This window comes from Rhinoderma darwinii, chromosome 4 (genome assembly GCF_050947455.1).
Source record: "Rhinoderma darwinii isolate aRhiDar2 chromosome 4, aRhiDar2.hap1, whole genome shotgun sequence".
NCBI classification, from domain to species: domain Eukaryota; kingdom Metazoa; phylum Chordata; class Amphibia; order Anura; family Rhinodermatidae; genus Rhinoderma; species Rhinoderma darwinii.
Window position 1 is genome coordinate 347,763,301 of NC_134690.1, and position 72,089 is coordinate 347,835,389.

The 72,089-nt window shown below is 42.7% G+C and overlaps 1 protein-coding gene across 1 annotated transcript; it reads right to left on the bottom strand.

Annotated features, from left to right (window-relative positions):
- Window positions 1–13,964: 13,964 nt before the first annotated feature.
- On the bottom strand, window positions 13,965–38,374 carry MALL (mal, T cell differentiation protein like). Its single transcript, XM_075864473.1, has 4 exons — window positions 38,267–38,374; window positions 18,629–18,799; window positions 17,774–17,929; window positions 13,965–14,027 (listed from the first exon to the last, which is right to left on the bottom strand). Exons 1-4 carry the CDS (start codon window positions 38,372–38,374, stop codon window positions 13,965–13,967), a joined length of 498 nt encoding a protein of 165 aa, XP_075720588.1.
- Window positions 38,375–72,089: the final 33,715 nt, after the last annotated feature.

Consider the following 72,089-nt stretch of genomic DNA (forward strand, 5'->3'; position numbering starts at 1 on the left):
TTCTGCACCCCTAGTCCTGTGTTGGTAGTCCCATTCTATGGTATGGGGGGCTGCCTCTGATATAGTTAAGACGCCCTCCCCCTCGTGATGGGTACATGTGTTTCTCACAGCAGGGTCCCTTCCGTATTGACAGGGGCGGGATAGAGAGAGGGTTCTTCATCTTTAATCCTTACTTCTTATTCCTTTTAGATAAACGGAGTATAGGTTTGGGCTCAAGTCATGGCAGGGGGTCTTACCTTGAGTTCTCTGTGAGGTGTCTAGTTATTTCTACTCCTTCCATCTCTCCGACATGGTTCGGTGTACTGTATTATATCCCGGTCACTTCTATTGAGCGGGATATTGTTTTGTATGGGTGTGGTTCTTTTATAGGTGCCCTTTAAGGGCTAAGTGTACAACTGCCCCGCTTTAATTTTTCCATTTTCTTTTTATTATTGTGGATGTGTATATCAACGTTCTCGGGCTTATGGAAGTTGGTTGGGATCATCCTTCTTCCATAGTTCAGTCAACTCTGTACGTAGGTTGTGTTCTGCTATGCATTGAACACTTTACAAATACTTCTTTCCCCTCAACTTAGTGGTTTTGGGGCTGGAACACCGTCTGTGGTGATTTCCTTAGTGTCAAATGTACGTAGATTTAATACGCCACAAAAACGCTCCCAGATTTTGTATCATATGCATAAGCAGCGTGTCCAGATTTTATTTCTACAGGAGACGCATTTCAGGAGTGACCATGTGCCTTCTCTGACTCATAGGTACTATACACAGTGGTTCCATAGTACCAACCCTGAGGCTAAGTCCAGAGGAGTGAGTATTGCGATACATAGATCTCTTCCGGTTTCTATTGTAGAGACCCAATCTGATGCTCAAGGGCGCTTTTTGTTTGTGAAACATAAAATATGTGGGAAACTGTTCACTGTGGCTAATCTATACCTCCCTAATCACGATCAGGTGCGCATGTGCAGGAGTTACTTAACAGAACTCTCTAACTTTGCAGAGGAACTCTTAATCACAGCTGGTGATTTAAATTTTGTCTTAGACCGAGTCATGGACTCGTCCTCGGGCAGGTCCTCGGTAGCAGCTACACAGTTATCTGCCCTTAAAACTAAACTTTTTGCCATGCAGCTGGTGAATATTTGGAGGATACTTAACCCTCAAACAAAGGACTACACCTTCTATTCTCCGGTCTATGACATGTACAGCAGGATAGACATGTTTTTTGTGAGTCATCACTTATTGTCCTGGTCCCTGTCGTCTCAGATTGGTTCTATGATCTGGGCAGATCATGCGCCAATTTTCTTCTTGCTTAGATCTCCGGATGGGGGGGCGAAGGAATGGAATTGGAAGCTAAATCCTCTTCTTTTGAGGGATTTGGTATGTCAAACAGCTATCACCCGATCGATCTCTGAGTTTTTAGACCATTACGCCTCAGATTCCACCCCCCCTACCGGTACAGTGGGAAGCGATGAAAAGTGTTTTGAGAGGCATATTTATCCAACAAGGTTCCAGACTGAAGAAGGAGAGGGCCTTTAAAATGAAGGAGTTGCTAACGCGTATTCAGACCCTGGAGTCTAATCACAAACAGTCCCAACAGCCTCACACGTTAGCAAAGTTATTAGAGGCTAGGAACTCGTTGAGAGGTTTGCTGGATCAGGCTCATCAGGCGTTTTTATTATCAACACTGCAATAAATGTGGTAGAGCACTTGCTAGAGCACTTAATCCGTGAGTTCCTACCTCTTTTGTTCCGATGATTAAGTCGGGTTCGGGTGACCTTAAACATAAGCCAGAGGAGTATTACCACTCCTTGTATAATCTCAAGGGTCCGTTACACGATATGTCTCCTAGTGCTCTGCAAGGGAAAATTGACCAATATGTGGCAAAGACGGCGTTGCCAGAATTAGAAAGGTCTGAGACTGCTGAGTTGTGTGCGGATTTCTCAGAATCAGAAATTCATGGCATCATCAAGTCTGCCCCGTCAGGCAAGAATCCGGGCCCGGATGTTTTCCCGACGTCCTTCTACAAGGCTTTTCTTCCTCAGCTTCTTCCTTTTATGACTAAGGTATTCAATTCTGTCACATTCACGATACCCTTCACTCCTCAAACGCTAGAGGCTACCATCACGGTTATCCTTAAACCAAGGAAAGACCACTCTGTCTGTGCCAATTATCGCCCGATTTCCCTAATAAATGTGGATGTTAAACATTACTCTAAAGCAATTGCAAACAGGTTAGCTCCTCTTCTTCCGAGAATCATTCATACAGATCAAGCGGGGTTCGTTCTCCGTAGAGAAGCGAGGGACAATACTAATAAAACCCTTCTCTTGATGTCTCATGTGAAGAAAATGTCCATACCCACATGTCTAATTTCTGTAGATGCAGAGAAAGCTTTCGATCGGGTCCATTGGGTATTCTTGAGGTCGGCCCTACAACAAATAGGTATTGGTCCGGTAATGCTAGAGAAGATCCTTTCTCTATATCAGAAACCTACGGCTAGAGTTAGGGCCAATGGCATCTTCTCCGCGTCTTTGCAGATTGCTAATGGAACCAGACAGGGATGCCCTCTGTCCCCACTACTATATGTCATTTCAATGGAACATTTAGCGGTGGCTATACGAAAATCTCCGGATATCTTAGGGATTCGGATAGGCCGCGAACATCATAAACTGGCGTTATACGCAGACGATCTTTTACTATACATTACTAACCCTGTGATTTCCTTTCCGGTGCTCATTCTGGAATTTGAGGAGTTTGGACGAGTCAGTAATTTCAAGGTGAATTATACAAAGACGGAAGCACTGAATGTATCACTTCCACAGGCGTCGATCGATCTCCTAAGATCATCCTTCTCTTTTAAATGGCAAGCGACATCTATCAAATACTTGGGGGTTCAGATTCCTGGTGCTCTGGCGGATCTGTACTCTCTTAATTATCCTCCCTTACTGCAGCGCACGCTAAAGAATTTACAATCTTATGATAGAGCGCAATTGTCATGGTTCGGTCGTATCAATGCTATCTTGTTTTTATTTCAGGCTATCCCTGTTCTGGTTCCTAGGGCGTATTTCAAGACTTTGGAGGCAGCATTTTGTAAGTTTGTCTGGGGCACTCTGAGGCCTCGAATTAGCCTGAGCTCGCTGTCTCGCCCTTAACTCAAAGGTGGAGCGGGACTCCCTGACTTGGGGTTGTATCACCAAGCTGTTGTTCTTTCTAGAGTGATAGATTGGTTTCATAACGGCATCAATAAACAGTGGGTTGGGATTGAGAGGTCCATCGTGGCGCTCTCTTTGAGATCTCTGCCGTGGATTTTACCGGACCATAGACCATCCCTTTCGACCTTCCCTATGCTTACCCATCACTTTCTCACTCTCTGGGACCGATTGATAGTTCGCAAAGGCCTTTCCCATGGACCGGGACTTCTTAGCCCTCTGTTTGATAATTCAGAATTTCCGCCAGCTGTTAACAAATCCGCCTTTTTGGGTTGGTACGCTTCGGAAGATACTAGGCTGTGTCAGGTGATGTCGGACGGGGGTCGCCTCCCTCCTTTATCTGTGTTGAGTGGGACCTGCCCGGAGAGGACTCTTTCCTGGTTGGAATATGCACAATTGTCTACCTTCCTGCATTCGGCCCAGCCGGATGGTGTGTGTATCTCCACGACTACGGCCTTTGAGTCGCTGCTGCTCCTACAAGAGGCACCGACTCGCGTGATTTCCAAGTTATATACCATTCTCTTGGAGACTTCTGTTATTCAGCCACCTGCATATGTTAGCGCCTGGGAAGATGACCTATGCTTCTCAATCTCTTTGCTTGACTGGGATCGTGTTTTCTTCCTGACTCATAAAATGCCTATCGCATGCCATGCCCAGGAGAAAAACTTTAAAATCCTAACTAGGTGGTACCAGTGCCCACAGATTTTGCATAAAATGTACCCGGCAGTGTCAGATGTCTGTTGGCGTTGTAGCAACAAGACTGGAACAATGTTGCACATTTGGTGGTCATGCCCGATGTTGCAGACTTTTTGGAAAGCGGTTTTTGACATCTATGCATTGATGGAGAGTGCTCCTATCATACCTACTCCTCAGTTGGCTCTTTTATCCCTGATTCCTGGTCCTTTGCCGGGCATAAAGAAGGGCCTCCTCAGGCATTTTTTGACTGCAGCGCGGACAGTTATTCCTAGATATTGGAAGACTTCTGCTGTGCCTACGATTAGTGAATGGGTTGCGGAAATGGACCTGCTGTGTAGAATGGAGTCTCTTCTTGCGGAAGACAGGGACTGCTATGATACGGTTCTTTCTCTGTGGAACGCATGGTCCTCCTTCAAATCTGGTCCTCATTTCTCAGACTGGCTGGGCTGAAGAATCCTTCATGGTGGTTTGGCGAGCCAGGTCCCGTTTGTGATTCCCATCAGGGATGGGGACAAGTCTTATACTCATTATGTGGTGATGTCTTCCTTGCTCCTAGTACTCAAGAATATCCCTCATCCTTCTTTCCCCTCTCTTCCCTCGTCTGTTTTGTCTTTTCTTTCTTGTTGTCTTCTTTTGGTCCTATCTCAACTTTTCCTCGTTTTACCTGGTCTGAGAACGGTTGGTCACTTTTTGTAATGTGTTTCCAGTCAGGATTATGTGACTTACAAATTTTGGGTGGCACTCTCTACCTCATATGCCATGTGACTGACTTTTTATTTTTATACTGTATGTGACAGCCGTCTCTGGGAAACAAGGTTATTGCGGTATAAAAGATTTCTCTTTTATTTTTCTTGATATGATATGATGTTATGATTGTTTTCAAGTGTATTCATTCAGTTTTTTTCTTGTGTAATTTTAAACTTTGCAATAAAGATCTAAATTATGAAAAAATAAAAAAGTCCTCATACAGCTATCTCGATGGAAAAAGAAAAAAGTTATAGCTCTTTGAATGCAACTATAGAGAAACGAAAAAAATAGCTTGGTCATTAGGGCCTAAAATAGGCTGGTCACTAAAGGGTTAAGAAGATGTTGTATAATCCAGACCACGTATTCTGCACAACATTATTCTCAAATTATGAATCATAATGTGGCTCAAGTAGCAAATCAATCTCTAAGGGTCAGTTCACAATGAGTTTTTTGGCGCTGATTTTGATGCGGAAACCGCCTCAGAATCAGCGCCAAAAAATGTCCGAAACCACCCCTCATTGATTTTCTGGGCATCTTATGGCCACTCGCAGGAAAAAAAATGTCATTTCTTGCCACGGTTTCTGTCAATGGGAGGCAGAAAAAAACCTTGCAGCACTCGTTTCTGAGCGGTTTTTGCCCACGGTCCTTGCATTAGCTTTAATTCCTGAAGGTAGATTTTTCTCACCTTTTTCCCATTTCCCCCCTAGATCATAGTAAAAAAATAAAATAAATAAACAATAAATAATTGGTATCGCCCGACTCGTTAAAGTCCTGAACTATTACAATATATCATTATTTAACCCGCACGGTGTACACCATAAAAAAAAATTGTAAACGACAGAATCGCTATTTTTCGGTCACCTCATCTCCCACAAAAAATGGAATAAAAAGTGATCAAAACGTCACATGTACCCCAAAATGGTATAATTAAAAACTACAGCTTATCCCGCAAAAAATAAGCCCTCATACCACTTAATCGACAGAAAAATAAAAACGTTTTGGCTCTCAGAATTTGGCGACACAAAATAAATAAAAAATTTTACACTTCGTTTTTTACTTGTAAAAGTAGTAAAATATAGAAAAAACTATATATATTTAGTATCGCCGTAAACGTATTGACCCACAGAATAACGTTAGCATGTTGTTTTAATTGCACAGTGAATTCCATAAAAACTAAGCGCAAAAAATAATGGAGGAATCACTGTTTTTTTCATTTTCTGCCCCACAAATAATTTTTTCCCGCTTCCTAGTACAGTATATGGCACAATAAATGGCGCTACGAAATACTACAACTCACCCCGCGAAATCAAAAAATAGGACTACTTCGACGAAAAAATAAAAAAGTTATGGCTTTTGGAATGTGGGGAGGAAAAAAATGAAAATTTAAATCTGAAAGTTGTTTACAACGGGAAGGGGTTAAACCTACAACATAGCTGCCCCAAGAGCCAGCATACTGCTTAACATGTGGTGTTTAAATTGGTGCAACGTGCGATCATTGCTAGTGAAATAACCAAAGGCAAAAAAGAATTTACTTACGAAGATTAATTAAAGGGGTGCTCCAAGATTTAACCCTTTTTAGTAACCAGCCTATTAATGACTGAGCGATATTTCTTTTTTGCGTTTTTTGATTGTCGCATTTAAAAAACCATAACTTTTTCATTTTTCTGTAGACATAGTCATGTGAGGGCTTGTTTTTTGCAGGACAATTTTTATTTTTTAAAGGCATTATTTTGGGGTACATATAATTTATTTGTTAACTTTTATTATTTTTTGGGGGGGGGGTAATGGAAAAAAACCTGAAAGTTTGCTATATTTTCTTGCGTCTTAAATTTACGCCGTTTATCGTATGTTATAAATAACATAACATAATAACGTTTTGCGGGTTGTTACAATTACAGCGATACCAAATATATATAGTTTTTTAAGTTTTACTACTTTTGCACAATAAAAACACTTTTTTCAAAGTATGTGTTTTTATGTCTCTTTAGTCTAAAAGACATAACTTTTAAATTTTTCCGAGGACATAGCTGTATGAGGGCTTATGTTTTGCAGGACGAGTTGCAGTTTATTTTGGTACCTTTTTTATAGCTTTTTATTGCATTTTTTGGAAGGAAGGATGTACAGAGAACAGCAATTTTGCCATAGTTTTCAATAATAATTTTTTGACAACGTTTACCGTCCTGGTTAAATAACATGATATTTTTATAGATAGGGTCGTTACGGATCTGGGGATACCAATTATGTGTAGGTTTAAAAATAAACTTCGTTTTTTTCATAATAAAGCAAGGTGAAAAGGTGTGTTTTTCATTCATTTTTACTTTGGATTTTTCTTTTAGTTATTGGTAACTTTATTAACCCTTTCATGACCAAGGGTCATTGATGCCCCTGTATCCAGGTCAAATTTTCTATTTCTGATATGCACTTCTTTATACGATAATATTTTTGGAACCGCTTTGAATGTCACAACTATTTTTACTTAGTTTTTTTCAAGACTTATGAGGCTGTAATTTTCTAGATTAGTTTAATTAATTCCATGTTTTACATTTTTATTATGAGCAGACAAATCACAATAAAATTATGGATTCATATATATATATATATATATATACATACACACTGTACAGCTCTGTAACAATTAGTCGTCTTCTCCCTCCATCACCCTGGATCGCTGTGAGCGAAGAGGACTATAAGGCTATATTCACGCAACGTGAAAAAAAGGGCAGTTAACAACGGATCAACTGTCAGTTTTTCATGGCTGTTTTGCATCAATGTGTCTCAAAATTTGAATCCATTTCCCAGTCGTCTGACCATTTTTCACTGCCATTTGCCATCAGTTTTCCATGGACATTAAAAAAAGTGGATGAATTTTATTTGTTAGGGTTTTTTTGTTTTGTCCCAGCCACCTGAAAACACCACAGTGCCCATGTAGATAGTGCCAGTGTCCATAGATATTGCCCACTGTAAATAGTGCCACAGTGCCCACATAGTGCCACAGTTCCCACATAGTGCCACAGTTCCCACTCTAGATAGTGCCCACATAGTGCCACACACAGTGCCCATGTAGATAGCGCCACAGTGTCCCCTGTAGGTAGTGTACATATAATGCCACAGTGCCCATGTAGATAGTGCCACACCTCCTGTAGACAGCACTACACCCCCTGTAGATAGTGCCACCCCCTGCAGATAGCCTCTGGCAGGGCCTAACAGGCATACACTGATTGCAGACCTGGGGGCTCTTGGCTGCCATGGAAACTCTTGGCAACCAGCGATCGCGTCACGGGGGTGCCAATAAGATGACAGAGGTAGACCGTGGCATCTGAGGGGCTAAGCCGGTGGAATTGGAGGTAACTCCGATCCGTTCATTAGAGCAGGAGCCTGGCTGTCGTTAGACAGCCGACACCCGCTCTAGCTGGCGCAGGACACCAATACAAGGCTTATGACACAGTGCCGTCAAAAGGCGGTGCTGTACCATAAATACCCTCGACTGCCGTAAAAAGGTGTATGGACGTATACTTTTTTCGTGACCAATGCAGGTTTCTATTTTTAGGATTTTTATAAACATAATCTGTGCTTTTTTTCAGCATTTTTAGATTTACAGTATAGTGTGAAAAAAATAGTAGTAATATATGCTTTTTTACATATTAGCAAATTTTTTCTTGTAATAATATAGTGTTACCCTAAAATAGACTTTTTTTCTCTGATTGACGTTGTCTACTGTGAGTTTTGATATATTACATGCCTATTTTAGGATAATTGGGTCAGGACTAGCGTTATGACAATGATTGGCGGGCGGAGCGTTTTTTTTTGGGTCATATTGTATATGTCATTTTTATTTACATTTTTATTTATTTATTTGTTTTTTATTATTATTAAAGACAATTGGGGGACTTTATGATTTCATTTATTTTTTTTAAACTATACCATTTCCATTGTAACTGGGGCTGGACCGCAGTCCCAGTTATAGGAGTCATCGACACTAATATAGTGATTATTGTCACTGTTAGGGCTCTGCTGGGTCTAGTTAAACACAGCCACAGCCTCCTACTACTGGCATTCTGCCGATCATGTGACCAGTCACATGATCACCGGGAGAAATAGCTGCCTTTATTCTGTACACAGCGCTCATTAAAGGAACAGTGTCATCACAAATTATTTTTTTATATGTTAAAGATGTTAGTGCTTTATTAAAAACGTTTATATTCATTTGTGTGTTTGTGTTTTACTTTTTCTTATTTTTACACTTTTTCTTCCCTATGGGGGCTGCCATTTTTTGTTCCATTTCTGTCTGTGTCGATTAACGACACATACAGACATGGAATACGGCAGCCACAGTCCCATAGGGACTGCGAACGGCTCCCGTCCCATTGACTTCAGTGTACGGCGTCTGTGTGGGAACTGCGCATGCGCCGCTCCCACACAGTCCAATTCGAAATTGGCGCCGTCCGGCGCCATTTTCCTGTGGACCGGAAGTCGCGGCCGGACAGTAATATTACTACTTCCGGTCGCGGCTTCCGGATTTGTGCACTTGGACCAGCGGCAGCAAACGGAGCGGACGGGCCGGAGGGAGCCGCGGCGGCAGGAGCAGGTAAGAGATTTCAATGTATGTTCGTGTTTGTGTGTGTTTACTACTGTATGTAAACCTACTACGCTGTGTGTTAGCTCAAAAAATGGCGACACACAGTGTAGGAGGTTACACCGTTCAAACCCCTCGTTTATCCCGGCACTAGCCAGGATAAAGGAGGGGGGGGATGCTGAGAGCTCACTAGAGCGAGGGCTTTTAACCCAATGTTGCAATGCTGCAATTTTGGGAAATAGCTCCATCTAGTGACTAAAAATGGGTAGTATTATAAATTAGAAATAATTTATAATATTTCCTGACTCGTGAAAAAAATAAAAAAAATTTGAACAATGTTTAATCACCCATACACTAAATGTTTAATTAAAAAAAAACAAACATGTTTTTCTGGCAACACCATGCCTTTAAGGTCTGTGTACGTGAGTACAGACAAGACAAAAGAGGTGAAAAACACATCTGTCTTCTCTTCAGGGTCCGGCAACCACCATTTAACTGCTCAATCACTTATGAAGCAAGCTTTAACCCGTGCCATTTATATACAGTAGGTGGTCCGTAACTGGTTAAGTGGTTGAAGAATACGGCTAAAATAGCAGAGCACTATTCCAGTTCTTATTTCCTTATATAGGAATATAGTGTAAAAAAATAACATTTTCACTGCATCTAATAAATAGAAATGGTTTACATATTTTTCATTTAAAGGGGGGTTTTGAGGTTACATACTTAAGTGTTACTGAACTGGGATACCAAGTCCATATAATGTTCAAGTGCTGCACGGCTCCAGAGCCTGTGAGTTGTGAAAAAATTGTGGGATTACTGTGTCTCAACCTCAATGTTTCCCTATGGCAAAAAATGTTGCAAGCAATTTTTCAATCATTGCGATTCTACATGATCACTTGTGACTTTTTTACCTGCGGCTTGGTCACAGTATTCAGGCTCTCACAATGGACCCCTAACCTTAAAGAGGCTCTGTCACAAGATTTTGCAACCCCTATCTCCTATTGCAGCAGATCGGCGCTGCAATGTAGATAAGACTAACGTTTGTTTTTTTTAAAAACGAGCATTTTTGGCCAAGTTATGACCATTTTTATATTTATGTAAATGAGGCTTTCTAAAGTACAACTGGGCGTGTTTAAAGTAAAAGTACAACTGGGCGTGTATTGTGTTCGTTACATCGGGGCGTTTTTACTTCTTTTACTATCTGGGCGTTGTGTATAGAAGTATCATCCACTTCTCTTCACAACGCCCAGCTTCTGGCAGTGCAGACACACAGCGTGTTCTCGAGAGATCACGCTGTGACGTCACTCACTTCCTGCCCCAGGTCCTGCATCGTGTCGGACGAGCGAGGACACATCGGCACCAGAGGCTGCAGTTGATTCTGCAGCAGCATCGGCCTTTGCAGGTAAGTCGATGTAGCTACTTATCAGTATTCACAGAAAACAGCAATTTTTCCATAGTTTTTTATTCATTTTTTTACGGCGTTCTCGGTGCGGGTTAAATAATGTAATAGATTTATAGTCGGGGTCGTTACGGACGCGGCGATACCAAATATGTGTAACTTTTTAACTTTATTTTGTTTTTTTAATAGTAAAGCATTTTGTAAGGGGAAAAGCTTGGTTTTTCATTTTTTTTCACATTTTTTTTTTTATTAACTTTATTAAACTTTTTTTTCACTTTTTTACTAGTCCCATTAGGGGACTATAATATGCGATTCTGCAATTGCATTTATAATACATTGCAATACTTTTGTATTGCAGTGTATTACTGCCTGTCCGTTTAACACGGACAGGCATCTGCTAGGTCATGCCTGCGGCATGATCTAGCAGGCATTCACTCCAGGCAGACCTGGGGGCCTTTATTAGACCCCCGGCTGCCATTAAAGACACAGACACTCGGCGATCGTATCGCCGGGTGTCGGTGGGAGAGAGAGGGAGCTCCCTCCCTCTCTCCAAAACCACTCAGATGCGGTGCTCGCTATTGAGCACCGCATCTGAGGGGTTAAACGTGTGAGATCGATACTAATTTCGATCTCACACGGCAGAGCAGGGACGCTCCCAGCCCTCAGCTGCCTCTAGCAGCTGAGAGCAGGGAGATTTGACAGCTCCCTGCTCTGTTTATTTATTCCGATGCCGCGACGTAAAAAGTCTATGGCATCGGAATAAGGCCCGTTAGTGACCGACGTAGAAACACGATGGGTCGGTCACTAACGGGTTAAACCCTGTGGAGGTGCCTTTTGGAGGAAGGGGATGTTGGGGTCGTCTGCACATAGCTCCAAAGTCCTGAGTGGCCTTGGCATGATCCACCTAGGATCCCGGATAGGTACTGTAGTAAGACAGATTTATTTTCAGTTGATACACAAATGATGATCTGGTTATAACAAGGACTGAATTGCTGCATGATTCAAGGGGATCCCAGTATGTGGAGGTCACCCAACCTGAAGCTTATTGCAAAAGTTCTTGCTGCTGGGGTCTTTCTGGTACCGGGGGTCAGCAGTGTTGAGTATTACCACTAAAATAAGTGATTAAATATTGCTAGGATATGCTATCACTTACTGATCAGTGGGGGTCTGACTGCCACAACCCGTAAAAAATTCTCAGAATGAAGGAGCAGTAGCACCGGTTATGCACTGCTGCTCAATCACAGATTTTCCCTGCACCGCGGAACTCCTGTCCACCCGCTGTGCAGGGAACTACAAAACAGCCGTATTCCCTTTATAATGTTATGGCATATTCTTGTGATATGCCATAACATGATCAGATGAGAACCATTTTACAGCTTATATTACCTTTAGTGCCTCCATGCCATCCATTGTTCTTCAGATTTTAGAGTTATTCGATTTATGGCTCTATAATGGGGACCCCCTCTCTTAGCAAATGCAGCATAGCATTAGTTGCTTAGGACAAGGGAAACTGACAAAAGCTAATACCTTTCACAGCGCAACACTCTCACCGAAAACGTATGTACTGAATAACTAAATACACTTTATACATCATTTTCTGAAAGCTTTTTATTGTAAACTGCCAATCAAAACTTAACACATTATTTAGTCAAAAAACAGCTTTGCTCACAGCGCACAGGCAATTCAGGTTTTTATGTCCATTGAACATTGTTAGTTGTGAAGATGAGAGGGATGCATCATGATGGCTTATCTTAAAGATACTTGCTGAAAATAAATTACTCTGAATAGGTGCCATCATAGATGCCGCTGTGGCACAATATTAAAATTCATTTTAATTAATACACTATTGAATAGGAGAAATTTGCATATAAAGAGCATACTAAAAAAATATATACGATATATGGTTTACTTAGATTTACACATGCACTATAAGTACTCCACCTATCATAACTATATTCTGATCCTCATGGGAACACTTATTTTCAGGATTTGCTACCCACTTGCTGTATACTTCTTTAATTCCAGTGCTTTAAAGACCAAGACCATGTCCCTAATGATGTCACCGATTTTCACTGTGCCACAAAACAATAAATTATATTGTGTGCAGATTATACAATAGCTAGGACAAAACCTTGCAGTTATTCCGGAATGCACTTTATCTTCTTCAACTCCCCCCAGATTATTCCTCTATTTTAATTCTAGATTACTACCATGACTGGGTAAGCATACTTTTCCGAGGTTTTTACATCTCACAAGGACTGAGTAGGTAGTAAAGGAATTAAATATTAAGGAATTAAAAATATAGCAACTCCTGAGTATAGCTCTTTAGACAATGTAGACAGCTCATTTGACTGCAGCTTTGCATTTGATTTAGATAAATCATGCAGCTAATATGGGAAATTCCAATAATATACTTTTAGGGATTTGGAAAGGACAGTGATATAGTATCTGTACTGAATTGGGAGCTCTTCCATTAGATGTACTCAGTGGCATGTTAGTAAGTGGCAATAGTCCTATCATATGAATATGTCAAATGCTCTAATATTAGCATTGGGCAGAAACAAAAGCAAAATAAAGTATTTGTCCCTTTATTATGTCTATAGCCCCATAAATATCACCATTCTAATATATTTACTTGTTGCCAGGCTCTGAATAGTTACAATGTGACGTTTAGCTTAGCTGTGATTTCTCTCTAGTCTACAATGGTTGGGAATCCAATATAATTTAATATATTAGAGAAAACAGTGTAAAAAAAAACAACAACAACCTGCCCTATTTAAGAATAGCACAGAATAATAATAATTTGGAAGTCCTGACAATACATTTCTATTTTTATTACATAAGCTGAAGATGGAAAGGTAAGAGCATTAAGTATGGAAAAAAATAAATATAATAATTTCAAACAGAGCATAATACAGTGCTGAACAGTGCTCAAACTAACTAAAATCATGTCATAGTAATACTTTTCATGTAACATTAATGCTATAAATGTATAATGGCATTCTATTAAATATCATAGCCTGGCTTATACTATGAATCAACCAAGCTCATGGACTAGGAGGTATTTACTATGGCCTGGATTCCTTATAAAACAACGGATACACCCCCAGAACTGTTAATACCAAAGAGAACGTGCTCATTTTGCTGTAATATTAACAGAGGTCTAATATAAAGTACAAAAATATACATTCTGAATTCTAGACATTTACACGGGCCATGGCAATGTTAAGAATTGTTAAATATATACTCTAGAATTGATGGGGAAGTTTCAAGTTGTTACCCATAGGAACTATGTAATCCTATCTAATCTGTACATTCACAAAATAATCTATGAGTCCTCTTGGAAGTGTTTAGTGAACGTAGGACTGGAAGCTATGTAGCACATACATCAGCGTTGTCAAGAAAGCAAAGATCTGGAACAAAACATACAGTAAGATATTAGTTTTCATATATTAAATAAATTGTGTATGAACAAAGTATATGCTTAGAAATTGTTCAAAGAATACTTTTTATCCCAATCTTCTCTAACATGAGAATTAGTTTAATATGGAGTCCCTGGTTCTCAATACAAAATTGGTAACAGGGACCCCCACTTACTATGCACCATTTATACACTGCTCAAAAAAGTCAACAAAACACGTAAATCATACATCGGATCCCAATGAACGAAAAAATTTTGAAAATCTTTATTGATATCAATTGTCTAATTCACTTAGTATAAAATGACGTATCAATGATCAATAGCTCTTCCCGTGTAACAGCACGTGTTCTGGTATCTGCTCTATTTTCTTGAAACTGTGCTGGGAGACACAGCAAACCTGGCGATGGCGCTTATGTATGTGCCATCCTGGAGGAGCTGGACTACCTGTGTAACCTGAATGTGCTGCAGGTCCCCCCTCATGCTACCTGTAGCGACAAGGACAATAGCAAAACGCAAAACTAGATAAGAATCAGTCAGGAAGGATAAGGAGAGAGGTATTGTCTGTGGCCACAACCTGCAAAACCATTCCCTTTTTGAGGGTTGTCTTGCTGATACTTCTCCAGTGCACGTGTTGTCACTTTCATTTGCACCAAATCAGGTAAAATTGATCCACAATCGCTTATGCTTCATAACAGGACAGATTGATATCCCTGAAGTTTAATGACTTGGGGTTATACTATGATACTTAAAGAGGCTCTGTCACCAGATTTTGCAACCCCTATCTGCTATTGCAGCAGATCGGCGCTGCAATGTAGATAAGAGTAACTTTTTTATTTTTAAAAAACGAGCATTTTTGGCCAAGTTATGACCATTTTTGTATTTATGCAAATGAGGCTTGCAAAAGTACAACTGGGCGTGTTGAAAAGTAAAAGTACAACTGGGCGTGTATTATGAGCGTACATCGGGGCGTGTTTACTACTTTTACTAGCTGGGCGTTGTGTATAGAAGTATCATCCACTTCTCTTCACAACGCCCAGCTTCTGGCAGTGCAGACACAGCGTGTTCTCGAGAGATCACGCTGTGACGTCACTCACAGGTCCTGCATCGTGTCAGACAAGCGAGGACACATCGGCACCAGAGGCTACAGATGATTCTGCAGCAGCATCGGCGTTTGCAGGTAAGTCGATGTAGCTACTTACCTGCAAATGCTGATGCTGCTGCAGAATCAACTGTAGCCTCTGGTGCCGACACGATGGTGACGTCACAGATCTGCACTGCCAGAAGCTGGGTGTTCTGAAGAGAAGTGGATGATACTTCTCGTCAGAACGCCCAGCTAGTAAAAGTAGTAAACACGCCCCGATGTACGCACATAATACACGCCCAGTTGTACTTTTACTTTTCAACACGCCCAGTTGTACTTTTACTTTTCAACACGCCCAGTTGTACTTTTGCAAGCCTCATTTGCATAAAGAGGCTCTGTCACCAGATTTTGCAACCCCTATCTGCTATTGCAGCAGATAGGCGCTGCAATGTAGATTACAGTAAAGTTTTTATTTTTAAAAAACGAGCATTTTTGGCCAAGTTATGACCATTTTTGTATTTATGCAAATGAGGCTTGCAAAAGTCCAAGTGGGCGTGTTTAAAGTAAAAGTCCAAGTGGGCGTGTATTATGTGCGTACATCGGGACGTTTTTACTACTTTTACTAACTGGGCGTTCTGACGAGAAGTATCATCCACTTCTCTTCAGAACGCCCAGCTTCTGGCAGTGCAGACACAGAGCGTGTTCTCGAGAGATCACGCTGTGACGTCACTCACAGGTCCTGCATTGTGTCGGACGAGCGAGGACACATCGGCACCAGAGGCTACAGTTGATTCTGCAGCAGCATCAGCGTTTGCAGGTAAGTAGCTACATCGACTTACCTGCAAACGCCGATGCTGCTGCAGAATCAACTGTAGCCTCTGGTGCCGATGTGTCCTCGCTCGTCCGACACGATTCAGGACCTGTGAGTGACGTCACAGCGTGATCTCTCGAGAACACGCTCTGTGTCTGCACTGCCAGAAGCTGGGCGTTCTGAAGAGAAGTGGATGATACTTCTCGTCAGAACGCCCAGCTAGTAAAAGTAGTAAAAACGCCCCGATGTACGCACATAATACACGCCCACTTGGACTTTTACTTTAAACACGCCGACTTGGACTTTTGCAAGCCTCATTTGCATAAATACAAAAATGGTCATAACTTGGCCAAAAATGCTCGCTTTTTAAAAATAAAAACGTTACTGTAATCTACATTGCAGCGCCTATCTGCTGCAACAGCAGATAGGGGTTGCAAAATCTGGTGACAGAGCCTCTTTAAAGAGGCTCTGTCACCAGATTATAAGTGCCCTATCTCCTACATAATCTGATCAGCGCTGTAATGTAGATAACAGTGGTTTTATTTTAGATTTATGCTAATTAGTTTATTAATAGGCAACTGGGCGTGTTTTTACTTTTTACCAACTGGGCGTTGTAAAGAGAAGTGTATGACGCTGACCAATCAGCGTCATACACTTCTCATTGTCACTGATTGGTCAGCGTCATACACTCCTCTGTACAACGCCCAGTTGGTAAAAAGTAAGAACACGCCCAGTTGTCTATTAAGAAACTAATTAGCATAAATCTAAAATTGTTCATAACTTTGACAAAAATGATCGGTTTGCCAAATAAAAACCACTGTTATCTACATTACAGCGCCAATCACATTATGTAGGAGATAGGGCACTTACAATCTGGTGACAGAGCCTCTTTAAGTGTTCCTTTTTTTTTCTTTTTAACCATGTAATAAGTGTCTTCTGTAGCAGAGGCACCTTTGGCCCCCTCAGGCATAAGGGCTGTGTGTGACTGCTACCTCTGCACATCTAAAGCTACATCCTCAGTATTTAGTTATCAAGTCTCTGAAACCTTGGTTATTGACAAGGTTCTCCACCTAAATTTGACCTTTGAAAACTCTGACTAAGGAAATTGCATTGTTGCGTTCTCCTTGATGCCAAGTTGCTTTCCTATTTCCTGTAGAGCAGAGTGGCAGCCAAGGTTTGAGCAGTACGTCTGAGATTTTGTGTGGTATGGGCAACAGCTTAAATCAAGTTATCATCACATCTCTAGTAAGTAATCTGGCTAGCAAACAGTCTGTCTAATATTACTCAGTACTTCATTTTTTACTTATCAAAGCTATATGCAGTAAATCATATTTTTGAAAAATAAATTTAGCTGTAGAATCTCTTTAAAGTATGATTGTGTCTTTGTGGAAAAATAAACCCTTGAGGAACCTCAATAATCTGTTCTTTAAAGAAATGTTTATGATCCACGTGGGCATATGTTCCAACATCCCAGGTTCTTGGGAAAAGCAATGACCTCGAAAATGGTCAGGTCTTGAACAAGGTCTGCTTCTGTAGATATGTATGCAAAGTTTGGGCTTTTTTAATAAATAGTAATAATAGTTTCAGAATTAACAACCATAAGCACTGTTGGACCAGGTTTAATGTATTTTCTAAATACAACTTATTCCCACCAGTCAAAAATGATCCTTTCTTTATCTTAGACAAAGCAATTTTTGCTTCTACTGCTTACACAAGCCAAAGTATCATTGGCTATGGCCGTACAGTATTTATAGGCAGATATTACTTAGTGGTTTGTCCCAGGCACATGTTTCTGAGTCCACTCTTAGTTTGATATATAAAAAGATACACCTTAAAGCATACGTACCGTAGCTGCAGCATTTAAGTGATAATATACAGTATTGCAGTGTAGAAGAGCTGGGTAGGTGGATGGTATAGCGTCGTCACAAAATATTGTAGCTCTAGCTTGTAAGACAGCGGCACTGAGATAGAAAATTGCAGAAATTCCATGATAGATAACGTCCTATGAAATAAAGAGGAAATGCAATGTGTTAATTTGTGGCAACTAAATCAGCATAATTTCTATAAGGTCAGTGAGGTTCCAAACCCGATTTACTATACCAACCAATCTAAATTAGCATAAATGCGGTGAAGAAATGTTAATTTTACATATTTCATTGGTTGCTTAAGGTTTTTACTGATACTATCCAGTTGGCAGCAATATTATTTACATAATTGTATATAACATTGTCTTTTAACTACATTTACACTAGTAGCACTTGACAAAGTAACAGCCATAGTAGACTATTTACATTGAATCTTACAAGAAATTCAGATCTGGTAATGCAGATTTCTTACCAAACGGGTAGGAACATAGTTGGCCAATATTTTTTTCAGAACCAGGACAGCAGACTGTACTTACTATATATTCCGCCATACACTATAGAGCATCAGTGCAGCACAAATTGTGCAGAGATAGCTAGGTGATTGCAGGGCTACCTGGCACAGAAGAGGTAATTTGGCAGCAGTAAGTATATTGTAGATGCCCACTGCTGCCATGTTACTACAGTATATAATATATGGGCGTAATGTAAATATAATTAATATGATATAATTTTTGCTAGAACTAAAATTGTTTGTGTTTCAGGACATGGATTTGTGTAATTCATGAATTATCACATCTGACTTTGTGCATTTACAAAACAATATTAGACTTTCTTACCACTAATCTCCATGTACCGCAGTTGTTTCTGTGGAAACCAAACACGTATACCATGAGGAGTATCAGAGAGAAGAAGAATGAAGACACGGAGACATACATGACCCATCCTTGGCTCGTGTAATAATATACTCTTGTAGCAGCAACCAGGATCCAGACCCATGCTCCGAATAACTGCAAGAATATAAATAATGTGATTAAACAACATATATACCAGTGAGTACTATAGATAGTATGTGGTTAATGGCTCATACAATAAGCACCACCAAAGGCCCATAGTAGTTTTATGTCCCCACATTTATTTTTGAACAGTGTTATGAAGTAAGCACTTTATGGTTGTACTTTACTTCTTAAAATCCAGCACTAGAGGATTGTTTTATATTTTTTTATTTGACAACAAACTAAGCATTATCTTCATTTCATGATCAACATAAAACCGATGATGTAAGAATGAAACTTTATCACCCTACAAGAAGTTTCTGAATTCATGTTCTTACTGTTGGGTGTGAGAACTTGTTAAGGTGTGACTATAAGTGTTTCATTTAGGGTGTGCACTCATTAAACTATATGCCAGGTAAGAATAAACAACTAATGCTAAATATAAAGTATAGTACAATAATACCCAGTAATGTACTGTTGTACTGCAGGTTTTCCGTATCGCCCCAAAGTAAAGCAATGAAAGATGATTATTCCTAACTTTTCACCTAGCATGGAACTTTATGTTTGTAAATTAACTTTCTTTCCAAAAATCAGTTGATTGTGTTTAATTTTTTCTCGCAGAATAACTCATTTCGGGACCAATAGAGTCACTTTGTCAGATTCAACATAGACATATGTCTTTGTTGAATCTGACGAAGGAACTTAATTTGCTACAGAAACGCGTTATTCTGTGAGACAAAATAAAACCCAATCAGCCGATGACTGACTGCGAGTGAAAGTACTGTCACTAATTTGGGAACCTGTGCCACAAGTGGTGTTCATCAGTACCACCTCCATCTTCACCTTCATTTGGTTAAATTATATGCTGCAATTCTAATGCTGATATCTCAAGTTAAAAGGATCACAATTTCGGCCATTCACGAAAATGCTTAAAGTGTAACTAAACGTTTAAAAAACTTTTGACATGTCATAGTGACATGTCAGATGTTTTGATCGGCGTGGCTCAGAGCACTGAGATCGTTAAAATGAAGATCGCTAAAATAAAGCAGCAGAAGCGCTCATTTCTTAACGGCTTTCCTCAGAACGTTGTACGGGCTCAATAGAAAGTCTTTGAGTCCATATACTGATCACTCGGCTTTCCGAGGAAAGCTGATCAGAAACTAAACGGCACTGAGCTCATCAGACCCCCACCGATCAAAACTTCTGACATGTTACTATGACATGTCTAAAGTTTTTTTAAAGTTTAGTTACCCTTTTAGTTTGATTATTAACACATTGACCCTTTTACTGTAGTTGGTAAGAGCTGGTATTATTAAGCTTTGTTATTCTGATGTCATAATTATATCCTCTAGGAGTAACAGGATATTGTAATATGAGTGACTACTATAGAGTTACAGTCTATGGGGTCATACTGTACCTCCGTATGCCTCTAATATCAGAATTTTTAGTCATGTTCATTCTAGTGGAGAATACCTTCATAATACGGGATATGGAGGCACCATACGTGGCACACAGAGTGTATACGGCACCATTTAATGGAGCTATAACCGTCTGTCTGCGGTTCTACAGGCACCCTGAAAACAGCTTTGTGGTGTGTATGAGCCCATATACTTGATAACTAATGAATGGGATAGGAACACATGGCTGATCTGAATGGGATAGGAACACATGGCTGATCTATAGACTCCTGCGATTACCTTAAGGCCTGATTCACATGAACGTTGTATACATCCGTGTGCTGTCTGTTAAAACAACGGACAGCACACAGACCTATTCAATTCAATGGGGCTATTCAGAAATGCGTGATTTTTCACACAGTGTGTTTCTGATGCGTGAAACTCGCTGCATGTCCTATTCTAGTCTGTTTTTGCGGACCACACGCCCTTTGAAGTCTATGGGTGCGTGAAAATCACGGACAGCACACAGACGTCATCCGTTTGCTGTCCGTGTTTCATGCGACAGTTGCTAAAGAAAGGCTGAGAAAAAAATAAGTACATAAAAAAATGTGCACCATCACTGACATAAAAAACTGATGCCACACGGAACAAACGCGGATGGCACACGGAACTGCAACGCATGAAAAACTGTGCGTTTTTGTGGACGCAAAACAGACGCGTTTGTGTGAATCTAGCCTAAATGAAACACTAAATACATTTATTATTGACAGTTATGTATAATGTTAAGAACTCTGTGGTTTCTTTACTTGATAGTATGTAGCAATGCCCTGTTTAAATGGCAATTTCACATACAGGTGTGTCTGGTATTTCTGAGTTAATAAATTATCCTTACTTCAGCAGGGTAAAAGAACTAAACAAAATTAAAAAAAATATGCTGATCAACAAAAGGCAAATGAGAGCAGGTTCCTTATCTTTATTTGCGGCCCTTGTTACAGTGACAGTTTATTCATGTGGCAGTAGCATTAAGTGAAGCCTTTTTATAGTCTGCAGAATTCCTGTACTGTTAAAATTGAACAGATTTCTAATTTAACATGTAACAGTATGAATGCCTGGGGTATCGCTGAATGCTGTAATTATACATTATATCGTACACTATCCTAAAGAAATCAATTCATTGGTCATGGAAATTTTAAAAGATAGATACTCTGTAAAAAACTGATCGCAAGTTTTAAGAGGCCTCAAATACATGCCTCATACACATAACAGAGCCAAGGGCACTCCATGTGCTGCTTCTAAGGGACAATACCACTGAATTACAGCATCAAATGGAGCATGGCACAATTTTCTTTCAAATTCCATACAGAATGGTCCCATAGACTCCTGTGTGTGCCTTATTGCAATTTTGTACAACTTGAAGATTGTAAAGAGCCGTAATACACCCGTGTGCATGAGCCCTTAGGGTGTATTCACACAGTGTGATTATGCCGCGCGGTTGAAAACTGCACTGCAAAAATGTGTGTGTTTTCACCGCAATTTGCTGCGGTTTTGCAGTTAGCATGGAAAGCAGTGTAAAAAAAAATGCCGTGGTTGCAGTGCGGTTTATGGCTGTGAGGCAAAAAATGTGCTGAATCTGCACAGTGTGAATGCACCCTTAAGCAGACAAATTATTAACCAAAAGTGATTGATTAAAAATTGAGTGATGTAATTGAGAACGAATGTGCCTTAAAGGGGTTTTCCCACGAGGGACATTTATGACATATCCACAAGATATGTCATAAATGTCAGATAGATGTGGGTCCCACCTCTGGGACCCGCACCTATCTCTAGAACGGGACACCTAAACCCTGTTCTACCTCAGTGTGTGTCGTCTGATTTCCCACTATGAAGGTGAAAATAGCATAGCTCGCTGAGCTACGCTGTTTTCGTAAGCCCCATAGAACTGAATGGTAGTTACGGAAACAGCATAGCTCGCATGCTACGCTGCTTCTGTAACTGCTATTCACTACTAGCAAGCTACGCTGTTTTCGTAACAGTCAGGAAGTAGCCGGGAATCAGCGACAGCAGACAAAGCTAGAACTGGGGTTAAGGGGGCACCATTCTAGAGATAGGTCCGGGTCCCAGAGGTGGGACCCGCATCTATCGGACATTTATGGCATATCCTGTGGATATGTCATAAACGTCCCTCGTGGGAAAACCCCTTTAATTAAAGATAATGCTATTTAAGCTTTAGTAATGTAATTGTCCAAATAAACTCAAAATTATTTTGTATGAGGCACTCTTTCTATTCTATAAAAAATGTTTTTATTGCAAATAGAGACTGAGCTACAATACCAGATGTAGACTATGGACAAGACCATTTTTTCTAATCCTCAACAACCCCTTTAAAGTAAGTGTATATCTGGAAATATGACCTATCCTTGTTGTATTTGGTAAGATTACCAGATATCTTCAATTATTTTTTACAGCATCTGTTATAACATTAGTTAAAATAACACAGAAGTGAAAAGGTCACTCACTCAGCACCACCAATGGGGTTTGGACTCCTGAGGAATGCACAATGAATGGTAAAATGATAATGCACAATGGATGTCAAAAACAAATACAATAATCTGGCAGAGCACAAATCATTTTCAAGGAGAAAAAGGTCAAATATATTAAGCTTGGCATTTCAAATTGCAGTATTAAACTAATTTACTTTGGCGAAAATACGCCATATATATTAAGAGGTGCGCACCTTTTAATATATTTTTACGCATCTTTAGCTGTCCGTGCGAAAGACATGTAAATTTACGCCTGCTATGAGCAGGTGTAGATTTGCACCGTAATTTATGCCAGTTTCTGGCATAAATCATGATAAATCCGTAGTTCTAGTGGAGGTTCTACCACCTTCGGCTAAGTCGGCTAAGCAAGTGGTGTACAGGCTCAATACCGCTGTACACCACTGGACACTGCCTGCTCATCTTTCTGAAGAAAGCTGTTCAGAAACGAAGTGGCACAGCACTCACCCGTGTGTTTCTGCCTCATCGTTTTAGCGATCAGTGGGGGTCTCAGTGCTCGGGCCCCCATCGATCAAATCTTCTGACATGTCACTGTGACATGTCAAACTTTTTTTGAAAGTTTAGCTACCTGTTTATTTGGCTATCCAGATGTCTGCAGTTAGCAACAAAACAATGGAGATTTCCACAATCCAACATAAATTCAAGAAAGTCTTTAACCCTATGTGCAAAAGGATGTATCTGTTGGTTTGGAGTCTAAATGTATGTTTTTTGCACAAAAGGGGTTAAATTAGCTCAAAAGTGCAAAGTATCCTGGTTATAGTAACAGGAATGCAGAGCAGATTTGAGAATTTGACCAAATTTGTCATCAAAATGACGTGTGGCTTTAAACTTTTTAACTCATGCATTCTGCATACCTGCATATCAATTACATTGTCATTGCATGATTCCCCAATATTCCCCAAATTGTCATTGACTAGGTCTACAAGTTTGTACATATAGGTTTCTGTTTGTTTCAGTCAGGGTTCCGTTCATGGGTTCCCCTGACCGAAAGCTTTGACGGAACCCCTGAACGGAGCCCTGACGCAGATGTGAACGAAGCCTAACATCCCAATTGTATTTATTTATCTCTTCAAACTTTTATTCCAAAACTATTTATTCCAAACTTACCAAATAAAAAACCAATGTAGAAAATGTACATTTAAATACTTTCAAGACGAACCATTCAAATTGTGTAATGATATCCTGAACCACTTCTAACCGCTTCAGTTATTATAATGTGAACTAAAAGTAAAATGGAGTTATCCATTGTAAGTACTGATTAGAAAATCTTATTATATTTAAAGGGGTTGCCTGGTTTAGAAACCAATTTTCAAATACCATACTAGGAAATTCTGAGTACATAGTGGCATACACCATTTAGGATCAAAATCATTAGACATGAGAAAGTGGCTACAAACAGCGTCTCTAACTGAGGAAGACCCGGCACATTGACTCCTTTCATGGACAGTCCATTGGTTTCTAATGGCACTGTGTCATGCATCATTTCCACTGCAGGGGACTTATTAAACACTTCCTACTGGGTGCCTAAGGCCCCATGCCCACTTCAGTTTTTTCCTTCAGGGTGCTAGCCGTTTTTCTGACGGCTAGCACACTGACCCATTCATTTCAATGGGGCCATGCACACTTCAGTTTTTTTGACGGTCCCGTTGCTCCGTTCCGATCCAAAGTAGAGCATGTCCTACTTTGGTCCGGGATTCCGTGACCGTGAGGCCCATGAAAGTCAATGGGGCCGTCAAAAAAACTGAAGGCACACGGAAGGAATCCGTGTGCCATCCCTGTGCCGTCCGTGTGTGATGGAGCCGTTGCGGGCAGAAAAACATAACAGAAATATGACACTAATCAGCAGCCACTTGTCTCTATCAATCACTGATAGAGAAAAGAGGCTGCTGATTAAAAATAAAATAAAAATCAGTTCATACTTACCCGGTTGTTGTCTTGGTGACGAGTCCCTCTTCTTCCTCCAGTCCGACCTTCCAGAATAACGCGGCAGCCTGTGATTGGCTGCAGAGGCCGCTGCAGCCTGTGATCGGCTGCAGAGGCCGCTGCAGCCTGTGATTGGCTGCAGAGGCGGTCACGTGGGATGAAGCGTCATCCTGACGTGCGTGACCGCCACTACAGCCTGTGATTGGCTGCAGTGGCGACATGGATGAAACCTCATCGCTGGAGGCCGGACAGGAGGAAAGTAAGTATGACATTTTTTTTTTATTATTACATTCAAATTGTATTTTCCGAGCGCTGAGAAAGGTACTGTCCAGGGTGCTGAAAGAGTTACCGCCGATCAGTGCAGCCCATTAACTCTTTCAGCACCCTGGACAGTACCATGCTCGGCGCACGGAAACGGAAACACGGAGTGCACATGGGAGTGCACACGGCCGCTAAAACGGACACACGGATCCGTCAAAAACGGCCGTGAAAACCGTGTCGGAAGTGTGCACGAGGCCTTAACAGAATACAACTGATCACTAATGATCCAAGCAGCAGGACAACCTGTGATAAGCTTATGGACAATCTCTTTAATCTGTATTCTACATCTGTTTTACATCAATTTATTAATAATAAATTAGTTGTCATGTTTGCTTATGTCAATGAACTTAATCAATAAAATCTTTTAGAACTGCAAGTATGTGGGAAAAGGAGGATAGGATTGACTAATCAGATCACTGCATTGCAGAAAAGGGGGTGTTACACCCATAACACTACTGATCTGTACTAGACAAGACACATTCTTTAAATAAATGTATTTCTGACATTACCAATTGACTTGATGGAAAGGATATGGCATAATGACAAAGAGGTATACAAAAGGGTGGATACGATACTCATTGTACAAACATGAAATAAGACTTGAGTCACCCTCATCACCATTGTGCAACCAGTTTTGTATAAAAAGATGGGACATTCCTTTAATATGTTACTAATTGACTTGTATTTAATCAGCTAAGACTTCAGAGCACATAGTAAAGTTTGCTGATTCCCTTGAATGTTATGAATTCATACATTACCTTACATGATTTGTGATTTACTTATAACCAACATAATAAAAACTGGCTTAACAATAATTTTTAGTATATAACTGGTAACAAGCCTGTAGAAACAGGAAAAACTATGCAGTATGACGAGTAAGAGGCTACAACCTTGCCTTAGGAAGAGAAAAAAAATGATAAATTATGAACATATAAAGCCATGTTTGGAAATTATAAATAATAAGATCAGCTAATAAAATACGCAAGAATGTATCTAACTCCAGCTTAGTTCCTTTAGGGGTTTTCCAGTCCTTAAAAATTGATGGCCTATCCTTAATTTCTACTTTCTCACTGTGAATCATCGACACACATGTAGCGGTGATACACAGTATTGCTGTCTCGTCCAATTGAAATGAATGGCAGAAGGCTGCAATACTGTGAATCGCCGCTACATCCGTGTCAACAATTTAGAGTGAGCAAGTAGAAATTAAGGGAAAACAGCGCTCGAAGTAGCGCTCCACCCAAAACATCTGATCGGCGGGGGTCCCGGGAGTTGGACCCAGACCGATCAGCTATTGATGGGCTATCCTGAGGGACTGGAAAACCCGTTTAAATGCTCCCTTCAATTCATAGTCAGCAAGTCATATTCATCGTCCATGATTGTAAATAGAAAGTTGCTAATATTTAGCGATAATCAACCCCATTCTCTATTTTACTGAGTGTGATTGCTGTGGTGGTGTTGATCTCAGAGTCTCAGGGGCAAAATACAATGTCTGGGATGATCAACAATTTCATCATTGTAGTTTTCGGATGGCAGTATCAAAGTAGTATTGTCTCTCCATGTTCATGTTGGAAAATATGGCTCACATATTATCCTGGTTATATGTATTTATTGGTCAACTGCAGCTAAGTCAGGAGAGGTTGGGTGTATTTAAACAAAAGCTCCTATTGTACCCCACGTCATGCCCACACAGACCTGGTAACTTAATATCGAGTGTGCTCTTTGTGGCAGTGAACTGTTTTAACTGTCTCTTTGAGAAGGTAACAAAGTGATACACAATGAATTTAACAAAGTTGTAACTGCTATATCAAATAATCAGAGAAAGACCACCATGTACAATATATGTTCTATGGACAAAAGGAAAGGTAAGGCATGTGTTAAGCTGAAGAGCACGCCAGATCTCTGGTATCTGGACCCCTGTGAGTATGATTTACGGAGTAGGTGATTATGTTTATTTCCAGTCAAGCCTGAATTTTTGCCCCTTACCAGTGCAACCATACAAGACACTGAACAAGCAAATCTAGCGATAAGAAGGATCACACTTGTTGCTACATAGAAAGAATATTTGTCAAGATATAAAAACAAATGTAATGCAAGAAACATCCAAAAGTCATACAATGATTAAGATACAAAATACATAAAAAACAACAGTAAATGATGGGTTCATTCCATGCAAAAATTATTATTTGATGTTCATGTCTTTAAATATAGGTTACCATCAGATAAATAATCTTTTCTTTGTCCATTTTTAGAAATCCCCTGTGGTTCTATATATACAGTTTTTAGGAGTTTATAAGTCAAACCATATACCATAAAAAATATACTCATAAGGAATCTGCCTTCTGATGGTTTGGAAGCATTTAAAATGGTGTCGATGTTCATCAAGTGTTTCGGCAAGTAACTAATGCGCACTAAGCAATAACTGGTTCTTCAGGTTCTACAGGATCTTCTGTACTGAGTAAAAAGATATTGAAAATGCAAATATGAAGCTAACCATACACATTCAGATGTCCCACCCCAACGGTTGGTGAGAAATCTCCCATTTTCATGTCTTGTCTAGTGATGGTGGCACCATAACTGCTGCAGGGGGTCATTCGTGGGAAGTGTTGCATAAGTTCTAAACTGTTCTACAATTTATCACACAATTTCCACTTATTTCCCCGATCATCTCTTGGGCCGAAATATTGCACCATGTATTGTCAGCTTGTCCAATAAACTTTATCATCTATATAAATGTCTATATTTTTATGAACCATGAATTCCTGAAGAACAAGTACACAAAATACTATATCTGCTTGTGAATAGTCTGGATGACCACTAACACTGCCACATGGCAGCTCCAACAGTGATGGTCACCCAGCAGCCTTGTGATGCAGTGATGTAGGAGTGGGTGTCTTAACTTTTCAGATTTGCTATCTTTATTAGTGCACTGATAAAAGTGGAAAAGCTTAGTGACAACCTCAAGCTCCATACTGGTTGTCACCCAACTTTTCAAGAAACAGATACAGTTAAGAAATAGCTGAATATAATTGTAATACCCAGAAAGAAATGCAAGGGCTTATATTTACTGATGAGGTTTTAGTTTTTAGATATTCCTAAAGAAAACAAGGGATCAATGCTAAAAAATACTTCAGATACTTTTCTTTCTAGCTGAAATGTAATGCAATGATGCCACAAGCCTGCCAATAATTACACCCTAAATTCCAGCGACACACGCCTTATTGCAATGTTACTAGTTCATGCTCCTATTCATGACAAACTGGCTAAGAATATATGAAACTAACTTCTAAACAACTCACAAGGATGATACAATACCACAAATATCCAAATGAATTACAATCATTGTAAAGAAAATAAAAATGAGAACAAAATCTTCAAAGAGAACGCAGGCAAATGCAGAGATGAACATTGAGCTGAACTTTTAGAATGTCTAGTAAAAAGAAGATTTACCATTTTAAGATCAAGTGCCATACTCTAGCATATTTTACCTGCACTCTCATTTTCTTCAGTTTTAGGTGCATAGAACATGCACCTACAGACACACAAAACATGCAAAGCCCTACAGACGCACAAGGGCCCTGTAGGCAAGGGGTCTACTGCCATCAAAATTCAGAGTAAAGCCAACAGACTAGACCTTCTCAAGGGCTCGCTGCTCTCTATGCCTGACCCTGAATCTCGCGAAGCATTGACTTATGGAACTAGATACTATATCACGAAAAAAGTCACTAATACATAAAATACCACAATGTTGGAAGCATACTATTGTCCAAAATGTCTTGGTATGCTGAAGCATTAGGATTTTCCTCCACTGGAACTAAGGAGCTTAGGCCAACTACTGACAAGCAACCCCATAGCATATTATCCCTCCTCCGCCAAACTATACAGTTGGCACAATGCAGTCAGCCAGAAAAAGTTCTCCTGGCATTTGCCAAACCCAGACTCATCCATCAGATGGCCAGATAGAGAAGCGTGATTCCTCACTCCACAGAACACATTTCCACGGCTCCAGAGTCCACTCCATCCGATGCTTGGCATTGTGCTTGGTGATATAAGGCTGGCATTCAGCTGCTCGCCCAAGGAAACTCATGCCAAACCAAGATGTTGTTCGCTTATTGGTCTGTTTTGTGTCATTGTCGTGTTGAAACACCCATTTCAAGGGCATTTCTTCTTCGGCATAGGGCAATATGATCTCCTCAAGTATGAACCATGATCCACTGTATACGATAAATAGGCCCAACACCATGGTATGAGAAACATCCCCATATTATGATTTTGCGGCACCATGCTTTACTGTCTTCACAGTGTACTGTAGTTTGAATTCAGTGCTTGGGGGTCGTCTGACATATTTTCTGCGGCCGCTAAACCCAAAAACCACAATTTTGCTTTCATCAGTCCACAAAATGTTGCGCCATTTCTCTTTGGGCCAGTCAATGTGTTCCTTGGCAAATTTTAACCTATTCAGGATAATTTTTTTTTTTTTAAAATGGGACTTTGTAGGGAGTTCTTGCTGGTAACTTGGCTTCACTTAACCGTCTTCTGATTGTAGCAGTACTCACTGGTAACTTCAGAACTTCTTTGATCTTTCTGTAGGTGATCATTGGCCTTTGACATTTTGGCTCTTCTTTGATCCATTCCCCGCTTCCTTCCACATCTTTCAGTTTTTGGTTGCCACTTCAAGGCATTTGAGATCAGTTTAGCTCAGCAGCCTATAATTTACCACATTTCTCTATATGTTTTTAGCTCTCCAATAAACCTTTTAATGAAAGTAGGTTTTACATCATAACTAGAGATGAGCGAACCGGAACAACCGTGCCCGGTTTCGGTCCGAACATCGTGAAAAGTTCGGTTCGCAGAGAATCCGAACTTCACCGGGTTCGGCCGAACACGTTTTGACCGAACCCGGGCGGGCAGAAAAAACATTACAAAAATATTATACTAATCGGCAGCCACTTGTCTCTATCAATCACTGATAGAGAAAAGAGGCTGCTGATGAAAAATAAAATAAAAAGCATTTCATACGTACCCGGTCGTTGTCTTGGTGACGAGTCCCTCTTCTTCCTCCAGTCCAACCTTCTTTCCTGACTCGGCAGCCTGTGATTGGCTGCAGAGGCCGCGGCAGCCTGTGATTGGCTGCAGAGGCGGTCACGTGACGTGCGTGACCGCCACTACAGCCTGTGATTGGCTGCAGCGGCGACATGGATGAAACGTCATCGCTGGAGGCCGGACAGGAGGAATGTAAGTATGAACGTATTTTTAAAAAAAAAATTTTTATTACATTAAAATTGTATTTTCCGCGCGCCGAGCATGGTACTGTCAAGGTTGCTGAAAGAGTTAGTGCAGCCCATTAACTCTTTCTGCACCCTGGACAGTACCATGCTCGGCACACGGAAATTACAGGTTCGGTCAGAACTAGTTCGGTCCGAATCAAACTTTTTCGTGAAATTCGGCAAACCAGCCGAACCGAACTTTTCATAAGTTTGCTCATCTCTAATCATATCAATTTCTGGAACGACCCATTTTCCTCAATATTTAAGAAGGAAATGCAATATAATCAACATGTGCAACATTTGCCACCCTCCTACCTTATATAAGGGCCAAAATTGACACCTGTTATTCCACAGAAAGAATGACTTCACCAATTTAACTTCTCACTGCTATTACTTTGAACAAGCCCCTATAATTAATGATTCTATTACTCAGAATGAGCGGCATGTCCTAATTGTTGGCTCTGTTTTTTTCTGCTACTCTAACAAGTAAATTATTTGCTATGTAGAAATATCACTTCTACCAAAACCATTAATTTATCAGGTTAATGATGTTGGACTGCTATTTTTTTTAAACACTACTGTAGATAATGTGCATAAATGCTATTACATAGAAGGGAAGCGCGTTAATTCATAAACAGTATCAACGCAGTAAAAATCAAGGGAACACACCATCCTCCTGAACGGTATGAGGTAATATGATCAATATGGAACGCCTAAATACAGAACATTGTGGCAAAAGTGTAAATGATACAGACCAAGCTGGTGACTGCACCCAATGTATGTTTCTTTGTCACTTTCCCAGAGGGTACCCTTTGCATTACATTTCAGCAAGAAATGAAATTATCGAAAGTATTTTTAGCATTGATAACTTGTTTTATTTAAGAATATCTAAAAACTAAAACTTTATCAGTAAATATAAGCCCTTGCTTTTCTTTCTGGGAATTTAAATTATATTTAGCCATTTATTTAGCTGTATCTGTATTTTGACAAGTTTGGTGACAACCAGTATGGACCTTGGGGTTGTCACTAAGCTTTTTCACTTGTATCAGTGCATAACTAATACAAATTAATACATCAAGATTGTATCCCTGAAGTGACGATTATTTAAAGGTAATAAAAGGATTTTATGTTACATTTTAGATCTAAGATTGCCAGGAAAATCAGTTTTCCAATTTGCTGGCCTGTACCCTTAGCAATAAACCTTTAAGATTTTTTCTAAATCACAAATCAAATACGGGGAATTGGTGCGTCTCCAGTGTATTTATAAGATGTCTTGTAATCTATGAAATTATTAGACTTTGATTGTCGAAACCAGAAGTTAAAAGTGTCCCTAAGTGATGTCACTAGACGGTATGTACAGTATGCTAATAAACCTGCTAGGCCGATCATTAGTAACACTTCATAAATCTAAATGTAACAGTGTCCTTTCCCTTGGGGGTGAGACACAAGGTGTGTCACAAAAAGGCTCAAATAAGGTGTGCTCATCTTGCTGGGGAGCACAAAATATGGAATAGCCCAAATATATAAATACAAATAAATGTGAACAAATCAATCATATGTTTATTATCATATTTTGTTAACTTCAATTTTGAATTTTTCTTTTTCCAGAAAATTAGATATGTAACTGGGATATTATTTTGTTATATGTGTCAATGCAACATTTTTATGTTGCCATACAAAAATCTTTGAAAAACACTGAGAGAAACAGGGCAAAGTGCAAAGTACTTGGCAAAGTTGCAGCCCACTTCAAAGTAGTTTAAGATCCCCTCAATCAATAAAACTTTTCACCATAGACGCAGTTGCCATCTTGAACTACGAAAAGATGCCATGCCCCTTCTGCAAGTTATCTGTAGAAGATAGTAGCAGTATTAGGGGGTATGGTGTCTCCTAGTAGCCCACTGATCCTGTAAAAAAGAGGTTTCAGAGATCAGAGGAATCTTAAATAGTCCTAAGGAGGCAGCAACATAACCAAGACAATAAAATACTTCTATTGTCTATTATTGATTGAGAAAACTTTTTAAACACCTTCCCATGCTAGATGAACGAGGAGTTCATGAGGGATGGGTATTGACAAATATATTACATGCTTCAACATATTAAGGAGTAAATGTGGGGCTGATACAGTAAACAGGACCCTAGGAGCCTGGGAAACAAATAGTTATTTTTCCCTGTTTTGTTTTTAACTACATTGAGCAGTTGACTAAGCTATTGGTTCCGTCAAGAACAACGAAACCCTGTCGCAACGGTGACAAGCGGAAACCATTAGCTAGGTTTCTGTCACCATTGATATCAATGATGAGGGTAACGGAGGCTTAGGTTTCCGTTTGCCTCTCCGTTGAGGGGTTAACCTGACAGAAACCTCCAACGGAACCCCTCAATGGAAGGGCAACGGTGATGTGAACAGGCCCTTACAGAACTAGACATGCAAACAGTTATTTGTTATAGTTCAATAGCAAACAATAACACTAAAGCTAAAGATAATATCTCTATACAGTATTTAGCAATCTAGTCTTTATTGCCGGGGTCATGGCCTGTTGTCTTCATTCAGCCCTGTCAAGAACACCATTATGATGCCATCTTAAATACACAACCTAGCTGGCACTATTCAAGACAGGGTTTGTACAGTTATGTGTGATCTTGAGGCTATTTTTTCGCCAACACTGAATCAACAGTTAAAACAAAAGGAAATGTTATAATTGGAAGTCAAATTACAGTGGTCATTACATAAAGGATAAAGAGATTAGGTGTTATACTGTAATGTGGTATCATGGTATCTTTGATTTTCTTTCATAATTTGGGAGTTGCCCTATAAAAAGCATTGCCACTTATTTACTATTTTTATGTTGATGCTATCAAAATCTATGTATTACATACAACATAAGTTGCTGCATTCAAACTTCTTCTAGATTGGGCAAAATGTATTTTTCTCCTAGTCTAGAGAAAATGCAGTTTAGGAGAAAGGGATGTGAAACTGCGCAGTCCTATAGTTCAGAGAACAGGCATGCAGCATACATACATTATCCTGCGTTATAAGACTCTGAAGACCAAAAGGAAAGCAACACAAAAGAAACTAGTGAACAAAAGGCATAATAGCCGTATAAAACATTCAATTATATTAAATAAAAAAGAGCAAAAAGTGATTTAAATGCTTATAGGAATTTTCTGATTGTGTTGGGGATCGATATAATGACATGATCACAGGGTGGATTAGGTAAGTAAATCACATCTATATATGCACCAATTGTCTGGACCTCTAGTTGAGCACCTGGTTGAGAGACCCATGTAGGGGCCAGGGACCAAGGAAAAAAAATCTATGAATGTATTCTCCAAGACCTTTGTATAACTTATGTCTGATCATTTTCTAATATGACAAGATAATATAATTATTTTACTAATGTTCTATATTTACTATAGCTAACATTTCTAGCTAAAACACCAATTAAATCTGCTTGATAAATATATAAATATAAAAAAAATACATAAATAACATTGTTAACATATGTGCCATGTCCTGGTCCAGTACGCAGCAATTCTGTTGTAAAGTTTTCAAGTAAAAAGTAAGCAATGGTCTTTTTATGAGTTTATAGCTATGATCTTGGTCATTTGAAGGCTCGATATCTGAAGATTTTATAGCTATGGCTTCTATGATTTGATATTTAGTATTAAACCCCAAAAAATATGTAATTATGAAATATGTATCGCATTCTACTCATTTTCCATTATAAGTACATTTACTTCTGTATACATTTCATGGACTCTGTAAGAATTACAAAAAACACATTTAAGACTACATTTAAGGAAGACTCTACCATAGAAAACCTCAGACTATGTTGCAGTATTAACAAATCAAGGTTTACTAACCCCAGCCAAAACAACATTCTGTATTCATCAAAAACCTCAGCAAAAGCTAAAATCAAGTTTCCTTGTGCCATCTAGGTTAAATATTTAATGACCTCCCTGTCGAATCTGGGGTGGGTCAAAAACGCTCTTTCGGTAGGAGGGCAATTTCAAAACGTGTTAGCCTTGGATCTAGGATTTGTAGAGCACTTCACAGAATTTACCCCTAACACAATGCAGAGTGCAGAATGGTATTTCGAGCTTTTAAAAAAGCACCTACTATATTTGCTTGTTCCGTGGAACAATACATATACAGCTACTTCACAGTGAGGGGTTATTGCTAGTTTTCAAGTCATTGTAAAGACTGGTTGATGCCCTTGGATTTAAAATATTAGGTCAAAAATGTAAATACTCTATAATACTAGAAGAAGTGGCAGTAGGCCATCTTTAAAGTAAGAGACATATGATGATAATAATATCAAGATAAAAATGCATACTACCTCCGCATGTTATCTGTATAGATTGGATATGTCCATAAATAGCAAGAAACATATCACATCCATACAGATGATCTATATGTGTAGTCATGCAAGGAGTGGCAATACCAGGCAGCCCTAGAGGTCAATTATTGGAAACCAAGTTTTAATACAATATAAGGTAGTAACTGAGAGCTCTCCTATATATATATATATTTTTTTTTAAAGTATAGGACCTCCTTAAATGACATGTTAACAAATGATTCGATTTTAGATATAACCAAGAATATTTTTAAGCTAAGGAAAAAAGAGTTTCGAATTAAAAAAAAATGCTACAAACCACAAATACTATGTGTTAATACACAATTTTCAAGCAACAGGGTTAGTGGAGGCAAATGAGATACTTTTCAAAGTACATCAGTCTATAAATTAAAAACACCAATTCAGCTCATAGACTATGTACACTTTTGAAGGCAATTTTTTCTTTTAAATAAATTTCATTTTCAACATCTTTTTGAATTAGATTTTGTTTAAAGAAAAAAATTACTTTTTGAACGCTATTCTTGCGTGCCTCTGACATGCAGGATCCAGCTATGATCTATCACATCTAAGTTCATGAGTATTGTTGATACTCATAAGCTGGTCATTATCATTATTATTTATGCCAAGGTTCAAAAGGTGTGGCATTATTTACAATACTGTGTTTTATTTCATAACTTTTATTTCATCCATACAGTGATAAAACGAACATACTTCTGTCATATTCAGTGTTTTTGTAATAACATGTACTGTATTTTGTAACAACTTAGTGCATTGATCTTGACCAAGAGGTTTTGTATATGCAAAGCTTCAAAAAGTAGCATAGTCATTATCACCAATGCTAACCATAGACTGGGCAGAGAAAAGAGGAGCTATGAAATATTGACCATGTCTGAAGTTCACAATATTACAGAAGAGATTTTCCAGCAATCGGGCAGGTGAATGTCGGGTGTCTTGCAGTCAGAGACTGCCAGGGACCCCGGAGAGAACACAGAAGTGGTTTTCACCACTTTTGTCTTCTGCGTACTCACATACACAACGCTCAAATGATCGCTGGGATGCCAGTAGTAGGAGGCTGCTGCTGGGTCTAAGGCCTCATGCACACGACCGTAGTGGTGTGCATGGCCGTGATTTGCGGCTCGGACGTGTCACCCGCGGGCTGCCCCCGCAAATGGCGGGCTGTGCATTCATTTCTATGAGCCTGGACTGCAAAATATGGCCGTAATAAGACATGTCCTATCTTTTTGCGGTCCAGGCTCCTGGGCTATGCACGGACCGTGGAAACGGTCATGTGCATGGGCCCATTGAAATGAATGGGGCCGCAATTCACCCGCACATTTGCGGGTGAATTGCGGCCGCAAAAATACATTCGTGTGCATGGGGCCTAACTAAACCCAGCACAACCCTATAAATGGGGCTGCTGTTAAAGTGGAAAAGCAAAGTGGGAAAAAAATAAAATTATGAAATAATAAAGTCCCCCAAAGTTCTTTCTTCACCTTTGAGGAACAGGCTGTAATAATAAACAAATAAAAGTAAAAAATAAAATTATATAAAAACTAAACATAAAATACCTAACAAAAAACGCTCTCCCCACCAAATATTGTTGTAATGCTGGCCCTTACCCAATTACCCTAAAATAGACATTTCATATCTCGAAATTTACGGTAAACAATGATGGCCACAAATAAAAAGTCTATTTTATTACCAGGAAAAAAATCAGCTAAAAGGTAAAAAAGCTTTTTTTTTTTTACTATTTTTTTCAAACTATAGGCAAAATATGCTAAAAAAGCAAAAATGTTGTGTAGAAAAATGATAAGGAAAGAAACCTGCATTGAAAAAATATCCCAAAAATAACGTCACTAGCCCAACAAATAAATCCGTTAACTAATGCGTTCAAAAAATGGCTAAACGTTGCCTGGTTCTGAACTGGTTAAGAAAGTAATAAAGAAAATATTAGATTTACTTTCAAATCAAGACCGCTAAATACACAGTGTGCAAATACCAAGCTGCTTGCTTGCTTTAAATAACGTGTGAGTAATTCCTGTCCAGTTAATGCCACCCATTGCCAAAAAACAATAATGACATTTAGATAAAGAAATAAACCTTGCAGTCACTGCATCCAATCTGAGAGAGCGCACAATGGTGTGTGTAACCCGATGACATGTAGACATCTCAAACCTAACCAAGCAGCTGAGGTCTTCAACCAGCATTCTTCCATTGATATTCCCTATTATTTATCTGTGTTGTGAACAATATGTCCGCTTAATTGTTATAGAAATCTGTAGCCACTTTAGTAATTAAAATATCTAGCAGCCTCCATTCTCCAAACTCAATCTCCACATTTACAGCTGCTTTCTAGGACTAATGTATATTTTTTAGACATCCTCAGATCATTTTTGGACCAATCATTATGCCTTCACCACCATCTGATCGCCACCCTTCTTTATCCAGGAATAGGGCACTTAATATCGTCCCAACCCAACTCATATGATCAAGAACTCCTTGGTAACTTTACTTGATTTTAAATTTTTGTTTTTGCCCTTCATACCCCTCCGTTTCCCATGCCCATCCATATGTCTTCTCCATTTAATATTGTCAATATTCCACCAATACCTCTAGACCAGAATTGTTAAGCAGGCAAAATCCTCCCTCAGTATATTATCATTAGACGTATTGAGCCGCCATAATGTTGTATACTCTATCTTACTAATCCATACCAAGTTCTATCTTTTTCTTTTCTTTTATGGGTCTACTGTCAATGCTTGTCTATTAAGAACTTCTGGATTGTACTGCATGTGACATTAGATCTCTATGAATAAAAAAAAAACACCTCTTATATGGACCTTTTGTATATTGCCTTAATATCGCAAAACACCTGGTTCCATTTTTTTATCCTGTAAGAAAAGTAGACATATATATGGATGACAGGCAGCCACGTCAGCATGTTCAACACATTGCAACAAAAATTAAAGCTTTTCAGTGTATATACATATATATATATATGCCTATATGTGTGTGGGGAAATGTGAATATGACATTGGGAACCCCAATTTGACCAAATGCTGGTATTAACTTTGGAATAATAGCAGTTGTAATAATTGACCATGCAAGCCAACAAGTGCAATATGTTTGACTGTCATATATATATATATATATATATATATATATATATATATATATAAAGAAAGAAGATTTGCAGCACTCCAATGTGAAAAAAGTGGTGGTTTATTCAATCCAAGAACAACAGCAACGTTTCAATCCTACAATAGGATCTTTATCAAGCCTTGATAAAGATCCTATTGTAGGATTGAAACGTTGCTGTTGTTCTTGGATTGAATAAACCACCACTTTTTTCACATTGGAGTGCTGCAAATCTTCTTTCTTTATATATCAATACACGTCCGAGGATCGGGACGTTTTGCTGGGCACCTGATCGATTGATTCCGTGTGAGTGCTACTGCTTTCTTGTTTGCTATATATATATATATATATATATATATATATATATATATATTTATATTTATATGTCTGTTATGGGCTAGTAAAGTTTGAATAGAAATGTTCAGCTTAGACTTGTTAAGACTTGCTAAGTATTCTTCAGTTCTTCCTAAGAATTTGGAAGTAAATTGAAGTCACATTAATACTTTAAGGATAAATAACTTACCAGTTCAGGAACTATAAATGCATATGGAAGTGTTCTGAAAACCCCAAGTCCATAGGGAATATCCGGAACTTCACAGTTGCCTGGTATCTGAATTCCTTGTGATGCCATTTTTGCCCCTTAGATCACTGTGCTACGTGCAGAGGTGTCTGCTGTGTTTCTCACCTTGCTATCTGTACACCAAACATATCAATCAGAAAGGTTTAAGATGTTATACGACCAGGGACACACCTACACCTACGTACTAGATTGAAAAACCTGTTTTGTTCCTCTCAGGCCCATCGAGATAACAAGGGCAAGGTGATCCCTGTTTAATCTGTCAGGCAAAAACTTATTATGAAATATGCAATTAAATGATGACTTTCTCAAGTGGCTCTTCTATGGTGCAAATATTTAAGGAATGATTTTGAGTATCTAGCAATACAATGGTAGAAAAAAGACATACTTTTTCTATTTGACATTTGAATGTAGTGGTAATTTATTATTGTTATTATTAGGTAATACTAGATATATTATATTTCGCACAAATATATGAGCAAATTAACTAATAATTGCAGGAATTACATAAAAAATAATTTTAGTTTTGAAAATTAAAGGGTTATTCCCATTATTTAATATGATGGCAAATCGCTATGAAATTTCATAACATCATGATCGTGGGGGTTCAATCTCGGAGAATGAAGGGACGAACGTCCCTTCGGCATTTCTTCTGAAAAGCGGTTCTCTCAGCCACTGCACCGCAGCTCCTTTCAAGTGAATGGCGCTATGTTATAGTTCCCTGTATAGCGGGTGGCCGGAGCATCACTGTGCAGGGAAAATCATTCTAAGGATTAAACCCCCATTAATCAGTAAGTGATGGAATATCCTAACTATACATTAATATTTTTTTTTATAAAAGTTAAAGGGCTTTTCCTGCCAGTAAAAATTGATGGCCTATCCTCAGGATAGGCCATCAATAGCCGATCGTTTGGGGTTCGACTCCCGGGACCCCCACCGATCAGCTGTTTTGAAGTAGGTGCTGCACTCCTATGAGCACTGCTTCCCCTTCATTTCTACTTGCTCACTGTGAATCGTCAACACACATGTAGCGTCGATTCACATATATTGCAGCCTTCTACTCCCATTGAAGTGAATGGGAGAAGTAGGCTGCAATACCTGTGAATCGACCGCTACATCCGTGATGACGATTCACAGTGAGCAAGTAGAAATGAAGGGAAAGCAGCGCTCGTGCAAGCACTGCACCGCCTTCAGAACAGCTGATCAGCGGGGGTCCCGGGAGTAGGACCCCTACCGTTCTGCTATTCATGACCTATCCATGGGCATAGGCCAACAATTTTAACTGGCTAGAAAACTCCTTTAACCCCTCCACGACTGCCATATGGCTATATACGTTCTAACTGCCGATGCCCCGTGCAGTTAGCACATGTATAGACGTCGGCAGCCTGGAAGGGGTTTAATGAGTGCAGTGCTGCTTCAGTGTGAGCAGCACTGCACTCTCATGTGTGCTGGGGCTTTGAGAGCCCCGGAATACACCCTCCACTGTAGATGTAGTGCCACCCACAACCCCCGCAAAACCCTCTGTAGATAGCGCCACCTAAACTCCCTCCATCATCGGAATCCGTGGCCAACTCTCTGGTGGAGGATTCCCTTCCTAGAGGGAGCCCCCTTTCCATCCCCGCTGTAGATAGTGCCACCCCCCCTGCAGATAGCCCCCCCCCGGCTGCATTGCACCACCCACTGTAAATAGCGCCACCTGATCTGAATCTAGGGGCGGAATCCCCGGTGTTAGATCGCACTGGCCGGGGATTACGCTCCTAGATAGAGCCACTAACGTTACTGTCCACGTCAGGGGCTCTGTCTAGCAGCAGAATCCCCGGCCACTGAGATCTGACACCAAGGATTCCGCTCCTAGACCCAGTTCAGTTGGCGTTATTTACAGTGGGGGGTGCGATGCTATCTACAGCGGAGGGTTGCTATCTAGCATCGCAACCCCCACTGTAAATAGTGCCACCTGAACTGACTCTGGGAGCGGAATCCCCTGTGTCAGATCGCACTGGCCGGGGATTCCGCTTCTAGACAGAGCCCCTGACGTCACTGTCCATTTGCACAGTGACGTTAGTGGCTCTCCCTAAGAGCGGAATCCCCGGCCAGTGCGATTTGACACCGGGGATTCCGCTCCTAGACTCAGTTCAGGTGGCGCTATTTACAGTGTGTGTGTGTGGGGGGGGGGTGATGCTATCTAGCATCGCACCCCCCACTGTAAATAGCGCCACCTGAAATGACTCTAGGAGTGGAATCCCCTGTGTCAGACCGCACTGGCCGGGGATTCCACTTCTAGACAGAGCCCCTGATGTCACTGTCCATTTGCACAGTGACGTTAGTGGCTCTCTCTAGGAGCGGAATCCCCGGCCGACACTCTGGCCAGGGATTCCGCTACTGGAGAAGCCCCTGGTTTCACTATCCATTTATGGACAATGACATCAGCGCCCCTCTCAAGGAGCGGAATCCCCAGTGTCAGATCGCTCTGTGTCGGGGATTCCACTACTGGAGAAGCCCCTGGTGTCACTATCCATACATGGAAAGTGAGGTCAGGGGCTACTCCTGGAGCGGAATCCCCACTCTGGCAAGGGATTCTGCTTTTAGAGTTAAACCCTGACGTCACTGTCCATATATGGCCAGAGACATCAGGGGCTTCCTGTAGCAGTGCAATCTTCGGGCAGAGGGATTCCGCTCCTACAGGGAGCTACAGTGGTACTATTTACAGGAAGGGGTGCCATATAGGGGGGTGGCACTGTCTGCAGCAGGGATATTGCTAAATACAGGGGCTGATGATGCTATTTACAGGGGGTGTGGTGCTATCTACAGGGGGGTGCTATATACAGGGGTCTAACGTAAAAACACGCCCACTTGGGCATTAAGAAACTCATTAGCATAAAGCTTAAAATCGCTCATAAAGTTGTTTCAAATAGATCGTTTTTCTAAATAAAAAGCATTACAGTCACCTACATTACAGCGCCCATCTCCTTATGTAGGAGATAGGGCACTTATAATGTGGTGACAGAGTCTCTTTAAATTACATTTTCAAGGCTTTATTCCAAACATAACATGCAGAAAAATGCAATGTTTCGGACCAATCAATGGTCCTTCATCTGGCAAAGTGGTGCAACGCTGTGATAGCGCATTGCACTGCATGTATATACAGAAGGAAACTACTGTGATATTTAATCTCAAGGCAAATGAGATGTGACGTGCATACAGCATAAACCTACCAAGACGGAGGAAGTGTTGCCTTCTCTATTAACTGAGTTTCCGTTATAATTGCCTTGTGTGAATAACTATACAGGCATGGCCGTATTGTTGGTGCATTGTGGAAATTCTAGGAATAGGTCTCTACAGGTTTTTAGCCTCAGTGAGGACTTGAAACATAAAGTATATTAGAAAGTTGGATATATTTTCATTATGTAAGGATTAAGCTTTATTTAAAAAAAAACAAAAACTAGACAACAACTTTAAGATATCTCAGTTGTCCTATAAAAAAAACTACGGGGAACACAACAGGTTAATAGGGGTGGAAGGAGCTCTACAGCAGCCATAATTGTTGCTTTGAGGAGTGGGGAAAACAACTTCACTCTGCACAAATACTTTACATATGTTGAGATCAAACTGTAACGAGCCCCATCTTAGGGCCGGTTTACATCAGCGTTGGCTATCCAATGACGGAACCCCTCAACGGGAAGCCAACGCTGATGTGAACAGGGCCTAACTAGTGTGCAGGATTTGAGGTGGGTGGAGCCAGAAATGGTAGTCTAGATTTAGGGGAGGAATTAGGATTTAGAGGGGGAGGAAGGGTGCCAGTGCAAAGTTAGGGAAGGACTTGCTATTTAATGGAGTGAGGACAAAAGCCTTTTAGTATTCTGTAAAGATGAGCACAACGCTCTACTTGTTAACCCCTTGCCGCATCATGCCATAAAAGTACAGTATCACAAGTAGCGTGGTCGCACACCATGGCATACTATTACGGCATGGCTTTAAACCATTACTGTGTCAAATGACATGTGACACAGTAGTGATGGCTGCTGTTACCGACAGCAGTCAATCACTACTAACGGCCGAAGGACCAATCATGTTGGCCCCTGTCCAGCGATTGCTCTGATTGGTCTGTCAATGCGACTGACCAATCACAGCATTATGACACGAGGGGGGGTTATTTTTACCGGAGCCAATGCTCTAACCACCTCATTTCCTTTAGTGAGACGGTTAGAGTAAGCTCCGTCATAAAACTAGAAGAATTAGGCCCTAAAATTACTTTTAACCCCTTGATCACCGGTAAAAAGGTGAATGACCCCTGCATCACCCCATCTGTGCCCCCCCCCCCATCTTTGCACCCATCCTCTTCACTGGTGGTGGTCCTTGGATAACCCCCACCAATATACACACTTTAACTACTAATTGCTGTAGGCCAAGTTATACCATCTAATTGTTGTGCCATGAATTTTACTCTCAATTGGTGCATGCCAAGTTATACAATCTAACTTCTGCACCATAAATTTTACTGCTAATTTGTGCATGCCAAGTTATACCACCTAATTGCTGCGCCATAAGTTTTGCTTTTAATTGGTGCACCACAAATTTCATTAACTAAATTGTCCACAAAATGTATTCCTAATTTGTCCATGAAAATGTATGCAAATTTATCCACCAAATTTATCCTAATTTGTAAACTGTAATGATGGGGTAGGGAGACAGACAGGTGAGACCTAATCTACCCGCCACTCAGTCCCTGCCTACTTGCAACGACCCGCCCTAGGCGACGGGGTACAACTGGGCGACGGTCCCTACACTCAATAGGTGCATGACAGACAAACAGACAGGGGTACACAGAAGCCGGGGAAATGGGGAAGTTGCCCACGGGAACACCGTGAGCAACAAGCGAGGTAAACGAGCCGAGTCAAACCAGGAGATGAGCGAGGTACAAAACGCAGAGCAGAAGAGTGGTCAGTAAAGCCAAGGTCAATAACAAGCAGAGGGTCAGTAGTACAAGAAGCTGCAGCAGGGCCAGGAAACCAGCAGAGAAGAATCACAAGCAAAGGAGGAACAGGAAAGGCAGGTATAAATAGACAAAGGGCGGGAGCTAGCTCCGTCTGGCCAGGCTGAGATAGGCTCTCCCACTCCTAAGCCTGCCATCCTGAGTGGTGGAAGATGGAGTCAGACTCACAGACATAGAAGCAGGTGCAGACTGATTAACTATGGGCGTTGACACAGAAGCTGTGTCTGGCAGATCCCTTACAGTACCCCCCCTTTTATGAGGGGACCCTTTCTAGGTGGACCTGGTTTATTGGGGAAACGAAGGTGGAACCTCCTGACCAATACCCCAGCGTGAACATCCCGGGCGGGTACCCAAGTCCTCTCCTCCGGCCCGTATCCTCTCCAATGGACCAGTTACTTGAGGGAGCCTTGGACCATCCTGCTGTCCACAATCTTGGCCACCTCGAATTCTACCCCCTCAGGGGTGAGAACAGGGACCGGAGGTTTCCTCGAGGGAGCCAAGGACGGGGAGCAGCGTTTAAGGAGGGAGGCATGAAACACGTCGTGTACTCGAAAAGACGGGGGAAACTCCAGTCGGAAGGGGACAGGGTTGAGGACTTCAATGACCTTGTACGGCCCTATAAACCGGGGAGCAAACTTCTTGGAGGGACTTTAAGGCGCAAATTTTTGGACGATAGCCACACCAGATCCCCGACCACAAACAAGGGGTGAGCAGAACGTCTTCTATCTGCCTGAGTCTTTTGTATGCTCTGGGACGCCTCTAGGTTCTTCTGAACCTGGGCCCAGACTGTGCACAGTTCCCGATGAACGACCTCTACCTCGGGATTGTTGGAACTACCAGGTGAAACGGAGGAGAACCGTGGATTAAATCCAAAATTACAGAAAAATGGGGAGACCCCTGACGAGTTACTGACCCGGTTATTAAGGGAAAATTCGGCGAGGGGAATGAATGAGACCCAATCATATTGACAGTCAGAGATAAAACACCTTAAATATTGTTCTAGAGACTGATTAGTCCTCTCAGTTTGGCCATTAGTTTCAGGATGGAAGGCAGAGGAGAAGGACAGATCAATCTCCAACTTTTTACAGAAGGCTCTCCAAAACAATGAAACAAATTGTACCCCTCTGTCAGAAACAATATTGACAGGGACCCCATTAAGATGCAGGATGTGTTTGACAAACAAGGTAGCTAACGTCTTAGCATTGGGTAGTTTCTTGAGGGGCACAAAGTGGCACATCTTACTGAAGCGGTCTACTACAACCCACACCACCGACTTGCCTTGAGATGGAGGCAAATCGGTGATAAAATCCATGGAGATATGGGTCCAAGGTCTCTGGGGAATGGCTAAAGAACATAATAAGCCCGCTGGTTTGGACCTGGGAGTCTTGGACCTAGCACAAACTTCACAAGCGGCGACGTAGGCCTTAACGTCTTTAGGCAACCCATGCCACCAATAGTTTCTGGCAATGAGGTGCTTGGTACCCAGGATGCCTGGATGACCACATAGTGTGGAGTCATGATTTTCCCTAAGTACCCTTAGCTGGAATTGCAGGGGAACAAACAACTTGTACTCAGGAAGGTTCCCGGGAGCTGAACCTTGATCAGCCGCAATTTCAGAGACTAAATCAGAATCAATAGAGGAAATGATTATACCTGGAGGCAAAACACAAGCAGGATCTTCCTCCAAAGGAGGGCTGGCCATGAAGCTACGCAATAGTGCATCATCCTTAATATTTTTAGACCCAGCCCTACCCTTAGGGAGCTTAGCTCCTGGTACCAAATCAATTGCGCAATCGTATTCTCTATGAGGAGGTAACACTTCGGAGGCCTCTTTAGAGAAAACATCAGCGAAGTCCTGAACAAACTCAGGTAGAGTTTCTCCTCAGGGGGAGAAATAGAATTAACAGAAAAACATGACGTCATGCATTCATTACCCCATTTGGTAAGATCCCCAGTATTCCAGTCAAACGTGGGATTATGCAACTGTAACCAGGGAAGGCCTAAAACCAAATCGGACGATAATCCCTGCCTCACCAGTACAGAGCACTGCTCCAAATGCATGGAGCCAACAAGGAGTTCAAAAGCAGGGGTATGGTGTGTAAAATAACCATTAGCAAGAGGAGTGGAGTCGATACCCACTACCGGGACAGGTTTAGGAAAATCAATCAATGGCATAGCTAGAGACATAGCAAATTCCACAGACATAATATTAGCAGAAGAGTGGTCAGTAAAGCCAAGGTCAATAACAAGCAGAGGGTCAGTAGTTCAAGAAGCTGCAGCAGGGCCAAGAAACCAGCAGAGAAGAAACACAAGCAAAGGAGGAACAGGAAAGGCAGGTATAAATAGACAGAGGGCGGGAGCTAGCTCCGTCTGGCCAGGCTGTGATAGGCTCCCCCACTCCTAAGCCTGCCATCCTGAGTGGTGGAAGATGGAGTCAGTCTCACAGACATAGAAGCAGGTGCAGACTGATTACCTATGGGCGTTGACACAGAAGCTGTGTCTGGCAGATCCTTTACATAAACAATAATTTTATGACGAAATTCTTACACAACAATTTTTATTAACAAATTTGTCCGCAAAATGTTTTCCACATTTTTAAAACTTTTTTTTTTAAAAGGGGTGCAGTTTTCAAAATTGGGTTACCTCTTGGGGTTCTCTAATATTTCAACACCTCTGAGCCTTTGTTTTGATGTTACAATTTAGTAAATATCACTAAAGAAGGAATTATAGCGTCTATGTCCGTGGTCCGTCGGGATTACTCACCCCCCGATGGCTGCAGCCATGGATCTGTGAGTGCTGGCCCGCATCTCCTCCCCAGGAGACACCAGCGCTCACTTCCGCTCCATTCTGCTGTGTCCCGTAGGGTGCGTGTGCATGCTCATGCCCTGCCTTAAAGGGCCAGCGCATGCACACGAAAATAATCATCAATTTACCCATGATCACCCTGGACTATATAAAGGGCTCTGCCCTTTTCTCATTGCCTGAGCGTTGTGTTTACCCGTGTTAGTTTTGCAAATGGTCCCTTAGTGTTATCCTGTTTTCTGAGTGTTCCCATACCTGCTACCTGTATCCTGTATCCCGTGCTACCGTTGTTCTTGTGCCTTAGAAAGTTGGAGTCGTGTTGTGCCATCGGTCACGCCTGCTGTGTTACACCACGCCTGGTGTCTGCTGCCAAGTTCCCATCTGAGCCTAGCCGTTACTACTGTCTGAACTGCTACAGGTACCCTTGTGCTTGAACTATATAGACATTGACTTGGTACACTGTTTGGCCAGCTGTTATCCCGCTACAGCGGAACGGCCCAGTGGGTCCACATACCCACAGATCATGACAGTACGCTCAGGCCATGGACTCCGCTGGTCAAACCAAGACCATGACGTCATCACAAGACGTGTGCGGGCGGATATGCTACACCTTCGGTTACGACAGGACCAACTCCTCCAGGCAGTGAACATAATTGCACATCGGCTGGATACGCAAACTGCAGCCATGGCACCTACTCCTATTGCTCCTGCTATTCCTCCTATTACACCTCCTGGCAGCACCAATTCCCGATTCTCTCTGACACTACCTCCTCGCTACGGGGATTTCGGAACTAATGTCAGATCCACTTCAGTCTACATGCCAGAGCATTTCCTTCCGATGGCACAAGGATCGCATTCATAGTCTCTCTACTTACTGGCAAGGGCGAACCCCATCTGGGAAGTCAGGCACCAGAGATCCGTGACTTACAGTGTTTTCTACAGACTTTCCGCACTGTATTTGAGGAACCTGGACGAGTCTCTTCAGCAGCTGCATCCCTGCTGACCCTTCACCAAGGAGACACCTCTGTGGGCGAGTACGCCATTCAATTCCGTACCCTGGCGGCAGAGCTGACCTGGAACAACGAAGCCTTGGTGGCCACCTTCTGGCAGGGTTTATCCTCCGATATCAAAGACGAGCTTGCCGCTCGAGATCTGCCTTCTACCCTAGATGACCTCATTTTTCTAGCCACCTGGATTGACATGAGGATCAAGGAACGGTCTCAAGAGGTTCGCCGGGCCAGAGGACTTCCTAGGCTGGCTCCTACATTCCAGCAACCCCTGCTGCCCTCATCAGCGCTTCCACCAGAGGAGCCTATACAAGTAGACCATCTCAAGCTGTCTGTCCAAGAGAAACAACGCAGACGCACTTCAGGACTCTTTCTGTATTGCGGCCTCGGAGGCCATTTTGTGCGTCTGTGTCCCCAAAAGCCAAAAATACTCCAGCGCCTAGGATTGGTTGGAGAGACAACTCTAGGTGGAAAATAACTAAATAATAAATTGTCCATTCCCGTGACCATAGCGTCCGGTGAGAAGATGCACTGTGTCTCTGCCTACCTGGACTCCGGGTCTGCGGCAAACTTCATCCAACAGGACCTAGTGGATCAGCTCCAGATGACGACTGTTCCATTGGAGACACCACTGGCTGTTGCCTCGGTGAATGGACTTCCTCTGCCTGACCCCATCGTGTCTGAGACCAAGCCACTGAAGCTCCAAGTGGGAGCTCTTCATACGGAGCAGATTACTTTTCTCACCTTGCCCAAAGCCGTCAATCGGGTGTTGCTGGGTCTGCATTGGCTCCAGCTTCATGCCCCGGTTCTGGACTGGAATTCTGGAGAAGTTCTCCAATGGGGCTCTAAATGTCTCCACCGCTGCCTGTCACAGATTCAGCCTGTCCTGCCTCCTATGTCTCAGTCGTTGATAGGATTACCCACTCATTTTTCACAGTTTGTGGACGTCTTTTGCAAGAAGGAGGCCGAGGTGCTTCCCCCACACCGGGCGTACGACTACTCGATTGAACTGGTTCCTAATGCTTCACCGCCCCGAGGACTGGTATACCCCATCTCCTTGCCAGAGACTCAGTTCATGTCGGCCTATAGCAAGGAGAATCCGGAGAGAGGTTTTATACGAAAATCCTCCTCCCCGGCTGATGCCGGGTACTTCTTTGTAAAAAAGAAAGACGGATCTCTTCAACCCTTCATTGATTTCCGCAGTTTCAACCAGATCACGGTCAAAAACAAACACCCTTTGCCACTGATCTTGGAACTATTTGATCGCATATGAGGAGCCAAGATCTAAACTAGACTTGCGTGGGGCCGACAACTTAATCCGAATTCATAAAGGTGATGAGTGGAAGATGGCATTTAACACTCTGGACGGGCACTACAAATACCTGGTGATGCTCTTCGGCCTGTGTATTGCCCCAGCGGACTTCCAAGAATTTGTCAATGATATATTCCAAGATCTCTGTCTGTGTTGTGGTTTATCTAGATAACATTTTGATCCGATGACACATCGGAGGCATGTCCTGCTGCAATTAAGGGAGAATCGCCTGTATGCCAAGTTGGAGAAATGCACTTTTGAAAATAAATCTCTGCCCTTCCTGGGCTACATCATCTCGGATCAGGGTCTCAAGATGGATCCTGAGAAAGTAAAGTCCGTTCCTGAGTGGCCACGTCCTCAGGGCCTGCAGTTCATACAGCGTTTTTTGGGATTTGCCAACTACTACCGGCAGTTTATTCCAAACTTCTCATCATTGACGGCTCCCATCTCTACCCTGATCAAGAAGGGTGTGAATGCCAATGTGTGGACTCCAGAGCCAGAATCTGCATTTAATAGCCTCAAGAATGCCTTCAGCTCAGCCTCAATCCTCCATCATCCTGACATTTCTCGACAGTTCTCGTTGGAGGTGGACACTTCCTCTGTTGGTGCAGGTGCACTTCTGTTCAAGAGAGGCCTCAAAGGAAAGGCAGTGATATGTGGCTATTACTTGAGACTTTTTTCCTCCGCAGAGAGCAATTACTCTATTGGGGATCGGGAGTTACTGACCATTAAATTTGCTCTGCAAGAGTGGAGACATCTCCTAGAGGGCGCAGCCCACCCCATCCTGATATACACTGACCACAAGAACCTTACATATCTCTAGTCGGCTCAACGGCTGAACCCCCATCAAGCCAGGTGGTCGCTGTTCTTCGCCCAGTTCCAGTTTGTGCTCCACTACCAGCCCGCAGACCAAAATGTGAGGGCCGATGCCCTGTCCAGGTCATTTGAAACAGAGGACACCGTGGAGCCTCCACAAAGTATCATTGACCCATCCTGTATTATTTCTGCTAATCCTTTGCAAGTTAGAGACATCCCTCCAGGGAGGACTTTTGTGCAGTTGGCAGACAGGAGGAGAATCCTTCCCTGGGGGCACAGCTCCAAACTGGCTGGGCACACGGGTGTTCGTAAGACCGGAGATCTGATTGCCCGTCATTTCTGGTGGCCCACGCTGCCCAAAGATATTGTGGACTTTGTCTCGTCCTGCATTGTGTGTGCTTCCAACAAAGTTGCTCACTCCAAGCCTGCCGGTTTGCTCCAACCTCTGCCTGTGCCCAATGCTCCCTGACAGCATGTAGCAATGGACTCTGTCACTGACCTTTCTTCCTCTGCAGGATGCAATACGGTCTGGGTGGTGGTGGACCGGTTGTCGAATATGGCTCATTTTATCCCGCTGACCGGCCTACCTTCTGCTCCTCGGCTGGCAAATCTCTTCATCCAGCACATCTTCCGTATGCATGGTTTGTCTCTTCATATAGTGTCTGATCGGTGGAGTTCAGTTCACCTTGAAATTCTGGAGAGCCCTCTGTAAACTTCTAGACGTGAAGTTGGACTTTTCTTCAGTCTATCATCCCCAGTCTAATGGCCAAGTCGAGAGAATTAACCAAATCATAGAGAATTATCTTCGCCTCTTCATCTCCATGCAGCATGATGATTGGGTACAGCTTCTTCCATGTGCTGAGTTCTCGTACAACAACCACACAATTGAGTCCACCACCTCCACACCATTCTACATTGGGCCAACATCCACAAATTCCTCTTCCTGTTCTGGCTACATCCCTGGTACCCGCAGCTGACTCTGCATTTGGAGATTTTCTACAGGTCTGGCAGCAAACCCGTTCCTCTATTCTGCAGGCAGTCGATCGCATGAAGCGAAAAGCAGATGCTTACGACCACATATGGGGTATTGCCGTATTCAGGAGAAATTGCGTAAGAATTTGTGGAGTACTTTTTCTCCTATTACCCCTTGTATAAATGAAAAATTTGGGGCTAAAGCGATGTTTTATTGGAAAATATTACATTTTTCATTTTCACGGCCCAGTGTTTATAACTTCTATGAAACACCTGTGGAGTCCAAATGCTCACTACACCCCTAAATAAATTTCTCAAGGGGTGTAGTTTCCAAAATGGGATCGCTTTTTGGGGGTTTTCATTGTACTGGTACTTTAGGGGCTCTGCAAATGCGACATGGTACCTGAAAAACATCCTAATAAAATCAGGGCCCTGAAATCTATAAGGTGTTCCTTCATTTCAGAGTACTGTGTTTAAGTCGAGTGGTGCACTAGGGCCATATACGGGACATTTCTACAGAATCAGGGAAATAAATATTGAGGTTTTGTTTTGCTGTGAAACCTTGCTTTGTTACAGGAAAAATGGATTAAAATAGAAAATCTGTAAAAAAAAAAAAAAAAGACGTTTTCATATTTCTCCTCCATATAGTTTTAAGTTATGATCATTCTGACATCCTAAAAAAAATAAAAGGATTTTTAAAAAAATGATGCCGACATAAAGTATCAATTATTAACTCTTTTGTGTGGTTTGACTGTATGTCTTAAAAGCAGAAAAATTAAAATGTTGAAAATTGCTAATTTTCTGTAAATGTTGGATTTTTTAATAAATAAACGTAAAACACTGCGACCCAAATTTATCAATAACATAAAGTACAATGTGTACCGAAAAAACAATCTCAGAATCACTTGGATAAGTAAAAGCATTCCAAAATTACCACATAAAGTGACATGTCATATTTGGAAAATTGGGCTGTGTCCTTAAGAGGTTAAAGTGACAAGTAATATACATATTGACTGACACATGTGGAATGTATCCTTGCTTTTCAGTGTGTGTTTACATTTTTACAGCATTAACCCCACATTGTTTTTATATCTGTAGAAGCAGAAAAGCGTTGAAACAGAAAAACAGGAAATACATCAAAAATATTTTTTCCTATCCATTTTGATTACAGTGAGCCAGATAGGTGATATTTGACATCTAACTGTAGGTTGCACAATCTTGTTACCCACTCCCCCCCCCCCCCCCCTACCTTTTTCCTTCCCTACCATGCCATGGTTTTTCTCATTTTGATTATGTATCTCTTTATTTCTGAAATGCTTGTTATTTGACAATGTACGGCTATTAAAAGCCATTGGCCTTCCTGTATATGTATTACCCATGTTGCAAATGGGCTGTTTTATGTTCATATCTCTGTATATTTGTACTTTTGGTTTTGAAAATAAAAAACAGATTTGAAAAAAGAAAAAATATATATATTTTTTTCCTATCCACAAACCCCTAGATACCAAAATGGCGAGCAAAGTAAAAAGTCGCAAATTTTAGCACAACTATGATGTACATTTTTTTACGCTAGAAAACCGTCGAAAACCTTTTGATATATTCTCCCTGTATTTGCTCCAACACAGAGATCTGTTATTTGTAATTTATTGCAACCATTTGCATTTGACTATATGAATACAAAAAATTATGTAAGTTTGCAAATAGTCTTGATTAAAAATCTCCTGCCTTTTTGTATTTATAGCTCCTATGCAGACCTGTGTGTCTTTATAGCTACAGACTACAATCAAACCATTTGTATAGTCTGATCCTGCATTCATATTCCCTTCTTCAACTATCTGTAGGTTGGCAACGAGAGGACACAGGGGAAGTGGAGTACCATTTGGAAAAACTAACTGTCCCACTGCATATCTGCATAATAGAATCTCAGCTAAGTTGTTATGAGGGTTGTTTGTTGGGAAGGTTACGGTCCATTTGCAATAGCAACCAACATAAATCAGGGGTCCTCAACTGGCGGACCGCGGGTGCCAGTTGTCTGGACCAATGGTATCGCTAGCAGCAGGCATTTGGGGCAAAAGCCCGAATTTTTGACCTGGTGGCCCGGACAGAGATACTATGAACACTCTGGCGAAATAGGGAAATATCCTATCAGAACCAACAAAGCATTTCCGCACCATCACATTATCAGATTTTAAAAGCTATTTAATAGCATTACTGTTGAATGCTGTATTTGCTTTAGGGTATGTGCACACGTTAACAACCATTACGGCTGAAATTACGGAGCTGTTTTCAGGAGAAAACAGCTCCGTCATTTCAGACGTAAATGCTCGTAATACGCCTCGTTTACGCCTGAAAATAGGTCGTGTGAACGCAGCCTTAGGATTAAGGCCAGAGTTTATACTTTTGTATTTTCCAATTGTAAAGCAGTGCATAATATTTTAGTGCTTTATACAAAAAGAATAATATTAATATATTGACAGTGGTTTCAACTTGCTACTCTCCCATGAATCTAATTTTTGCCCAATTTTATTCTTAGGTCAGTTTCATATAGTTGTAATAAGGTCTCATTTTAATGTCTACATTATGGTCACCTACCCTGACTCCCTGTTCTACTGATTCGAACTTAGATCACCCTAAAACTCTATGGTTATCTATGTAGAACCATGTGGTTCAGATGTTGCAGCCATAATATGGATGTTAAAATGCGGCATCAAAAACTAATCTTAGTTGTGGGTAGACAGATCTATAGTGCTTTGGACTTTTTTTTAATGTTCTATAACTTCCTGAATAAGGCCTCATGCACACAACTGTAGCCATTTGCATGGCCGTGATTTTCGAGTCGGCCGGCCACGGAGTGTCAGCCGCGAACCGCACGCAAATCGCGGCCATTATTTTCAATGAGCCCGGACTGCAGAAAGAGCGGGCAAGCCTTATTACGGCCGTGTTCTGTAGGCTCCGGGGCCATGCACGGACCGTGGAAACCACAGTCGTGTGCATGGCCCCATAGGAATGAATGGGGCCGCATTCTCCCGTGGATTTTCGTTGCAATTGCGGCCGCAAAAGCACATTCGTGTGCATGGGGCCTAAGTTATCATTGCACCGTTGGTGCTCATTTGACATATTTTCCAACCTTGGGAGTATTAACCTCTTGTCTTCCTCTGTTTGAAGTAATGGCAAGAACTGCGGTTCATTGACATCTCAGAGCCTCACAAATTCACTTCAAACCCTTTACCCATTGATATCTTCTCATTTCAGATTTTTTTCCTCATACAATATCTTCTGTTTTCATTGTTTTTGTAAAAACTTCAGGATGACTACTAATCTCTTGTTTCAATATAAAATGAAGATCAGAGCCTTACAGTGGGAGATGGAGGCGTATTTTTTTTCTGCGAGCGGAAAAAAATCGCTCATGGGAGAAAAAACCGACAAGCTCTTTCTTACTGCGGTTCCGTCTCTGACCACCCATTGAAATCAATGGGAGGCAGAGAAAGCTTTTTTTGCTGCATTTTTTGCCCGCGACACTTAATGGCCGCGTCTGAAAAACAATCAAAAGATCTATCTGCCACTGTGTAGCCTACTGAATATTATCACGGCAGGGTGGTACTATTCAGACACAGTATGGCGCTATTATTTAGGCAGTATTATGGCAGTATGCGTCTTTATTTCCCTCCGTAATAATATGTTTCTTTTTAAATCCGTACTATGGCTTCTGTTCAAAACGGAAGCCATAGTGGGCCCTAGATCCATCGCATTGTGGATTCTAACAGCGTCTCACACACTCTCTTTTGCAGTTTATCAGTTTCTGTCCTTTTTACAGCTGCATGCTAAGCTCTTTTTGCCATCAAAAGTGACAGGGCCACCAAATGCAGATGTGTACAAGGCCTTAAACTTGTTATTTTAATTATATCAGACTCAAATTGATGTAGCAGAGCTAATTTAGAAATTTTTGTGCGATAAGATACCTCCACAGATAACATTTGTCATATCACAATGAGTTATATTAAATTAAAAACTCAGCTTTGCTGCATTGACTTACTCATCACAAATTTCTAAAGTTTAGATTGTCCTCTTTTGAATCTGAAGTAAAGATTAGTGAATCTATTTACTGACATAAAATATCATCATATCCCAGCATTGCAAATGAACCCACAATGCATGTAGAGGGCAACTGGGTGCATATGAAATGGCCGAAATTACCTGGCTTATAAATAGAAATTAATGCAGATCGTAGTTAAAAAATGGATAATGTTCCTTTCTTTTTGCTTCCAGGGATTGCTGTTATGAAGCAACATCTTATTACAGTATTATCTAGACCCATACTTCACACGCTACACTTTTAGTAGAATGTTATTGGTATATATAGTCATCCATTCTAGTATCTGAGCTCATTTGTAAACCTGTCTCTTAACAAACACATTGAGCTACACATTTCAATCCTCTAAGGAATTGGAGAGGAAACACCCAGAAACTTGTTTGCAACCCTGAATATAGAAAACCTGACGATCAGGCAAGACACTCCTCCACTTATAATCGAGTCCTCCTTTACTTCAAACATTCCTTTCACCTGACGGCTGTGGCATTTGGAACACCCATTCTATTTTTGACCTACTGTGACATTACACTGATAACAAACAGTCGTAACCAAGAGACCGGTCATTTTTTTTTTTTTTTTAAATTGTATGTTTTTTATTTTCATTTATCATAACATAAATATACAAAACCGTAGTAAATTCAGACAAGTAGATACATCTTATTCGAATAAAGGCGACAACATTTTGCATAGTATATTGGTCATTTTTACAGACGTCAACATCTTATTACCCCAGTGTAGCATATGGATTCCATATGCAAATTGCCCTCTATCCGTTTATATATCCGAGAAACATTAAAGAGGTTATTGTCTGTTCTGAGTATGAAATAAAGGATATGAAGTTTTAACTCGTTCCTCAATTCACAATTGTATCTCTCGCCTACACAAAATAAAGATTAATTCCAACAATACTAACACGACAATCGACAGACACATTAGGATAGGGAAGGGATAAGGTAAGAGTTGTAGCTTTAGGAGATATCTTAATCTCTATATTAAACCTGGATGTACTTTAAGAACAGTGGTCTTTCTCTCTCATGGAGGTCTAGAGGAGTCGTACATGTCCCAAAACCTCCACACACTTGTAAAGCGATCTACGCAATTATTCAGTGAGGCCGTCAATGATTCCAATCTCTTGACCTCCTTTATTCTGTTGTAAAGGGCCTCTAGTGTAGGAGGCGTTTTACGTTTCCAATTGGCCGCAATAAGACATTTCGCTGCTGTCAGTATATGTAGAAGTAACCGGGACTGAACTTTCCCCCAACCCTTCGGAGGCACATTTAAAAGATAAGTCAATGCTTGGTTCGCAGGTCTATTCCCAAATACTTCTTGAATGAGATTTTCTACTTCCCCCCAAAAGGGTCGCACTAGTTTGCAGTCCCAAAAAATATGAGGAAGTGTCCCCACGTCGCTGTGGCATCTCCAGCACCTATCCGATACCAACGGGTAAATGCGATGGAGGAATTCCGGGGTGTGATACCAATGCATTAGAATTTTATACTGGTTCTCCTTATAAGCCGCACATAAAGATGACTTCGCTGCCTGGGACCAGATGATTTGCCACAGCGACCTGGGTATCTCCCTACCCAAATATGCCTCCCACCTGGCCATATATCTATGTCTGGCTGGCTCTTGAAGAGGGGAGTCGGCCAGAATAGCATACATCTCCGATATTAACCCTCTAGTTGAAACAGTTGTTTTGCAGAGCCTTTCAAAGGCTGTGGGCTTAGAGAAACCCTGTTCTGTTCGTATAGAGCTAGCAAAGTGTGTGATTTGAATGTAACTGTAGTATGAGTTGTTGGGCAAATTGTATTTAGCTTGCAACGTTGAAAACGGTAGAATTGTGCGTTGACACGGGTCTACTATATCAGCAAAGTAAAATAATCCTGCTCTCGACCATGGCTGTGACATCTTTGTAGTGAGGCTCTCTGGTAGGGAGGGATTATATAGGAAAGGTGTCATTAGAGACTTTAAGGAAGATAATGCATATTTCGCCTTCGATACCCTCCAGATATTCCTAGTGAATGTCATTGTGTGTAGGAGGGGGGTCGCTAAAGTGTCCGTCGTCCCCGACCATAATAATGCATTTGGGTGTGTAGGTGCTATCCACAGTTTCTCAATCTCAGTCCATTTATTATATGCCCTTAGAGAGGTCCAACATGGTATCCTTCTCAAATGTACCGCTAAATAGTACCGGTAAACGTCTGGAACCGCCAATCCACCTGCCCCCACCGATGTAAGCATGACTGATACTGGGATTCTATGTCTTTTACCCGCCCAAATGTATTTCAGTAGTGCTGTTTGAAATCTGCAGATGTCTTTTCGTGGTATAGGGACCGGGAGGGTTTCCAGAAGGTATAAGTATTTTGGTAGGATATTCATTTTAACCGCCGATATCCTGCCAAAAAACGACAGGGGTAGGACAGACCATCTAGCTATGAGTTTGCTTATATCCTGAAAGAAGGGGACATAATTATGTTTGTACAGAGAGGTATATGAGCTAGAGATCCGAGTGCCCAAGTATTTTATTGTATCTGTCTTCCAAGTATATTTAAAGGAAGACTGCAGGGTTGTTATGAGCGCTGGGGCTAGATTGATCGGCAAGGCTTCTGTTTTAGAGTTGTTAATTTTATAACCTGAGTATCGACTATATTCCTTTAGAACCAAGTGCAGATTAGGCAGGGATATTTGCGGATTGCGTAGAGTCAGGAGAACATCATCCGCGAAGAGGGATATCTTAAATTCCCTGTCTCTTACCATGATACCCTGTATGTCTGGATTTTTCCTGATATATGAAGCCAGTGGCTCTACGCAAAGTACAAAAAGGAGGGGAGAGAGCGGGCAGCCCTGGCGGGTACCATTGAATATAGAAAAGGTTTGGGATGTAGCATGTGGCAATTTTACCGCCGCGTTTGGAGAAGAGTATAGTGCTCGTATCGCTTGGAGGAAAGGGCCAGAAATGCCTATTGTCTCTAGGGTGGCGAAGAGGAAGGACCAATCTAATCGGTCAAAAGCTTTCTCAGCATCTAAGCTCAGGAGTAAGCCCGATGTTTCTGTTTGATTAACCACATCTATCAGGTCTATAGTTCTTCTAGTATTATCCCCTGCCTGTCTATGCATGACAAATCCCACCTGGTCTTTGTGGACTAGTCCAGGTAGTAGGGAGCTCAGTCTATTGGCTAAAATCTTAGTAAATATTTTTAAATCCGCGTTCAGCAGCGATATCGGTCTATAGTTAGAGCAATCAGTATGATCCTTTTCTGGTTTGGGAATAACCGTAATAAAAGAGTGGAGCATTGAGGGAGGTATCTGTTCCCCCATCAGGAAAGAGTTAAAGAGATCTATCATGTGTGGAGTTAGTGAGTCCTGAAAAATTTTGTAATAAAGATAAGAGAAACCATCAGGCCCTGGTGATTTGCCGCTAGGGAGCTCCTTGATCGTATCTTGCATTTCTTCTAACGAAATGGGTGCATTAAGCATGTTAATGTCTGATGCTGTGAGAGTAGGTAGAGAGCTGGGTTTTAAATATTCCAAGAGACATTGGGTTCGGGTTGTGGGATCTGTAGGGAGTTGGGACGGTAGTGAATATAGCTTTGTATAATATTGGTGGAATAGGTCAGCCTGTTGTTTAGGGTCAAAGAGTAACTGTCCTTGTGAGTTTTTAAGTACCGCTGGGGTCGAATTTAATTGTTTAGTACGTAACTGTGCTGCTAATAGTGAGTGTGCCTTGTTTCCCCGTTCGTAATATTTCTGCTTAGTATATAATAATAACCGTTCCACCTTGGCTATGGAGAGATCTTTCAATTTTCCTCTCGTCTCAATAATGCGACGGAGAGTAACTGTAGAAGGCGATATAGCCATTTTACGCTCCAGGGAAGCAAGTGTCACTGTCAGATCTTTCTGCTGTTGTTTTGTGTCTCGCTTAATACGTGAAGAAATAGAGATACAGTGCCCCCGAAGAACTGCTTTATGAGCTTCCCATATTGTAGACAGCGTAGGGACTGAGTTTTTGTTAAGGATGAAATATGTGTCAATGTGATTCCTAAGAGCCTCTCGGTGTATCAGATTTTTAATCAGTCTTTCGTTTAGTCTCCAGTGGCATTGTCTTGTAGTCCGCAAGTCCGAACTGAGGTCAAGTATGATCGGTGCGTGGTCCGACCACGTGATAGGGCCAATATCTGTCGAGGACGTAGAGCGTAAGCCCAGTACATTACCTAAAAAGAGGTCTATCCTTGTATGAGTGTTGTGTGGGTGGGAGTAAAAAGTGTATTGTTTAGCCGAAGGATTAGTTACCCTCCACAGGTCATAAAGATTATGTTTACGGATCAGTCGACGAAAGGCTAGGGTATGTCTGCGTAAGTTTGCTGGTGGTGTGGGTACAGTGAGGGACTGTCTATCCCTTATGTCCGATACTGGAAGGTTAAAGTCTCCCCCTATGTAAAGAGTGTTAGGCGGAAGACGTGCGAGTTTTGCAAACACTTTCTCTAGGAAAGGGACCTGCAGGGTATTTGGTACATAAATATTACATAACGTGAGTGGGACTCCTCTCAATGTCCCTACCAGGATAACATATCGCCCCATTGGGTCTATAATGGACTTATTAACTTGCAGGGGGCAATCTCTAGATACCAGAATCGCGACTCCCGCTTTTTTCTTATTTTGTGTCGCCGTGTATACCATAGGAAAGTGGGACTGTGCAAATTTAAAGGAGCCCGATCTGTCATGGTGCGTTTCCTGGAGAAAAGCAATATCTGCTTTCAAATCCTTTAATTCTTTGAGCGCTAATCTCCGTTTCACATTAGAGTTTAGGCCTTTAACATTTAATGAAACTATACGCGCCATGACAGATCCAATGTCTGTTGATCAAACACAAATATTAACCCCTGTAAGGGGCCCAACCTGTATCCATGGTATGGTGGCAAGAGACCGCAGTTCCTCCTTTTTTCTTTTGAGCCATGTTCTCGAGGATAACTCCTAATATATGTTTCACTACCAGAGAAAGAAGGGGGTGGATAGGGGAGACATAGACATAAAAACACATAAAATATTAGCCATAAACTTATACAGCACCGGTACGTTATCAAGTCATACAATTGACTGTGAATGGAAAATGCTTTCCATATGGAGACATAATAATTCAACCGAGTATTATGCATAAAAATCAATGAAAACACTAGGTGCATATAATGCCCTAGGAAAGTGACTCGTCTCCCTAGGGGATACATTTCCCCAGAAGTCGATACAGCCAGGACCCGTCCTAGCATCCTTTCCTCGAAGATCAGCCAAATCTGGTGACTTGGCCTGAGAGTCCTCCACCCCCACCCATTCGAGTATAATACAATTTTTGAACAGAAAGTAAAAAGATAGAGAATTAACACATAACAATTGCATCAAGAAAACATTCAATGCGGCTTGTGCACTAGGAAGTGCATATTCGAGTAATAGCCTCCCGCAACAGTTTCCTTTATCTCCGGATTGGAGATCTGCGACCCCTGTTAACACTAGGGTTCTCCCGTGTATCAGGTTTCTTCTTTTGTAGGACTTTATGCCAGATGGGTGGAGGAGGTGGAGGGGGTAAGACTAGATCCCAACTGGGCAACTTCGGTGCAGAGATATCCAATGTGGCGCAGAAGTCCTGAACATCTATAGGCGACCGTAAAACTGCAGAGCGTCCATCTTTTCTAGCTGTAAGACTAAAGGGGAAGCCCCATCGATACAGGATATTAGCATCTTTCAGGATGGAGAGCAGCGGGCGCAGTTGGCGCCGCTTATGTAGGGTTATCCAAGAGAGATCCGGCAAAAATTGGATTGTAGCATTTCCATATTCAATGGTTCGCTGGGTTCTAGCCTTGGCCATTATGGTTTCCTTCAACTCAAAATCCGTGACACAGCAAATTATATCTCGTGGCAGGGTGCTGGCTCCTTTAGGTCGTAAGGCTCTGTGAGCTCTGTCTAATTTAATAGGTTGGTCCGCGGCTGCACCTATGACTTTGTTAAAAATGGTAGTCAGGATCTGTTTCACATTTTCGTCTTGTTTCGGTTCAGGCACACCCCTTACTCTGATGTTGTGGCGTCTACCCCGATTATCTAGGTCTTCCAGGTGGTTATGGTAATCACTGAGAGCCATATTTTGGGCCACTACCGTGGATTGTAGCTGGGAAATATATTGGCGGGTGGAGTCGTGGTCATCTTCCAGCGTTTCCACTCTATTTGCTACATATCTTATGTCTTGTCTTACAGCTGCAATGGCGGCGTTACAGGTATCTTTTACCTCCGCTATAAGCACTTTAAAATCCTCTCTGGTAGGAAGCTGACTTAGGATGGCATGCCAGTCTGCCCTTTTAGGTGCAGGGTACTCAGAATCTGAGGATGAGAGATCCGCCTGAAGATCTAGGGTTCGGTCACATGAGGATGGACGCACTAAGATGGAGGAAGCTTCTCGCTCCGTATCACATACCTCCCTTCCCCTGTCCCTAAGGCGTTTCGAGGAGGAGGAGGAGGAGGGGGAGGGGGTCTCATCTCTCGGAGGTCTCGGAGCCCTGGGCAAAAGTGGGAAATCTTCCAAGGTATGAGGTAAGTCACTAACCTGTAGGTTCTTGTGTTTTGGGAAGACTCCCTTCGAGAAAATAGGCAGAGTCTCTGCATGTTGCACTAAAGCATCCAAAGATGGCGGACTGATCTCCACGTGGCTGCCCTCCTTCCTCTGGTAATATCTCTGGTCGGCAATTGTCAAACTAGGTGGCTGCGGTATCTGGGTCTGTACTTGCCCTGTGAGCGGTTCTGTATGCGGGTCTCCCTCCAGGGCTTCCGACGGGCACCATGAAGCCTGCGATGCTGTGTCCGAGGAGGGTGCCAGTAATGGCGCCTGCTCTGTCTGCGCGTCTGCACGGAGGAATGCCTCCAGGGTTCCGGGAGTTGGCGCTCCGGAGGGTGCCAGCTTATTCTCCGGTTTCTTAGGACCACGTTTCACCATCTTGCGGGCTTATCGGGAGGCTAAATCCGAAATTAACCGCTGCTAAAAGGGTGGTTAGTAGAGGAGCTCCGGATCGTGCGTCCTACTCCATCGACATCCGGTCACGCCCCCCCGAGACCGGTCATTTTTAATGTATTACTGCAAATCATTTAGTAATTTTCCCATTGAAAAAGAGAAAAATAGCAAAAAGATTGAATTTATGAATCATGAGGTCACTGGCCGCTGATTTCTAAGATGTAATGAACTTCCTGCAATAGGGAAGAGGACAGGACAAAATCCTATACTGCTGAGGATCATTACGCACCCATTTGAGGCACAAAAGTTAATGTTTAACATAAAAAAAATATATTGACTATATATACTGGAGGCTTTTTTAGGTTGACCAATGACCAATTACTTTTTTGGCAGACATGGGTCGGTCATCGGCCATTGCAAACCATTTCAGGTCAACTCTTAATACAATTTCGGATGACTGTCATCAAATGTGTATGGCTAGTATAACATATGTAGGGGGGCATCAAATGAAAATGCTGCCTTGGTTAGATACTTAATCTGGTATTTTTTTTTCCCCCAGTAGTAGATGAATACAATTGAACTGTAAATCAGCAAAGTTTGCCCATTGTTATTATCCATTAGGGCATCCTTTACATTACATGCATTTCTAAGTTCTCATTTTGGCAGAAAGTTCCTGCAGTCAACAATAATGAACGTGCAAAATCTTTATTACTGTGTAACTAATATAGTCTTTTGCCCATTTGTAGAATTGTTTATTTTGTACATGGGTAGTTTAAAGCAGTTTTCTGGGACCCTGGCACCCCACTTTTTTGCCTGATAAAGCACCATCCATATCCGTGCAGCTGTGAATGGGGCTTTGTTGTAGTACCAGAAACAGCTGCATCAACTAGCGTGGCGCTGTTTTGGGTACTGAAGTGTAGGAGCTGTGGCACTCCAGCTTCGTTCTGCTGATAAGTAGAGGTACTGGGGGTCAGATGCAAATGGTTCACATGTTTAATGGTCTTTCCTAAAAATAGACTATCAATATAAACTCCTAAAACACCCCTTTGATCTGGCCATACGTGTTAGATAAATATCAGTCGAACTTGACAATGTAATATTTATGGAATCAACACAACTGTTTTGCCAACCTCTCCTATTAGGGGAAAGTAAGATCAAGCAGGTTGGATAGAGGTGTCCAGCAGCGGATTATCTCCTTCTCCCTACTGAAATAAATATACATTCTTGGCAGATCGGTCTAATCTGGCTGATCTGTTTAAAGGGGTTTTCCAGCCACTTAAAATTGATTGTCTATCCCCAGGATAGGCCATCAATAGCTGATGGGTCAGGGTCCGACTTTCGGGACCCCCGCCCATCAGCTGTTTTGAAGGGGCCGCAGTGCTCGTACGAGCGCTGCTTCCCATTCATTTCTTCTTGCTCACTGTGAGTCGTCGACTCGCATTTAGCGGTGACTCACAGGTATTGCAGCCTTTCTCCCATTCACTTCATCGTGAATCACAGCTAAATGCATGTCGACGACTCACAGTGAGCAAGAAGAAGTGAAGGGGAAGCAGTGCACCTACAATGGCGGATCATCATATGGGCGGTTCGGGCGGCCGCCCGAGGCCCGTGGCTCCGCACATAATTTTAAAAAACGATGGTCCCGCTTCCAACTGAACCTGCGTCCGCAGGACGCAGATTCAGTTGGGTTGAATGCTGGAGCCTCGCTCCAGCATTCACTCTGCCGTGAGCGGCTCGGCGCAGGCAGGCAGATGTAGTGACATCATCGCGCCTCTCTGCACTGAGTCACTCACGGAACAGTGCAGAGGAGGAGAAGGATCTCATCCACCCGTTGTGGGAACGGGAATAGGTAAGTAATTATGTTATTATTTTACTATTAGGTACATACATAGGGGGGCATTATACTGTATAGGACAGCTAAGGGGAACATATACTGTATGGGGCAGCTATGGAGGGCATTATATTGTATGGGGCAGCTATGGAGGGCATTATACTGTGTGGCAGTGATGGGGGGCATTATACTGTATGGGGCAGCTATGGAAGGCATTATACTGTGTGGCAGCTATGGAGAGCTTTATACAGTATGAGACAGCTATGGAGAGCATTATACAGTATGGGGCAGCTATGGGGGCATTATATTGTATGGGGGGGCATTATACTGTATGGTGCAGCTATGTGTAAAGGATCTGCCAGGCACAGCTTCGGGGTTAACTTCCATAGGTAATCAGTCTTCACCTGAGTCTATGTCTCTGAGACTGACTCCAGCTTCCACCACTCAGGCTGGCAGGCTTAGGAGTGGGAGAGCCTATCGCAGCCTGGCCAGACTCAGCTAGCTCCCGCCCTCTGTCTATTTATACCTGCCTTTCCTGTTCCTCCTTGCTTGTGATTCTTCCCGTGTGGTTTCCTGGCCCAGCTACAGCTTCTGACTTTTGATCCTGCTCCATACTGACCCTGGCTTACTGACTACTCTCCTGCTCTGCGTTTGGTACCTCGTGCACTCCTGGTTTGACTCGGCTCGTTCACCACTCTTGTTGCTCATGGTGTTGTCGTGGGCAACTGCCCCATTTCCCTTAGCTTTGTGTACCCTTGTCTGTTTGTCTCGTGCACTTACTGAGCGTAGGGACCGCCGCCCAGTTGTACCCCGTCGCCTAGGGTGGGTCGTTGCAAGTAGGCAGGGACAGAGTGGCGGGTAGATTAGGGCTCACTTGTCCGTTTCCCTACCCCTATCATTACATAATCACAAGCCCATATACCTAGTCTACCCTGGTCCCTGACACTACTATGGACCCCCTTGAGACCCTGGCCCAGCAAATGCAGGGTCTCTCCCTACAGGTCCAGACCCTGGCTCAGAGGGTCAACCAGCCTGACGCTACCATGGTAGTCCCCCTCACCTCACCTCTTGAATCCCACCTCAAGTTGCCTGACCGGTTCTCAGGGGACCGGAGGACTTTTCTCTCCTTTCGGGAGAGTTGTAGGCTCTGCTTTCGTTTAAAGCCTCACTCCTCAGGTTCTGAGAGCCAGCGGGTGGGTATTATTATGTCCCGGCTCCAGGAAGGGCCCCAAGATTGGGCCTTCTCCTTGGCTCCTGACGCCCCTGAACTTTCCTCCGTTGATCATTTCTTTTCTGCTCTCTGACTCATTTATGACGAGACTGACAGGACTGCCTTTGCTGAGAGTCAGCTGGTGACCTTACGTCAGGGTAAGAGACCTGTTGAGGAGTATTGTTCTGACTTTAGGAAGTGGTGCGTAGCTTCTCGGTGGAATGACCCTGCCTTAAGGTGCCAGTTTAGGTTGGGTCTGTCGAACGCCCTGAAAGACCTGCTAGTTAGCTATCCCTCTTCTGACTCCCTTGACCAGGCTATGGCTTTAGCGGCACGACTTGACCGACGTCTCAGGGAACGACAACTTGAACGTTTTTGTGTTTTCCCCTCTGACTCCCCCATGATGCCTCCCGAGGTCCCGTTGCTTCGCTCTTCCACGGAAGACTCGGAGGTACCCATGCAACTCGGGGCCTCCGTGTCCCCCCGACAACGTAGAGAGTTCCGCAGGAAGAATGGTCTCTGCTTCTATTGTGGGGATGACAAGCATCAAGTGAACACCTGCCCTAGGCGTAAGAATAAAGCAGCCGGAAAACTTCCGCGCCTAAGTGATCATCGGGGAGGTCACTTGGGCGCACAGGTATTTCCCGTAAATATGAAACGTAATAAAATCTTGCTTCCCTTTCAGGTCTCTTTTGGGGGTAGGTCTGCTACCGGCAGTGCCTTCGTGGATTCAGGGTCTTCTACTAATATCAGTGGGTATCGACTCCACTCCTCTTGCTAATGGTTATTTTACACAGCATACCCCTGTTTTTGAACTCCTTGTTGGCTCCATGCATTTGGAGCAGTGCTCTGTACTGTTGATGCAGGGATTATCGTCCGATTTGCTTTTAGGCCTTCCCTGGTTGCAGTTGCATAATCCCACGTTTGACTGGAATACTGGGGAGCTTACCAAATGGGGTAATGAATGCTTGACGTCATGTTTTTATGTTAATTCTATTTCTCCCCCTGAGGAGGTGAACACGCTACCTGAGTTTGTTCAGGACTTCGCTGATGTTTTCTCTAAGGAGGCCTCCGAAGTGTTACCTCCTCATAGAGAATACGATTGCGCTATCGAATTGGTACCAGGAACTAAGCTCCCTAAGGGTAGGATATTTAATCTTTCTAGTCCCGAACGTGAAGTCATGAGAGAGTATATCCAGGGATGCCTGGCCAAGGGTTACATTCGCCCCTCTACTTCTCCGGTAGGTGCTGGCTTCTTCTTCGTAGGGAAGAAGGATGGTGGTCTTAGGCCATGCATTGACTACCGTAACTTGAATAAAGTCACTGTAAGGAACCAGTATCCCCTTCCTTTGATTCCTGATCTCTTTAATCAGGTTCAGGGGGCCCAATGGTTCTCTAAGTTTGATCTACGGGGGGCGTATAACCTTATCCGCATCAAAGAGGGGGATGAGTGGAAGACTGCGTTTAACACGCCCGAAGGTCATTTCGAATACCTCGTCATGCCCTTTGGGTTGTGTAATGCTCCTGCGGTCTTCCAGAATTTCATAAATGAGATTTTAAGAGATTACCTGCGGGTATTTCTTGTAGTGTACCTTGATGACATACTGGTGTTTTCCAAGGACTGGTCCTCCCACATTGAGCATGTCAGGAAGGTGCTCCAGGTCCTTCGGGAAAACAAACTGTTTGCGAAAACCGAAAAATGTGTGTTTGGGGTACAGGAGATACCATTTTTGGGTCAAATCCTCACTCCTCATGAATTCCGCATGGTCCCCGCCAAGGTTCAGGCAGTGGCGGAATGGGTCCAACCTGCCTCCCTGAAGGCGTTACAGTGTTTCTTGGGGTTCGCTAATTATTACAGGAGATTTATTGCTAACTTCTCGGTCATCGCTAAGCCTCTTACGGACCTCACTCGCAAAGGTGCTGATCTCCTCCACTGGCCCCCTGAGGCTGTCCAGGCTTTTGAGGTCCTTAAGAAGTGCTTTATCTTGGCCCCGGTGCTGGTTTAGCTCCCGGGAACCTTCCTGAGGACAAGCTGTTTGTTCCCCTGCAATACCGGCTAAGGCTACTAAGGGAAAATCATGACTCCGCACTATCTGGTCATCCAGGCGTCCTGGGTACCAAACACCTCATTGCCAGAAACTATTGGTGGCCTGGGTTGCCTAAAGACGTTAAGGCCTACGTCGCCGCTTGTGAGGTTTGTGCTAGGTCCAAGACTCCCAGGTCCCGACCAGCGGGCTTACTACGTTCTTTGCCCATTCCCCAGAGACCTTGGACCCATATCTCCATGGATTTTATCACCGATTTGCCTCCATCTCAAGGCAAGTCGGTGGTGTGGGTGGTAGTAGACCGCTTCAGTAAGATGTGCCACTTTGTGCCCCTCAAGAGACTACCCAATGCTAAGACGTTAGCTACCTTGTTTGTCAAACACATCCTGCATCTCCATGGGGTCCCTGTCAATATTGTTTCTGACAGAGGGGTACAATTTGTTTCATTGTTTTGGAGAGCCTTCTGTAAAAAGTTGGAGATTGATCTGTCCTTCTCCTCTGCCTTCCATCCTGAAACTAATGGTCAAACTGAGAGGACTAATCAATCTCTAGAACAATATTTAAGGTGTTTTATCTCTGACTGTCAATATGATTGGGTCTCATTCATTCCCCTCGCCGAATTTTCCCTTAATAACCGGGTCATTAACTCGTCAGGGGCCTCCCCCTTTTTCTGTAATTTTGAGTTTAATCCACGGTTCTCCTCTGTCTCACCTGGTAGTTCCAACAATCCCGAGGTAGAGGTCGTTCATCGGGAACTGTGCACAGTCTGGGCCCAGGTTCAGAAGAACCTAGAGGCGTCCCAGAGCGTACTAAAAACTCAGGCAGATAGAAGACGTTCTGCTAACCCCTTGTTTATGGTCGGGGATCTGGTGTGGTTATCGTCTAGGAACTTGCTACTTAAGGTCCCGTCCAAGAAGTTTGCTCCCCGGTTTATTGGGCCGTACAAGGTCATTGAAGTCCTCAATCCTGTCTCCTTCCGACTGGAGTTGCCCCCATCTTTTCGAATACACGACGTGTTTCATGCCTCCCTCCTTAAACGCTGCTCCCCGTCCTTGGCTCCCTCGAGGAAACCTCCTGTTCCCGTTCTCACCCCTGAGGGGGTGGAATTCGAGGTGGCCAAGATTGTGGACAGCAAGATGGTCCAAGGCTCCCTCCAGTACCTGGTCCATTGGAGGGGATACGGGCCTGAGGAGAGGACTTGGGTACCTGCCCGGGATGTTCACGCTGGGGTATTGGTCAGGAGGTTCCACCTTCGTTTCCCCAATAAACCAGGTCCACTTAGAAAGGGTCCGGTGGCCCCTCATAAAAGGGGGGGTACTGTAAAGGATCTGCCAGGCACAGCTTCGGGGTTAACTTCCATAGGTAATCAGTCTTCACCTGAGTCTATGTCTCTGAGACTGACTCCAGCTTCCACCACTCAGGCTGGCAGGCTTAGGAGTGGGAGAGCCTATCGCAGCCTGGTCAGACTCAGCTAGCTCCCGCCCTCTGTCTATTTATACCTGCCTTTCCTGTTCCTCCTTGCTTGTGATTCTTCCCGTGTGGTTTCGTGGCCCAGCTACAGCTTCTGACTTTTGATCCTGCTCCATACTGACCCTGGCTTACTGACTACTCTCCTGCTCTGCGTTTGGTACCTCGTGCACTCCTGGTTTGACTCGGCTCGTTCACCACTGTTGTTGCTCACGGTGTTGCCGTGGGCAACTGCCCCATTTCCCTTAGCTTTGTGTACCCTTGTCTGTTTGTCTCGTGCACTTACTGAGCGTAGGGACCGCCGCCCAGTTGTACCCCGTCGCCTAGGGTGGGTCGTTGAAAGTAGGCAGGGACAGAGTGGCGGGTAGATTAGGGCTCACTTGTCCGTTTCCCTACCCCTATCATTACACTATGGGTGGCAATATACTGTGGGGCAGCTATGGGGGACATTATACTGTGGGCGCAACTATGGGGGACATTATACTGAGCAATTACAAGAGCTGCAGGTACAAGGGGGGGGAGGCACTGTGTAGCACTTTATACAAGGGGTTGGTGCTGTGTGGCACTATATAAAAGGGGGATTGCTGTATAGCACTATATAGAAGGGGGAGCGCTGTGTATCACTATATCTAAGGGGGGATTGTTGTGTAGCACTATATACAACGGGGGTTGTGGCACTATATACAAGAGGGGGAGGGCTGTGTGATGCTTTTACAGCGGTCTGTGTGTAGAGCTATCTACAGGGGGCAGTGTGGCGCTATTTAAAGAGGGGGAGGGCTGTGTAGCGCTATTTACAGGGGGCAGCGTGTGTCTCTATCTACAGGGGTCTGTGTGTGAAGCTATCTACAGGGGGTCTGTATGGCGCTATCTATATGGGACTGTGTGTGACGCTATCTAAAGGGGCTGCGTGTGGCACTATCTGCAGGTGGGGTGTGGCACTATCTGCAGGGGGGGGGCGCTATCTACAGGGGGTTGTGTATGGCACTGTCTATAGGTAGGGCTGTGTGTAATTCTATCTACAGGGGTATGTGTGTGGCACTACCCACAGGGGGGGTGGCGCTATCCACAGGGGGATGTGTGTGTCACTCTCTACAGGGGGGGTGTGGCACTATCTACAGGGGGGTGCTATCCACAGGGGGTGGCGCTATCTATAGGGGGGGTGTGTGTGGCGCGATCTACAGGTGGATGTGTGTGTGATGCTATCTACAGGGGCTGTGTGTGGCGCTAAGTTTAGTGGGCTGTTTGTATGTGGTGCTTTACTTTACAGTGTTTGACACAATTATATTCAGGGGCGCAGCCTATGGTGCTATAATATTTAGAGGCACAGCGTTTGGTACTATTTTATTCAGGGGTGCAGTGTTTGGTGCTATTATATTTAGGGGCACAGTGTGTGGCACCATGATAATTTTATCTTTGTTTATAGATGTGGAAATGTTGGAAAAGTGAGGCGCCAAAGACATCTGAGTGCCAAATTGTGCAGAAATGGGTCATGGCCGGGAGAAGTCGTCATGAAGTCTGGACTGGATGGAGTAGTAAAGAGGGAAAAAACTACGTCGTCACCTGTGAGTCGCTAGATTTATAGAGAATCTGTCATCTCTCCAGACATGTTTATTATAGGAAATCCTTGTATTTCACAAAAAGACTTTGTGCAGTCCAGGACTGATAGACAAATAAGTGTTACTATTCCCCTTGTCAGGAGAATGTGTCCCTACATGGTGCGATACTGTCAGCGATGGTTGGAGACTGTCAGTATGTAGGGACACAGCCTCTTGACTTGACAAGTCGTAACACCCATTTCTTAATGCCTGGACAAAAAGGAAGTTTTAACAATAGTTACAGGGCGGCGGTGGAGAAGGGGGGCCCAACTTTGGGTAACAGCCCAGGGCCTATGGTCTACTTAATCCGCCACTGCGCACCTATGGGCGCTGCGGTTCTTTCAAAACAGCTGATTGGCCGGGGTCCCGAAAGTCGGCTATTGATGGCCTATCCTGAGGGTAAGCCATGAAATTTTAGTGGCTGGAAAACCCCTTTAAAGGGAGTCTGTCACCAGAACTTAGTTTTGAACTAGCAGTATGCTAATATAGATCATGCTAACCTGATTTTAAATGTGTTTTCCTTGTTCCCCAGGGTGCCTGCTTTTGCATTAAAAACACTTTTATTAAGTTTATGCAAATTAGCAATTCGGTGCAATGAGGACGTCTCCGTTGCACCAAAATGCTACCGTGTCATTGCCCTGTTCAACCCCCCGTCCCTCCCTGCTTGATGTGATTGACATGGGCCAATCAGCGTACTCGGCGAGTTCACGACTGGCCCCGTAGTGTAGTGAATGCGCGCGCGATCCTGCATCTTAGTCAGCACATGCTCAGTATAAACAATATATCCGCCGTTGTAATCGGCACTACTGCGCATGCGCCGATGCAGGGACGCGTGCACGTTCACTAAACTTTGGGGCCAGGGAGTGATAGCTAAACTGACAACTATTTTATGTTTATGGTCAGAAGAAGAGAACACAGTGGGCAACTGGTACACTGACAGGGCACAGGAAACAAAGCAGCACATCCTAAAATAATAAGGAACTTTATTTACCAATGAAACTTTCAGCTCCACTAAGCCTTCTTCAAGCATGACTGAGAAAGGCTCACTGGAGCTGAAACGCTGCATGGGTGAATAAAGTTCCTTATTATATTTGGATGTGCTGTCTTGTTTCCTGTGACATATAGCAAGGGACTGTTGGATGAAGTCCTGTAAGGTTTGCACTCGATAATTCTTCAGGGTGGCTCAGTGGTTAGCACTGTTGCCTTGCAGCACAAGGGTCCTAGGTTCACTTCTAAAGACAACATCAGCATGGAGTTTGTGTATTCTCCCTGTGTTTGTGTGGGTTTCCTCCGGGTACTCTGGTTTCCCCCACACTCCAAAAACATACTGATAGGGAATTTAGATTGTGAGCACCAATGGGGACAGTAAGTGTGGACCTCTGTCCAGTGGTGTTGAAAAAAACTCTGTGTGAACAAGAGTCTCCTGTAAAGGTCTCCTGTCAGTGCACCAACCAGAGGTCAACGGCACCAGAGTTTTAAAATTATTTATTTATTTTTGCCACTTATATAGTGCAAACATATTCATGTTGGCGCTATATAAGTAGCCGTATTAATATTGGGCGTATTAATATTATAAAAATCTCACTCCTCCCCAGATTGCTGTACCTCCTGCAGACAATCCCTATCTCCATCCCATCCTCTTATTGGCTACGTATCCAGCAATATTTTGGATCCTTCATATGACCAACGGGTCTTCCCCGCCTGAGCAGGACAATGCTTACTGAGGGACTCCAGGGATGCAGGTGGGGTTGGTTTGCCGGACTGTCATCTCTATTACCTTGCATCGACTCATGCTCGTGTTCTTGACTTCTTTCACAACCACGATTCAAAACTCTGGGTTAGTTTAGCCCAACAATGCTGTACTTGTACCCTATCTACCCTGCCGTGGACCCGGCCTGGGAACAGACCGACTCCAGCCTCCTTTGTTGTTTCCCATACCGTCCTGGCACTATGGTCTTCGGGGATAGGGGGTTCACTCATTGACCCACTGGGCCCATTGACCCCTATTACTGACAAACCAGCCTTTCCAGCTGGGGAGTGTCACGGTACGAGGTGTGAACCCACTGGGCCGTACCGCGTAGCGGGATGGCAGCTGGCCAAACCGGTAAGTACACAGTTCGATAGTTCAGCGAGAGTACCTGAGGCAATCGTAGGCAGTGGCGAGACGGGCACGTCCAGGACCAGGCGGCGGGAAGTCGTCCGGTGAGGCGTAGCAGGGCAGCATAGGCTGTAGCACAGCACGCCAAGTAGCACAGCACGGCAATAGCACTAGGAAGCACGGAAGCAAGATACGGGATACAGGAGCAAGGTAGACTGGGAAGCTGGAAGACACTGGGAGACCATAAGCAAGACGAACAATGGGAAAACTAACAACGCTCTGGCAAGAGGGCAGAGCCCTTTTTATAGCCCAGGGCATCCTGGGCCAGATTGCAGGTTTTCTGCAAAAACGCGCGCACTGACCCTTTAAGGCCGTGCACGCGCGTGTGCGCGCCCCCGTCGGAGACACACAGAATCCGGAAGTGAGTGCTGGCGCCTGCCTGGAGGATGACGCTGCAGAGAGGTAAACTGTCCATGGCCACGGCCGTCGGGGTTAACGAGCGAACGACGGGCCGTGGCCATAGACGTTACAGGGAGGCTCGTCTCTCCA

What these genes read in the sequence shown, in the direction of transcription:
- MALL (XM_075864473.1), bottom strand. Translation starts at nt 38,374, where the DNA reads ATGGCATCACAAGGAATTCAGATACCAGGCAACTGTGAAGTTCCGGAT. An exon ending in GCGGTACATGGAGATTAGTG is followed by an intron (nt 17,930 to 18,628) that starts GTAAGAAAGTCT and finishes TTTATTTCATAG; the next exon opens with GACGTTATCTATCATGGAAT. An exon ending in ACTTAAATGCTGCAGCTACG is followed by an intron (nt 14,028 to 17,773) that starts GTACGTATGCTT and finishes GTTTTGTTCCAG; the next exon opens with ATCTTTGCTTTCTTGACAAC.